Source organism: Pongo pygmaeus, chromosome Y (assembly GCF_028885625.2).
Source record: "Pongo pygmaeus isolate AG05252 chromosome Y, NHGRI_mPonPyg2-v2.0_pri, whole genome shotgun sequence".
NCBI lineage: Eukaryota > Metazoa > Chordata > Mammalia > Primates > Hominidae > Pongo > Pongo pygmaeus.
The window spans coordinates 9,628,019-9,700,107 of NC_072397.2; the positions used below are offsets into that span (position 1 = coordinate 9,628,019).

At 37.7% G+C, this 72,089-nt stretch overlaps 1 pseudogene; it reads left to right on the plus strand.

The window, feature by feature from the left end:
* Positions 1 to 3,117: 3,117 nt before the first annotated feature.
* LOC129025878 (gamma-taxilin-like) lies at positions 3,118 to 48,680 on the plus strand (annotated as a pseudogene).
* Positions 48,681 to 72,089: the final 23,409 nt, after the last annotated feature.

The following is a 72,089-nucleotide window of genomic DNA, read 5'->3' on the forward strand; positions in this document are numbered from 1 at the left end:
AGAAAGTATTTGCAAACCATATCTACCAAGGGATTTATATCAGAATCCTACTGCTACACGGTGAGGCAGAAGGATTGGTTGAGCCTCAGAAACAGAGGTGGCAATGAGCCAAGATTGTATGTCACACTCAGGATAGGTGACAGGGTCAGACTCTGTCCTTCCCATCCCCTGACAAAAAAGTGTAGTATTTGCACATAACCTATGCACCTCCTCCTGTATATTTTAAATCATTTATATATTACTTATAATATCTAATACAAAGTAACTACTATGTAAATAGTTGCTATATTGCTTAGGGAATAAGGACAAGAAAAAAGTCTGTACGTGTTTGGCGCAGATGCAATCATTCATTTATTTTTCCTGAATATTTTTGATGTGTGGTTAGTTGAATCTACAGATGTCTAGGGATTCAGAATCCACTAGTACAAAGGGCTAACTATACTGATATTATACTAAGACCTTGGAAGCAAAACCGTTACTATAAGCAAAAGAAGCTAGACGCAGAGGCCACTTACTTTTCAGGATTACGTACATATATACGCATACACACACACACATATATACACACATACAAATATGAACACACATATGTACACATATACACACGTATATACACATATATACACACATATATATACATATATATGAAAAATTAGTAAATTGTACATTTAAAGACAAGGCAACGCATGGTGTATGAATTATCCTGATCTCCCAAGTTTTGATGACTGGAACCGTAATTGCATCTAAAAGAAATAGGTGATGTTTTTCAGGGAATTCCCCTCGGCCTCCACTGCCAACCGTTCATATCAAGGAAAATAAATGGATTAACAAACGTATAAATGTAAGTAAGAAACGGATAGCGGAGAAAGTGGAGTCCATTTAACCTGTACTAGGTGCAAAACAGCTGCGGATAGTTGTTTCAAGCCCGCGTGGGTCAGCGGGGAACAGGACGTGGACCCCATTGCACTGGACAGGCTGGAGTCTGGGTCGGTGTCAGAGCTTAAAAACTGATATTCTGAAAGCCAATGTACCTACCCTTTAAAGTCATGTACTTTTTATCCCTACATCATTAACGGCTAGGAAGAGCAGGTGACATCCTCATAAGATTAAGCAATAAGAAAACAGACTTTATGTGTACTCTCACTTGTCCTTAATTTCGTACATTCTCTAACAAAAGAATATAGTTGGAATAAAAATCTAAACCTTCCCAGAACGGTAATAAGTACCTTACCATACGGGAACACCGGCCTGGGAACTACAAATCCCAGTTGGCCACACACACAAGAAATACTCTCTTTCCTAGAACGCTGCATTACACTCCAATCCCGGGCAGGTCCAGAGAGCCGTAGCCGCTCAGCCTGCTGGTACTTGTAGTTCTTTTTTAACGGGCATAGGTTCTCGGGGTCACTTTCGGCTCTTTCGGCCTGAAGCCGAGCCCAGGATTTAATGTTCCCCACCCTCCGGCACTCCCCAAGATAGGTTGGTAGTGTTAGGAAGAGTGGATGGCGGAGTCAACCTCCTCCGGTCACGTGGGGTACTTGGCATGCAGCGACTGGTCGCCAGAGTTATAGGGTCAGGCGTTAAGCCCACGAGCTTCCGTGATGCTACTCTGCCGGTTTTGCTGCTGAAGTCACCTCGTGGCGAAGCAGGGGAGACGTAACACCGAGAAGAGGCAGCGGTGGTGGCGCCAAGACGATTGGTGCCAAACAGGGCAGAAAGCAACTCAGCTCTGGGGTGGGTTCCTGTCCAGAGGGGTGGAGAAGAATGGCTGAGGGCGCGCCCTGGTCTCAGCGGGAAGGGTGCGACCCCGAGGGCGCGCTAGGTATGAAAGCCACGTGTGGCTGGCACCGCGGGGACCCACGCACCAGGTGTTCCCTTTCCAGTCCCTGCCGTCACTGTACTCCCGGTACTGGTCACCACCGTAGGGGTTACTTGGGACACAGGCTAGTTCTCTCCTGAAGCTCTTGAGCAGAATGTGTTGAGGTGCGCTAGGCCAGTTGAGGTGAAGCTGTTACACAGCATGAAAGCCGGGCTTTGTAGCTGGAGCTGCGCTTTGCACCCCTAGCTACGCGGTCTCCTTTCCCTCTCAGTCACAGAACCGGATGGCAAGTGGTCGCAGCCAGTCGGTGAGACCGACTGAGCTCTGGGGCTTCAGTTCTTGGCGCTACCTGCACGGCTACATCTCCAGCCAAGGATGAGAGGTGACGCCAAGAGGACCTCGATCTAAATCGGGCACCACTATCGTATGACAACTTCTCTTGCAAAACATCTTCTCTCTTTTCTCTTCTCTCCTCTCTCTCTCTCTCTCCGTTTCTCCCTTCTTTCTTTCGTTGCTCTTTCCTGTGCACGCCAAAGCAGAAGCTTAAGTGCGGCGTCTTTGATCTCAATCCTGGAGACACAGGAACATTTTCCTTACTTTACTCAACTCGTTTCCTTTGAATACCGCAAAATTAAGACGGCATTTAAAACAATTGAAATCCCTTTTCTTCTGGGGGTTGGTGCCTAAAGATTAGGAAACTTTGCACAAGGAATGCGCTGCAGCATATACAACTTTCAGGACCCTGAAATACAGAACTGCAAAGAAACGGCCTAAGATGGTTGAATCCCCTTTATTTTTCTTTAATTTTGGACATGTTCGAACGTTCAACGTCCTACCATACTTACTTATGTAAGTAAGGTAGCGCTTACTTCATTATGCATTTCAATACTCAAAAAAAATTCCTTTGTGAAATGTTGAAATATTTTTCTAATCTGTTTCACGAGCTTCCAAAAGAAGGAAAAAAGATTCAGTTTACATTTCAGCAAAATGTCTCTTTTTAAGCAGATTTATGTTTACTTAACATTTACAGTACATTTACGTTTGAGCAAAGTTAGGTTTTGGAGATTTGCTTAGGGTCAGATTTTTTTTTTTTTTTTTTTTTTTTTTTGGTCTGTGCATGAAGATGTTACTGCTCAGTTATCTCTCTCTTTCTGTCTCTCCCTCCCTCTCTCCTTGTATTCTAACAGAAAGGTTCAGAACTTGCATAATTGGGAAAGAAGCTGTTGCCTGAACTTACTGGAGGATTCAACATTGTCACTTTGGACCTGTCACTTATCCTCAGTATTTGCTTCCCCCAGGAGAGAACTGTAACAAAAAAGCATTGCAATTTAATACATAAGCTCAGTAAGTTCCTGTTTATGCTCCTTGGGATGAAACAAAAAGTCCTTCAATTAGAAACAAAGGTTTAATCAAGTAGCATTTTTAATGACCATGTTAAAACTAAAGTTAAGTTAATGACCGTTTGAAGAGCAGAGCTCTAGTTAATAGCTAGTTGTGAATAATCAGAATTTACTTCTGTTTCTGTCTTACTTTTCTATACTTACCTCATATTCCTTTCTTCTTTGCTCATGTTTCTGGCCATCTTTTTACTTTGGGTTTCTTTCTTTCCTTATTCAAGTAACTGAGATGGGATTGAAATACATAGCTAAATATTTTTAAAATTTTTGTTTTTAAAAATTGCTGAATATTTTGTATTCCAAATTCACTTTTAGGTTACTTCCTTATCTCCTTTATTTTTTTATTTCCTGTATGTCACTGACTGGGAAATAAAAATTACTTAATTTTAACTGAACCTCTGCCCCTCTTTTCCAGGATGCAGAAATAATATTTGTGTTGTTTTAAAAATCTTAGATGAATTAAAAAGAAAAATGACTCTGTCATTCTTTGGTAAGTTACAATACTTAAGTCAGAAGCTACAGAAGATGAGCTTTTTTAGGTTTTCTTATTCTCGTGCTGCTTTTCTGTCCCTTCAGTTTTGTCTGTTTTTGCTTAATATATTTTGGGCTTCAGTGCATATAAATTAATATTTGTTAAATCTACTTGGTGGATTACCCTTTTATTAATGGATAGCATCCTTTGTCTCTTTAAAATATTATGTCTTAAAGTTTATTTTGTGTAATATTAGCATAATTGTCTTAGTTTTCTTTTGCTTATTATTTTGATGGAATATCTTTTTCTGTTCTTAACACTTACAATCAAGTGTATAATAAAGTAGTTTGAATTGGTTTATTGTTTATGATAAGCTAGTTTGAATCTTAGATTCAGTAGTGTACAGAAACTTTGCTCCTTTATAGTTTTGCACTCTGCCTTCTGATTGTCACGTTACATCTTTATACAGTGTGTGTCAATATCATATTGTTTTATAAATTTATTTTATAAAATTAGTTTTATAAATTTTTCTTTTAAATCATATAGGAGAAAAACTTAGAATCCCCGAGTTTAATAATGCTGGCTTTTATATTTACCTACATAGTTATCTCTGCCGTTGTTCTTTATTTCTCTATGTAGGTTTGAATTATTGTCTGGTGGCTTTTTATTTCTGACTACAGGGCCCTCTTTTGCATTGTTTTTGTAGGGCAGATTTATTGGTAGTATATTCTTTCAGCTTTTGTGTAGCTGGGAATATTTCAGTTTCTCCTTTATTTTGAAGGATAGTCTGAGTTTTTCCTGCTTAACAGATCCTGGAGCTTCTTGGATGTGTAAATTAATGATTTTCATCAAATGTGAAGTTGTTTTTGGCTATTGTGCAGATATCCTTTACCACCCCTTTGCCTCCTCTTACTATGGTGGGTAGTAGGCATGTCTGTGTATGTTGGAGAGAATCAAAGATCTTTTAAGCTCTGTTGATTTTTATTTATCTTTTGTTTTCTGTTCCTCAGACTCTATAGTTTCAGTTGATTTAGCTTCCAGTTTGTTGATTCTTCTGCCTGCTCAAATCTGCTGTTGAGCCTGTCTAGTAAAATGTTCATTTTCTTGTACTTTTCAGCTTCAGAATTTCATTTGATTGGTTATGTTATTATTTTGTTCACTTACTGTTTTCCTAATTTTCTTTAGCTCTTTGTTTGTGGTTTCCCACTTAGCTCTCTGAGTATGTTTATGACAGTTGATTTATAAAACCATTAGTAAGTCTAAAACCTGGGCTTCCTCCAGAATGTTTTCTTTTAATTTTTTTTAATTTCTGTTAATTGCCCATACTTTCCTGTTTTTTTTTCCTTTTTTTTTTTTTGCATGACTTATAATTTCTTTTTGAAACAGAAGGCTTTGAATATTGCCATATGATAACTCTCACATACATTCAGATTTAGACATTAAAGAGATTATTCTAGTAGAGATAACACTGATTTCAGGAAGCTTAAGCACCTTAACATCAAACAAATATTTTTCTTTCATAGTGCAGGATAAGCAGGATTAGTAGAAACTTAAGGACAAATTGAACAAGCAAATGGGGAGAACAGAGAGCAGGAAATGTATCTCATATGGTAAACCAGTTCTTCAGATGAGCTATTAAAGCGAGTCTGTGCTCTTATTTTAGTGCATGACCAGTGGTAAGACAAAATTTGCTTTCTGTAGATGAAAGAAAAGCCTGACTAATCTTAGGTCCAAAGAAGGCATAGATACCCTTTGGCCTTGTCTTGAAGTGGCATTGGGGAATAGTTGGTCATAACACTGGAAATCAGATTCTGTCTGCTCACCAGAGTTTGTGGTTGCTGGTTGTTACAGGTTTTTTTTAAGTGAATTTTGGGGTTTGTTTAGTGAGCAAACTATTTTTGTGAAGACTGTTTGTTGTGTGTGGGTTTCAGAAGTCTCTACATTAGTTTGTGGTCAGCTAGTGAGTTAAATTTTATGAAAAGCTGGGAGAAACAAGAATAGCAGTAAAAACTTCCAGTCTTTGTAGATTGGCTGTCTCAGTGCTTAGCTGGGCAATTTAAAACTTACCTTAAGTAGTACAGTTGGCCCTTTGTGTCCGTGAGTTTCACATTTGTAGGTTCAACCAACTGTGGATTGAAAATATTTGAAAAATTAAATATAGATGGTTGCATTTGCACTGAACATGTAGACTTTTTTCTTGTAATTTCTCTTAAACCATACAGCATAACAACACTTTATATAGCATGTACATTGTATTAGGTATTCTGAGTACTCTAAAGTATATGGGAGGATGTGTGTTAGGTTATGTGCAAGTACTGTAACATTTTATGTAAGGGACTTGAGGATTCTTGGATTTTGGTATTTGCAGGTGGTGTGGGATGGCGGTCTGCCTGGAACCAAGGAATGCCACAAAAGAGGATGGTGCCTTGTTGTGTGCATCCTGACGGTCAGCCAGAGGAGAAAACCTAGGGTTTTCTACGTGTGCATCCTGCTTTGGACATGCATGTAGCCTTGTAGGTCCCACAGTATTTGTCAATCCTTCATAAAACCTTAACTTTTTTGTGTATCTCTTTCCCAGCCTCTTATTTCCCCTTAAGGCTTTTTAGCCTACATACTACATTTTTTCTCTGTTTACTCCTTACTTCTAGTGGCTGGGGCTTCAACAAGTATCAGCAGCAGGCCACAACAGCCCTGAGAAGGTTCTGTGGCCTTCCCCTGGGGAAACACTAGACAAGTCAACCCCACCACCATAGCTCTTTAAGAGCAAGGTTTATATTCCCCACTCTGGCACCAGCTGTTCACACCAGGAATACTAGCTGCTTTCCTAATGGTTACCCTCAAGGTACAGATTAGGGATGGTAGGCAGGTAAATTAAAATGCCACAGGTCTCTTTCTGAAATGTAGTATCTTCTTTTTTTTAATCAAGTACAACCCTGGTTATTGTAAGTTCTGATTAGATTTCACAGTTTCAAAGTACTTTATTTGGACAATTTTTGCTTATATAAAGTAAGTTTTAACCTAATGTCCAAATTAAATCCCTTTGTCTCTTTTCTCTGTCTCTTCCCAGTTCTTTTTTCCTTGATCTTAATGTGCCGTACAAAGTAACTTTTAGATACTATAGTATCAGTGATGGCATTTAGACATATAAAGTATTATATAAATTTAATATGTTGTTCAAAGCAGTGCACGTGAACTATGTTAAAATTTTACCAGGTAGTATAATCAGAAGAAAAAAAGATGTTGACCTTAATATCCAGTCAGACCCTGAGATTATGTTTTTATGATTCAGCCCATTTTCTAGTTGAATTTATGTTGGTACTTAAAACTGTGAGTTTTATGAGTTAATGATTAGTTGATGGGACAGACTTATAAAATATCCAGTGTTATCTCTCTGTGCCACCAAGATAATTTTATTAATCTTCATTTTCTTGGATTTTTGTTTCAATGTAACAATTCCAAAGTGTCCTTCAGTGATCCTCACTCTGGTACACTTCTCCCCCTTTAATATGTCATGACAGTATTTGCTTGCTAAGATGATACATTTTGTGTTCTCACACAAGGCAGTATTATTTGGTGGAGAGCTGATTCTAGAAGTTGTGCTGTTAGTTTTGAAGAGAGTTTCTCTTTTAAGAATTGAAGTGTGAACCACATTAAAGGCAATAATGTATATGTGGTAGGTAGAATAATATGCCTTAACTCGTCAAATGATATTTATGTCCTAATCTCCGATACCTGTGAATATGTTGTCCAGCTTGGCAATACTTGATTTGCAGATATCATAAAGTAGGATTTCAAGATAGGAAGATTATCTTGGATTATGTAGTGGACGAGTGTAATCAATCACAGGAGTTTGTTTACTAGGAGGGCAGCAAGATCAGTCAGAAAAAGAGATATCCTAGGAATATATAAGTTTTATTTGTTTTTAAAATATTTTGAAATAAAAATAAGATTAAAAGGAAAATTTATAGCCCCCACTTCCCCCGCCAAAAAAAGTAAGGAGATGTTAGAGAGAGACAGAGGAAAAGAGAGAAAAGAGAAACAGTGAGAGAGAGGTCTGAAGATGTTTTGCTGTTGATCTTAAAGATGGAGGCAGGAAAATAAACCAAATAATGGAGGCAACCTCTGTAAACTGAAAAAGACAAAACAGATTCTCCTCTGTGAAATAGTAAATATATTTGGTCTTTGCCCCGTTTTCCTAACATACAGCTCCCAAAACCCTTGTTGATGGGATGCTAGGAGAATTTTTTTTCCAATATTTAGTCTTTGACCTCCAGTTCCTGACATAGAGCTCCCAAGACCTTTGTAATTTCCAGAGTAATAGGAGCATTTGACAAACAACTCCTAAATCCCTTGGAATTTCCTGGTGATAGGACAATCCTTTTCGAATGAGGTGACTATTGGTGTGTTCTTAGCCCCAGAATGGGAGCTGATTGCCAGAGAAACCAACCTTCTGATTAGAAGATTGGGACTTTCAGTCTTATCCCAAGCTTTCCAGGGAGGGCACCAGGGGCTGAAGGTTTAGTTGATCACCAGCCACCAGTAATGTAGTGAGTTATGCCTATGCAGTGAAGCCTTATAAAAACCTAGTGAATGAGGTTTAAGTAACTTCCAGATAGCTTGAAGTGTGAAGGGCCCAAGAGGTTCCTGGAACAGGGAAGCCTCATGCTCCTTCCCACATACCTCACCATTTGCATCTCCTGGCTATCTCTTCATTTGTATCCATTGTAATATTCAGTATAATAAACCTGTAAGTGTAAGTGTTTCTCTAACTTCTGTGAGCCACTCTAGTAAATTAATTGAACCAAAGGAGGAGGTTAAGGGCAGCATAGTTTACAAAATGTGCCCTGTTTCTGACATCTGAAGTGGGGGTAGTCTAGTGGGACTGACCTCTTAACTTGTAGAAACTTTCATTCTTTCTAGGTGACTAGTGACTAGAATTAAATTGAATCCTAGGCTACCCATTTATTGTCTTCTGCAGAATTGATGAGAATGGAGAGAAATCCTCACATATTGGTGACCAGAGATAAAATATTCTGAATTGAGAGTTTAAAAGAGCACACTTAGAAGAGATTTAGTTTAGTTTTTCCTATCAGTCTTGCAATAGTGTCAACATATGTTAAAATGATCTGGGTAAAAATACAAGGCTGGATGTTTCTTAGCTAATTATGATCAGTTTAATTGGAGCTGGGGAAGTATAACTTCATAAAATTGTGACCAAGTAGTTCCATTTAGGTAATCCATAAAAGTGGAGAACCACTGGACATCTAGAAATGTATGACTTGATGATACTAATTGAGTGACCCAGTTGTTGGCCTTTTCCAAAACAAGTAAGGCAAAAGCATATTTCAGTGTCTTTGGGCATTACAATCTTATTTTGGATTTCCTGATGCTTTTGCTGCCAAGGTTGGCGTTTAGATTCATAGAGATATCTCCATTTGTGAATAATCACTGTATTAGAGTTTTAGGACTAGTTGTAACCCCTTTCAGTTTTATAAATAAAATAGTCATAGGTATTAAATGTAAATACAGTGCAGTTGTGCATGCTTTAAATGGCAAACAATATATGTGATCTAAGATAGAGTATTACCTTATGAGAACCTGCTAATAGTGTAGAAATTATGATGCTAAACATGACTAAACATGCTAAACATGCTAAACATGCTAAACATGATGCTAAACATGACTGTAATGATTTACCCTTACTGAAACTCTTTTACTAACTCTAGGCTTCTTTTGGTTTCCTCATCTCTGAATTTAGCAATGACTATTTCTCTTTTAATTTACCTGTGAGTAGCTCTGAGTAGCTACTCACAGCAATCACTGCAGGTACTTTTGCTGTTACAGGTAGTACTTATACTAACTCCTAGGATGTTATTTTGCTGCAGTTTTATATTCTGCATCAGAACTCCACATTTACTCTGCTCTTGAAAGACCATACTCTTTGGAATGTTGTAGTTATTGATGATCATTTATTCTCATGTTTCCATGTCTTTGATTCATATCCCTGGACAAACTGTAATTGGCTCATCACTGAGATTGTCTGTTTATCATACCTGCCTATAAGCTATTTCTCTAGATTAAATGAAAAAGTAGATTAAATGCTGTTGCAACTGACTTCATGACAGTGAGCCAAACAATGAAGGCCAAGGGAAAATGCTCTATATGAATTCTCTGTCACTACTGATTTGCATTAATTGATACACCAACCGCTTAACAATTTGAGACCTATATTTTGGGTATAGTTCGCTAAGAAGAAAGTGAAACTTTTCACATTTCCCTAGATTTGCTTGACAATAGGTGCCAACATTGGGACTTTCCTAGATGATGTCTTTCCTTTGATTCTTCATATATCCCTGCTGTACTTAGGCAGTACTTCTCAAACTTTTTGGCTTAGGATACTTTTAGTTAAAAATTATTGGCCGGATGCGGTGGCTCACGCTTCTAATCCAGCACTTTGGGAGGCCAAGGCCGGCAGATCACCATCCTGGCTAACATGATGAAACCCCATCTCTACTAAAAAATAGAAAAAATTAGCCAGGCGTGGTGGTGGGCACCTGTAGTCCCAGCTACTCGGGAGGCTGAGGCAGGAGAATGGCGTGAACCTGGGAGGCAGAGCTTGCAGTGAGCCAAGATCACCCCACTGCACTCCAGCCTGGGCAACAGAGTAAGACTCCATCTCAGAGAAAAAAAAAAAAAAAAATTTATTGAAGACCTTAATGTGGAATCAGTGAACTCTTTTCTGTGTTATATTAAACTTCAGTCACCTTTTTTTATGTTTTAAGTGAATTTTATGCCTTTCAGTAATTTTGTAACACTTGTCATTTGGAAATATTGGTTCACTGAGTTGTATAGATATTTCAGATGGTTTACAATATTAGAAAATGAGATTTGTTAATATTAGTTACTACCCTTATCAGAAAGTCTTTAAAGAGTGGGAAGCTGAAGGGAGGAGCCAAGATGGCTGAATAGGAACAGCTCCCGTCTACAGCTCCCAGCGCAAGCGACGCAGAAGACGGGTGATTTCTGCATTTCCATCTGAGGTACTGTGTTCATCTCACTAGGGAGTGCCAGACAGTGGGCTCAGGTCAGTGGGTGAGTGCACCGTGCGCCAGCCGAAGCAGGGGCGAGGCATTGCCTCACTTGGGAAGTGCAAGGGGTCAGGGAGTTCCGTTTCCAGGGGTGACAGACAGCACCTGGAAAATCGGGCCACTCCCACCTGAATACTGTGCTTTTCCGACTGGCTTAGGAAACGGTGCCCCAGGAGAGTATGGCCCGCACCTGGCTCAGAGGGTCCTACGCCCACGGAGTCTCCCTGATTGCTAGCACAGCAGTCTGAGATCAAACAGCGAGTCGGCAGCGAGGCTGGGGGAGGGGCGCCCACCATTGCCCAGGCTCCTTAGGTAAACAAAGCAGCTGGGAAGCTTCAACTGGGTGGAGCCCGCCACAGCTCAAGGAGGCCTGCCTGCCTCTGTAGGCTCCACCTCTGGGGGCAGGGTACAGACAAAAAAAAGCAGTAACCTCTGCAGACTTAAATGTCCCTGTCTGACAGCTTTGAGGAGAGCAGTGGTTCTCCCAGCACGCAACTGGAGATTTGAGAACGGGCTGATTGCCTCCTCAAATGGGTTCCTGACCCCTGACCCCCAAGCAGCCTAACTCGGAGGCACCCCCCTGCAGGGGCAGACTGACACCTCACAAGGCCAGCCAGGTACTCCAACAGACCTGCAGCTCAGGGTCCTGTCTGTTAGAAGGAAAACTAACAGAAAGGACATCCACACCAAAAACCCATCTGTACATCACCATCATCAAAGACCAAAAGTAGATAAAACCACAAAGATGGGGAAAAAACAGAGCAGAAAAACTGGAAACTCTAAAAAGCAGAGTACCTCTCCTCCTCCAAAGGAACGCAGTTCCTCACCAGCAATGGAACAAAGCTGGACGGAGAATGACTTTGACAAGCTGAGAGAAGAAGGCTTCAGACGATCAAATTACTCCGAGCTACAGGAGGACATTCAAACCAAAGGCAAAGAAGTTGAAAACTTTGAAAAAAATTTAGAAGACTGTATAACTAGAATAACCAATACAGAGAAATGCTTAAAGGAGCTGATGGAGCTGAAAACCAAGGCTCGAGAACTACGTGAAGAATGCAGAAGCCTCAGGAGCTGATGCGATCAAATGGAAGAAAGGGTATCAACCCTGGAAGATGAAATGAATGAAATGAAGCGAGAAGGGAAGTTTAGAGAAAAAAGAATAAAAAGAAACGAGCAAAGCCTCCAAGAAATGTAGGACTAGGTGAAAAGACCAAATCTACATCTGATTGGTGTACCTGAAAGTGACAGGGAGAATGGAAACAAGTTGGAAAACACTCTGCAGGATATTATCCAGGAGAACTTCCCCAATCTAGCAAGGCAGGCCAACATTCAGATTCAGGAAATACAGAGAACGCCACAAAGATACTCCTCGAGAAGAGCAACTCCAAGACACATAATTGTCAGATTCACCAAAGTTGAAGGAAAAAATGTTAAGGGCAGCCAGAGAGAAAGGTCGGGTTGCCATCAAAGGGAAGCCCATCAGACTAACAGCGGATCTTTCGGCAGAAACCCTACAAGCCAGAAGAGAGTGGGGGCCAATATTCAACATTCTTAAAGAAAAGAATTTTCAACCAGAATTTCATATCCTGCCAAACTAAGCTTCATAAGTGAAGGAGAAATAAAATACTTTACAGACAAGCAAATGCTGAGAGATTTTGTCACCACCAGGCCTGCCCTAAAAGAGCTCCTGAAGGAAGTGCTAAACATGGAAAGGCACAACCGGTACCAGCCACTGCAAAATCATACCGAAATGTAAAGACCAACAAGAATAGGAAGAGACTGCATCAACTAACAAGCAAAATAACCAGCTAACATCATAATGACAGGATCAGATTCACACATAACAATATTAACTTTAAATGTAAATGGACTAAATGCTCCAATTAAAAGACACAGTCTGGCAAATTGGATAAAGACTCAAGACCCATCAGTGTGCTGTATTCAGGAAACCCATCTCACGTGCAGAGAAACACATAGGCTCAAAATAAAAGGATGGAGGAAGATCTACCAAGCAAATGGAAAACAAAAAAAGGCAGGGGTTGCAATCCCAGTCTCTGATAAAACAGACTTTAAACCAACAAAGATCAAAAGAGACAAAGAAGGCCATTAAATAATGGTAAAGGGATTAATTCAACAAGAAGAGCTAACTATCCTAAATATATATGCACCCAATACAGGAGCACTCAGATTCATAAAGCAAGTCCTGAGTGACCTACAAAGAGACTTAGACTCCCACACATTAATAATGGGAGACTTTAACACCCCACTGTCAACATTAGACAGATCAACGAAACAGAAAATCAACAAAGATACCCAGGAATTGAACTCAGCTCTGCACCAAGCAGACCTAATAGACATCTACAGAACTCTCCACCCCAAATCAACAGAATATACATTTTTTTCAGCACCACACCACACCTATTCCAAAATTGACCATATACTTGGAAGTAAAGCTCTCCTCAATAAATGTAAAAGCACAGAAATTATAACAAACTATCTCTCAGATCACAGTGCAATCAAGCTAGAACTCAGGATGAAGAATCTCACTCAAAACCGCTCAACTACGTGGAAACTGAACAACCTGCTCCTGAATGACTACTGGGTACATAACGAAATGAAGGCAGAAATAAAGATGTTCTTTGAAACCAACGAGAACCAAGACACAACATACCAGAATCTCTGGGATGCATTCAAAGCAGTGTGTAGAGGGAAATTTATAGCACTAAATGCCCACAAGAGAAAGCAGGAAAGATCCAAAATTGACAACTTAACATCACAATTAAAAGAACTAGAAAAGCAAGAGCAAACACATTCAAAAGCTAGCAGAAGGCAAGAAATAACTAAAATCAGAGCAGAAATGTAGGAAATAGAGACACAAAAAACTCTTCAAAAAATTAATGAATCCAGGAGCTGGTTTTTTGAAAGGATCAACAAAATTGATAGACCACTAGCAAGATTAATAAAGAAAAAGAGAAGAATCAAATAGATGCAATAAAAAATGATAAAGGGGATATCACCACCGATCCCACAGAAGTACAAACTACCATCAGAGAATATTACAAACACCTCTACACAAATAAACTAGAAAATCTAGAAGAAATTGATAAATTCCTCAACACGTACACCCTCCCAAGACTAAACCAGGAAGAAGTTGAATCTCTGAATAGACCAATAACAGGAGCTGAAATTGTGGCAATAATCAATAGCTTACCAACCAAAAAAAGTCCAGGACCAGATGGGTTCACAGCCGAATTCTACCAGAGGTACAAGGAGGAGCTGGTACCATTCCTTCTGAAACTATTCCAATCAAGAGAAAAAGAGGGAATCCTCCCTAACTCATTTTATGAGGCCAGCATCATCCTGATACCAAAGCCTGGCAGAGACACAACAAAACAAGAGAATTTTAGACCAATATCCTTGATGAGCATCGATGCAAAAATCCTCAATAAAATACTGGCAAACAGAATCCAGCAGCATATCAAAAAGCTTATCCACCATGATCAAGTGGGCTTCATCCCTGGGATGCAAGGCTGGTTCAATATACGCAAATCAATAAATGTAATCCAGCATATAAACAGAACCAAAGTCAAAAACCACATGATTATCTCAATAGATGCAGAAAAGGCCTTTGACAAAATTCAACAACCCTTCATGCTAAAAACTCTCAATAAATTAGGAATTGATGGGTCATATCTGAAAATAATAAGAGCTATTTATGATAAACCCACAGCCAATATCATACTGAATGGGCAGAAACCGAAAGCATTCCCTTTGAAAACTGGCACAAGACAGGGATGCCCTCTCTCACCACTTCTATTCAACATAGTGTTGGAAGTTCTGGCCAGGGCAATTAGGCAAGAGAAGGAAATCAAGGGTATTCAATTAGGAAAAGAGGAAGTCAAATTGTCCCTGTTTGCAGATGACATGACAGTATATCTAGAAAACCCCATTGTCTCAGCCCAAAATCTCCTTAAGCTGATAAGCAACTTCAGCAAAGTCTCAGGATACAAAATCAATGTACAAAAATCACAAGCAGTCTTATACATCAATAACAGACAGAGAGCCAAATCATGAGTGAACTCCCATTCACAATTGCTTCAAAGAGAATAAAATACGTAGGAATCCAACTTACAAGGGATGTGAAGGACCTCTTCAAGGAGAACTACAAACCACTGCTCAAGGAAATAAAAGAGGATACAAACAAAAGGAAGAACATTCCATGCTCATGGGTAGGAAGAATCAATATCATGAAAATGGCCATCCTTCCCAAGGTAATTTACAGATTCAATGCCATCCCCATCAAGTTACCAATGACTTTCTTCACAGAATTGAAAAAAACTACTTTAAAGTTCATATGGAACCAAAAAAGAGCCCACATCGCCAAGTCAATCCTAAGCCAAAAGAACAAAGCTGGAGGCATCACACTACCTGACTTCAAACTATACTACAAGGCTACAGTAACCAAAACAGCATGGTACTGGTACCAAAACAGAGATATAGGTCAATGGAACAGAACAGAGCCGTCAGAAATAATGCCACATATCTACAACTATCTGATCTTTGACAAACCTGACAAAAACAAGAAATGGGGAACGGATTCCCTATTTAATAAATGGTGCTGGGAAAACTGGCTAGCCATATGTAGAAAGCTGAAACTTGATCCCTTCCTTACACCTTATACAAAAATGAATTCAAGATGGATTAAAGACTTAAATATTAGACCTAAAACCATAAAAACCCTAGAAGAAAACCTAGGCAATACCATTCAGGACATAGGCATGGGCAAGGACTTCATGTCTAAAACACCAAAAGCAATGGCAACAAAAGCCAAAATTGACAAATGGGATCTAATTAAACTAAAGAGCTTCTGCACAGCAAAGGAAACTACCATCAGAGTGAACAGGCAACCTACAAAATGGGAGAAAATTTTCGCAACCTACTCATCTGACAAAGGGCTAATATCCAGAATCTACAATGAACTCCAACAAATTTACAAGAAAAAAACAAACAACCCCATCAAAAAGTGGGTGAAGGACATGAGCAGACACTTCTCAAAAGAAGAGATTTATGCAGCCAAAAAACACATGAAAAATGCTCACCATCACTGGCCATCAAACAAATGCAAATCAAAACCACAATGAGATACCATCTCACACCAGTCAGAATGGCATTCATTAAAAAGTCAGGAAACAACAGGTGCTGGAGAGGATGTGGAGAAATAGGAACACTTTTACACAGTTGGTGGGACTGTAAACTAGTTCAACCCTTGTGGAAGTCAGTGTGGCAATTCCTCAGGGATCTATAAGTAGAAATTCCATTTGACCCAGCCATCCCACTACTGGGTATATACCCAAATGACTATAAATCATGCTGCTATAAAGACACATGCACACATATGTTTATTGCGGCATTATTCACAATAGCAAAGACTTGGAACCAACCCAAATGTCCAACAATGATAGACTGGATTAAGAAAATGTGGCACGTATACACCATGGAATACTATGCAGCCATAAAAAATGATGAGTTCATTTCCTTTGTAGGGACATGGATGAAATTGGAAATCATCATTCTCAGTAAACTATCATAAGAACAAAAAACCAAACACCGCATATTCTCACTCATAGGTGGGAATTGAACAATGAGAACACATGGTCACAGGAAAGGGAACATCACACTTCGGGGACTGTTGTGGGGTGGGGGGAGGGGGGAGGGATAGCATTGGGAGATACACCTAATGCTAGATGACGAGTTGGTGGGTGCAGCGCACCAGCATGGCACATGTATACATATGTAACTTACCTGCACATTGCGCACATGTACCATAGAGCCTAAAGTATAATAATAATAATAATAATAAGAAGAAGAAGAAGAAGAAGAAGAAGAAGAAGAAGAAGAAGAAGAAAAAAAAGAGTGGGAAGCTGACAGGCTAATGCAGATTGAAACTTTCTAAAATTCTAATTTTCACTAGAAAGCTTGATTTTTATCATTACAATGAATAACTGTATTATTTATCCTCCCATACTTACTTGGTTCATTTTCTGTAAAATGTCTGGCCCTAATCAAGATAACCATAGTAATAAGAACTACTATACTATCATATATTATATACTATTATTATTATAAAAACATGTATGTTTATTGAGACACTATTCACAATAGCAAAGACTTAGCACCAACCCAAATGATGATCAGTGACAGACTCGATAAAGAAAATGTGACACATAAGCACCATGGAATACTGTGCAGCCATAAAAAAGGATGAATTCATGTCTTTTGCAGGTACATGGATGAAGCTAGAAAGCTTCATTCTCAGCAAACTAATGCAAGAACAGAAAATCAAACACCACATGTTCTTACTCGTAGGTGAAAGTTGAAGAATGAGAACACATGGACACAAGTAGGGGAACATGACACACCAGGGCTTGTCAGGGGTGGGGGCTTAGAGAAGGGATAGTTTTAGGAGAAATACCTAATGTAGATGATGGGTTGATGGGTGCAGCAAACTACCATGGCGTGTGTATACCTATGTATACACATGTATAAACCTGCACATTCTGCACATGTACCCCAGAACTTAAACTATCATAATAAAAAAAGAACTATGAAGGATCAAAAACTGTATTTGCAAATTAATACGGTTGCCATAGTTTATGGATGTTGACAGAGTTATTGAAACAATAGTTTCTCTCTTTTTTTTTTTCTTGTCGCCGACAAATCCAGGTGCAGAATGGGGATGGGGGATCCAGCTACCTGGTTTCCCCTGTGACTTACCTAGTTCTAGATCACACGGATTCTGACCACAAAGTCTCCCTATGATGGCCCACACAAGCAAGAGAGGAGAACATAATCGAGCTCTGAAAGATTTACAGATACTCTCATTCCTTTACAGATACTCTCATTCATCGTTTGTCCACATTTCTGGACAAACGATGTCCTGGGAGTAGGGGATGACTGAATGGAAGTCAAAGTTAATAGTTACTGGAAATACACACTGTGGCAGTAGAAAACCCTAGGCACAAGGGAAGTAAAATATTAACCACTCCAGGCTGGAGGGCAGTGGTGCAATCTTGGCTCACAGCAAGCTCTGCCTCCTGGGTTCACACCATTCTCCTGCCTCAGGCTCCCGAGTAGCAGGGAGTAGAGACACCTGCCACCAGGCCTGGCTAATTTTTTTTTTTAATTTTTAGTAGAGACGGGGTTTTACTGTGTTAGCCAGGATGGTCTTGATCTCCTGACCTCGTGATCCACCCACCTGGGCCTCCTAAAGTGCAGGGATTACAGGAGTGAGCCACCACACCCAGCTGAAACAATAGTTTTTACAATGGCATCTACCACTTTGTGCACATTTGCACCTCTGTCCTGAACCTGATTCCTATAGGATGATGTGTTGAGAACCAGACAATACAAAATAGAAGAGAAATCATGAGCTTACAGAACCTGAAACTTCTTACACTGGGCAGTGTGGTAGACAGAACAGTGGCTGCCCAAAGATGAGCATGTTTTCAGTCCTGAAATCCGTGAATTATCATATTGGGAAAAGGTGCTATTGTAGATGTCGTTTAAAGTTAGGATTTTGAGAGAGGAAAATTATGTAGGGTTATCTGGCTGTGCCCAGTGAAATCACAAGAATCTTTATAAATGAAAAAAGAAAGCAGAAGAATCAGAACCAGAGACATGGCATTATGCATAGAACTGGACTTGTTATTACTAGTTTTAAAGATAGAGGAAGCAGAGATCTAAGAAATACAGGCAGCCTCTAACTAATGTTAACAAATCTCATTTTCCAATATTGTAAGCCTGTGGAAGTGGCTAGGGCACAGATGCTCCCATAGAGTCTCCAGAAGGAATGTAACGTAATGAGATAAGCCTCTAAACTTATTGTAATCTTACATAGGTAGTAAGCAAACCTGCTCTTTGCTTGTGGATGTAATAGTATTTTCATTTTTTTCTAAGGCTGATTTGTATATGGGTATCCTTGAAAAAATACGGTGGAACAAAGGTGTTCTGTATCTCTGCTCATAAGATAGCAGAAACAGCATACTGGCTTCTGTTCAATTTTCCTTTGATTATACAACTTCATTGGCTATGGTGTTTAATATGACCATCATAGGCTGAGACAAGATACGTTCAGTTTATCTCATAAGTTACTAGTTAAATCTCAGACATATACTTTTGTAACTGAGTGACTCCCATTGTAAGGATAACTACTTCAGTATGCGTATAAATGAGTCAGTTGTCCTTCTTGGGGCTTCAACAAATAAGCAAAGATAACCTCATTGTGGAGAGCACTTCACAGTTGTTTTTAGGGTTACATAATGTACTCTGTATCCTTAAACACCTGAAGATCTGTTATAACTACATCTGAGATAGTAGTCACAGTGTTTTCTCATGTTAACTTAATGCCTGGCTTCCACCCAGGAGGCACATGTGGTGTGTCTGCATATAAAGTGTTTATGATTATTGGGGTCCCCCAAGCTGGACCTGTATCCGTGTTCAAGTGACCACAGGGTTACTGTGCTTCAGCATGGCTCCTTGGCTGGCTGGTAAGTGAATAATTAAACTGAGTCTTTTTTGCAATAGCTAACTGAGACCAATCAGTCAATTTTCCCTTTCTGTGTGTAACACAAGCTGGATGTTCCTGGAATGACTAAATAGTGACTAGAAGAGTGGGGGAAGACATCCAGTGATAATTAATTGGGAAGGTTCAGGCGCCAGGACATCCATTGCTATTTCCGTGTGAATGGCAATCAAATCATCTGAGTTGACTAGCTAGGAAAGCAAATTTAACAGGCTTATCGTCTTTGGGAGAGACACACAAGGGTGTACGCATGTGTGCACGCGCATGTTAGTGTAAGTCTTCAGTAGCAGATTTAAAAGTACCAATAATGTCCTGTTCTTATACTTTAGAGTCTTAATATTTTACTTCCCTTGTGCCTAGGGTTTTCTACTGCCACTCTCTGTATTTCTAGTACCTATAACTTTGACTTCCGTTCAGTCATCCCCTACTCCCAGTACATAGTTTGTCCAGAAATGTGAGATGCTAAAGGGATAAGAGTATCTGTAAACCTTTCAGAGCTCCATTATGTTCTCCTCTCTTGCTTGTATGGGCCATCATAGGGAGACTTTGTGGTCAGTATCCTTGTGATCTAGAACTAGGTCAGTCACAGGGGAAACCAGGTGGCTGGATCCCCTATCCCCATTCTGTACCTGGATTTGTCTGGGAAGACAAGAAGCATTAAGCCTAAAGAGCAGTCAGAGCAGAAAGCTGAATTTTCAGAAGTTTTATATTAATATAACCATTCGTCTTTTTTGTCCTGATAGTTACTCAGGAGGAAACTGAGAGGGCATGGTCCCTTTCTATGTATAGCTATACTCAGTGTCCCAATTTTCCTTTGGGACACTGGGACACAAGCAGAGACTCCGAAAGTCTGCACGGATTAGTTGTTCATTCACCACAGCTCCTCAGTTTTCCAGGAGAGCTATATATGGCCTTTGGTTTCATTCAGGGACAGGGAAACTTGAACCCATGCCTAGTCATTCTTCTCATTAAAGTAGCGGAAGTCATGTTAGAGACAGTATTGCTGCATTCAGTACTCCTGCCTTTAATGCTTCCTGAAAGCAGCCCCAGCTCTCCATATGGCAAAACAAAGGCAAACTTATGCAAAGGCTTCTCAGGGAACCCTCAGAAAGGTTTAAACTTAGGTTCACAGTTTTTAGAGAATAAGGTCCTCATTGCTCCCTCTGGCACTAGCAGTTTGCACCAGGAGATCTGCTGGCTATTCTTACCCTAGGGTATAGGGATGGTATGTAGGCAATGAAAAATCTTACAGTACTTTTATGGAAAACCAACTTTTTTATTCAGTAAGCTTTCCCCTGTTTTGTAAAGTTTTTAAAAGATTGTAGAAATCTGAAAAAGTTTGTTATGACAGATTTGCCAGCTCCAGCTGTTTTGTGGAGAGTGAGCCTTCGATTTTCGTATGCCACAATTATATGGTGATACCTTGTAATGATTTAATTTTAGCATCTGCTTTTTTTTTTCTTTAAATTTTTTTTTGCCTTTTATGGGGTTTGTTTGCCAACCACCACTCTTTTTTTTTATTATTATAGTTTAAGTTCTAGGGTACATGTGCACAACGTGCAGGTTTGTTACATATGTAGAAATGTCCCCTGTTGGTATGCTTCACCTGTTAACTCATCATTTGCATTAGGTATATCTCCTAATGCTATCCCTCCCCCCTCTCCCCACCCTACAACAGGCCCTGGTGTGTGATGTTCCCCACCCTGTGTCCAAGTTTTCTCATTGTTCAATTCCCACCTATGAATGAGAGCATGCGATATTTGAATTTCTGTCCTTGTGATAGTTTGCTCAGAATGATGGTTTCTTTTTTTTTAATCATTATTATTATTATTATTATTATTATTATTATTATTATACTTTAGGCTCTATGGTACATGTGCGCAACGTGCAGGTAAGTTACATATGTATACATGTGCCATACTGGTGCGCTGCACCCACCAACTCGTCATCTAGCATTAGGTATATCTCCCAATGCTATCCCTCCCTCCTCCCCCCACCCCACAACAGTCCCCGAAGCGTGATGTTCCCCTTCCTGTGTCCATGTGTTCTCATTGTTCAATTCTCACCTATGAGTGAGAATATGCGGTGTTTGGTTTTTCGTTCTTGCGATAGTTTACTGAGAATGATGATTTCCAATTTCATCCATGTCCCTACAAAGGACGTGAACTCATCATTTTTTATGGCTGCATAGTATTCCATGGTGTATATGTGCCACATTTTCTTAATCCAGTCTATCATTGTTGGACATTTGGGTTGGTTCCAAGTCTTTGCTATTGTGAATAATGCTGCAATAAACATATGTGTGCATGTGTCTTTATAGCAGCATGATTTATAGTCATTTGGGTATATACCCAGTAATGGGATGGCTGGGTCAAATGGAAGTTCTAGTTCTAGATCCCTGAGGAATCGCCACACTGACTTCCACAAGGGTTGAACTAGTTTACACTCCCACCAACAGTGTAAAAGTGTTCCTATTTCTCCACATCCTCTCCAGCACCTGTTGTTTCCTGACTTTTTAATGGTTGCCATTCTAACTGGTGTGAGATGGTATCTCATTGTGGTTTTGATTTGCATTTCTCTGATGGCCAGTGATGGTGAGCATTTTTTCATGTGTTTTTTGGCTGCATAAATGTCTTCTTTTGAGAAGTGTCTGTTCATGTCCTTTGCCCACTTTTTGATGGGGTTGTTTGTTTTTTTCTTGTAAATTTGTTGGAGTTCATTGTAGATTCTGGATATTAACCCTTTGTCAGATGAGTAGGTTGCGAAAATTTTCTCCCATTTTGTAGGTTGCCTGTTCACTCTGATGGTAGTTTCCTTTGCTGTGCAGAAGCTCTTTAGTTTAATTAGATCCCATTTGTCAATTTTGTCTTTTGTTGCCATTGCTTTTGGTGTTTTAGACATGAAGTCCTTGCCCATGCCTATGTCCTGAATGGTATTGCCTAGGTTTTCTTCTAGGGTTTTTATGGTTTTAAGTATAACATTTAAGTCTTTAATTCATCTTGAATTCATTTTTGTATAAGTTGTCAGGAAGGGATCCAGTTTCAGCTTTCTACATATGGCTAGCCAGTTTTCCCAGCACCATTTATTAAATAGGGAATCCTTTCCCCATTGCTTGTTTTTCTCAGGTTTGTCAAAGATCAGATAGTTGTAGATATGTGGCATTATTTCTGACGGCTCTGTTCTGTTCCATTGATCTATATCTCTGTTTTGGTACCAGTACCATGCTGTTTTGGTTACTGTAGCCTTGTAGTATAGTTTGAAGTCAGGTAGCGTGATGCCTCCAGCTTTGTTCTTTTGGCTTAGGATTGACTTGGCGATGTGGGCTCTTTTTTGGTTCCATATGAACTTTAAAGTAGCTTTTTCCAATTCTGTGAAGAAAGTCATTGGTAACTTGATGGGGATGGCATTGAATCTGTAAATTACCTTGGGAAGGATGGCCATTTTCATGATATTGATTCTTCCTACCCATGAGCATGGAATGTTCTTCCTTTTGTTTGTATCCTCTTTTATTTCCTTGAGCAGTGGTTTGTAGTTCTCCTTGAAGAGGTCCTTCACATCCCTTGTAAGTTGGATTCCTACGTATTTTATTCTCTTTGAAGCAATTGTGAATGGGAGTTCACTCATGATTTGGCTCTCTGTTTGTCTGTTATTGATGTATAAGAATGCTTGTGATTTTTGTACATTGATTTTGTATCCTGAGACTTTGCTGAAGTTGCTTATCAGCTTAAGGAGATTTTGGGCTGAGACAATGGGGTTTTCTAGATATACTATCATGTCATCTGCAAACAAGGACAATTTGACTTCCTCATTTCCTAATTGAATACCCTTGATTTCCTTCTCCTGCCTAATTGCCCTGGCCAGAACTTCCAACACTATGTTGAATAGAAGTGGTGAGAGAGGGCATCCCTGTCTTGTGCCAGTTTTCAAAGGGAATGCTTCCAGTTTTTGCCCATTCAGTATGATATTGGCTGTGGGTTTGTCATAAATAGCTCTTATTATTTTGAGATACGACCCATCAATTCCTAATTTATTGAGAGTTTTTAGCATGAAGGGTTATTGAATTTTGTCAAAGGCCTTTTCTACATCTATTGAGATAATCATGTGGTTTTTGACTTTGGTTCTGTTTATATGCTGGATTACATTTATTGATTTGCGTATGTTGAACCAGCCTTGCATCCCAGGGATGAAGCCCACTTGATCATGGTGGATAAGCTTTTTGATATGCTGCTGGATTCTGTTTGCCAGTATTTTATTGAGGATTTTTGCATCAATGTTCATCAAGGATATTGGTCTAAAATTCTCTTTTTTGGTTGTGTCTCTGCCAGGCTTTGGTATCAGGATGATGCTGGCCTCATAAAATGAGTTAGGGAGGATTCCCTCTTTTTCTCTTGATTGGAATAGTTTCAGAAGGAATGGTACCAGCTCCTCCTTGTACCGCTGGTAGAATTCGGCTGTGAACCCATCTGGTCCTGGACTTTTTTTGGTTGGTAAGCTATTGATTATTGCCACAATTTCAGCTCCTGTTATTGGTCTATTCAGAGATTCAACTTCTTCCTGGTTTAGTCTTGGGAGGGTGTATGTGTTGAGGAATTTATCCATTTCTTCTAGATTTTCTAGTTTATTTGCATAGAGGTGTTTGTAATATTCTCTGATGGTAGTTTGTATTTCTGTGGGATCGGTGGTGATATCCCCTTTATCATTTTTTATTGCATCTATTTGATTCTTCTCTCTTTTTTTCTTTATTAATCTTGCTAGTGGTCTATCAATTTTGTTGATCCTTTCAAAAAACCAGCTCCTGGATTCATTTATTTTTTGAAGGGTTTTTTGTGTCTCTATTTCCTTCAGTTCTGCTCTGATTTTAGTTATTTCTTGCCTTCTGCTAGCTTTTGAATGTGTTTGCTCTTGCTTTTCTAGTTCTTTTAATTGTGATGTTAAGGTGTCAGTTTTGGATCTTTCCTGCTTTCTCTTGTGGGCATTTAGTGCTATAAATTTCCCTCTACACACTGCTTTGAATGCATCCCAGAGATTCTGGTATGTTGTGTCTTGGTTCTCGTTGGTTTCAAAGAACATCTTTATTTCTGCCTTCATTTCGTTGTGTACCCAGTAGTCATTCAGGAGCAGGTTGTTCAGTTTCCACGTAGTTGAGCGGTTTTGAGTGAGATTCTTCATGCTGAGTTCTAGCTTGATTGCACTGTTATCTGAGAGATAGTTTGTTATAATTTCTGTGCTTTTACATTTATTGAGGAGAGCTTTACTTCCAAGTATATGGTCAATTTTGGAATAGGTGTGGTGTGGTGCTGAAAAAAATGTGTATTCTGTTGATTTAGGGTGGAGAGTTCTGTAGATATCTATTAGGTCTGCTTGGTGCAGAGCTGAGTTCAATTCCTGGGTATCCTTGTTGATTTTCTGTTTCGTTGATCTGTCTAATGTTGACAGTGGGGTGTTAAAGTCTCCCATTATTAATGTGTGGGAGTCTAAGTCTCTTTGTAGGTCACTCAGGACTTGCTTTATGAATCTGGGTGCTCCTGTATTGGGTGCATATATATTTAGGATAGTTAGCTCTTCTTGTTGAATTAATCCCTTTACCATTATGTAATGGCCTTCTTTGTCTCTTTTGATCTTTGTTGGTTTAAAGTCTGTTTTATCAGAGACTGGGATTGCAACCCCTGCCTTTTTTTGTTTTCCATTTGCTTGGTAGATCTTCCTCCATCCTTTTATTTTGAGCCTATGTGTGTCTCTGCACGTGAGATGGGTTTTCTGAATACAGCACACTGATGGGTCTTGAGTCTTTATCCAATTTGCCAGACTGTGTCTTTTAATTGGAGCATTTAGTCCATTTACATTTAAAGTTAATATTGTTATGTGTGAATCTGATCCTGTCATTATGATGTTAGCTGGTTATTTTGCTCATTAGTTGATGCAGTCTCTTCCTAGTCTCGATGGTCTTTACATTTCCGTATGATTTTGCAGTGGCTGGTACCTGTTGTGCCTTTCCATGTTTAGCGCTTCCTTCAGGAGCTCTTTTAGGGCAGGCCTGGTGGTGACAAAATCTGTCAGCATTTGTTTGTCTGTAAAGTATTTTATTTCTCCTTCACTTATGAAGCTTAGTTTGGCAGGATATGAAATTCTGGGTTGAAAATTCTTTTCTTTAAGAATGTTGAATATTGGCCCCCACTCTCTTCTGGCTTGTAGGGTTTCTGCTGAAAGATCCGCTGTTAGTCTGATGGGCTTCCCTTTGATGGTAACCCGACCTTTCTCTTTGGCTGCCCTTAACATTTTTTCCTTCATTTCAACTTTGGTGAATCTGACAATTATGTGTCTTGGAGTTGCTCTTCTCGAGGAGTATCTTTGTGGTGTTCTCTGTATTTCCCAAATCTGAATGTTGGCCTGCCTTGCTAGGTTGGGGAAGTTCTCCTGGATAATATCCTGCAGAGTGTTTTACAACTTGTTTCCATTCTCCCCGTCACTTTCAGGTACACCAATCAGACGTAGATTTGGTCTTTTCACATAGTCCCATATTTCTTGGAGGCTTTGCTCATTTCTTTTTATTCTTTTTTCTTTAAACTTCCCTTCTCACTTCATTTCATTCATTTCATCTTCCAGCGTTGATACCCTTTCTTCCATTTGATCGCATCGGCTCCTGAGGCTTCTGCATTCTTCACGTAGTTCTCGAGCCTTGGTTTTCAGCTCCATCAGCTCCTTTAAGCACTTCTCTGTATTGGTTATTCTAGTTATACATTCTTCTAAATTTTTTTCAAAGTTTTCAACTTCTTTGCCTTTGGTTTGAATATCCTCCCGTAGCTCGGAGTAATTTGATCTTCTGAAGCCTTCTTCTCTCAGCTCATCAAAGTCATTCTCCATCCAGCTTTATTCCGTTTCTGGTGAGGAACTGTGTTCCTTTGGAGGAGGAGAGGTACTCTGCATTTTAGAGTTTCCAGTTTTTCTGCTCTGTTTTTTCCCCATCTTTGTGGTTTTATCTACTTTTGGTCTTTGATGATGGTGATGTACAGATGGGTTTTTGGTGTGGATGTCCTTTCTGTTAGTTTTCCTTCTAACAGACAGAACCCTGAGCTGCAGGTCTGTTGGCGTACCTGGCCAGCCGTGTGAGGTGTCAGTCTGCCCCTGCTGGGTGGTGCCTCCCAGTTAGGCTGCTCGGGGGTCAGGGGTCAGGGACCCACTTGAGGAGGCAATCAGCCCGTTCTCAGATCTCCAGTTGCGTGCTGGGAGAACCACTGCTCTCCTCAAAGCTGTCAGCCAGGGACATTTTCCAGAATGATGGTTTCTAGCTTCATCCATGTCCCTACAAATGGCATGAACTCATCCTTTTTAATGGCTTCATAGTATTTCATGGTATATATGAGCCACATTTTCTTAATCCAGTCTATCATTGATGGGCATTTGGGTTGGTTCCAAGTCTTTGCTATTGTGAATAGTGCCGCAATCAACATACTTGTGCATGTGTCTTTATAGCATCATGAATTATAATCCTCTGGGTATATGCCCAGTAATGGGATGGCTGGATCAAATGGTATTTCTAGTTCTAGATCCTTGAAGAATCACCACACTGTCTTCCACAATGCTTGAGCTAGTTTACAGTCCCACCAACAGTGTAAAAACATTCCTATTTCTCCACAACCTCTCCAGCACCTGTAGTTTCCTGAAGTTTTAATGATCGCCATTCTAACTGGCATGAGATAGTATCTCATCGTGGTTTTGATTTGCATTTCTCTGACGCCCAGTGATGATGAGCATTTTTTCATGTGTCTGTTGGCTGCATAAATATCTTCTTTTGAGAAATGTCTTTTCATATCATTTGCCCACTTTTTGATGGGGTTGTTTGATTTTTTTCTTGTAAATTTGTTTAAGTTCTTTGTAGATTCTGGATATTAGCCTTTGTTAGATGGGTAGATTGTGAAAATTTTCTCCCATTCTGTAGGTTGCCTGTTCCCTCTCATGGTAGTTTCTCTTGCTGTGCAGGAGCTCTTTAGTTTAATTAGATCCCATTTGTCAATTTTGGCTTTTGTTGCCATTGCTTTTGGTGTTTTAATCAGGAAGTCTTTGCCCATGTGTATGTCCTGAATGGTATTGTCTAGGTTTTCTTCTAGGGTTTTTATGGTTTTCAGTCTAACATTTAAGTCTTCAATCAATCTTGAATTCATTTCTGTATAAGGTGTAAGAAAAGGATCCAGTTTCCACTTTCTACAACATATGGCTAGCCAGTTTTCCCAACATCATTTATTAAATAGGGAATCCTTTCCCCATTGCTTGTTTTTGTCAGGTTTGTCAAAGATCAGATGGTTGTAGATGTGTGGTATTATTTCCAAGGGCTTTATTCTCTTCATTAGTCTATATCTCTGTTTTGGTACTAGTACCATGCTATTTTGGTTACTGTGGCCTTGTAGTATAGTTTGAAGTCAGGTAGCATGATGCCTCCTGCTTTGTTCTTTTGGCTTAGGATTGTCTTGGCAATGCAGGCTCTTTTTTGGTTTCATATGAACTTTAAAGTAGTTTTCTTCCAATTCTGTGAAGAAAGTCATTGTTAGCTTGATGGCGATGGCATTGAATCTATAAATTATCTTGGACAGTATGGCCATTTTCATGATTTTGATTCTTCCTATCCATGAGCATGGAATGTTTTTCCATTTGTTTGTGTCCTCTTTTATTTCATTGAGCAGTGGTTTGTAGTTCTCCTTGAAGAGGTCCTTCACATCCCTTGTAAGTTGGATTCCTAGGTATTTTATTCTCTTTGAAGCAATTGTGAATGGGATTTCACTCATGATTTGGCTGTCTGTTTTTCTGTTATTGGTGTATAGGAAAGAACATCTTTATTTCTGCCTTCATTTCGTTATGTACCCAGTAGTCATTCAGGAGCAGGTTGTTCAGTTTCCATGTAGTTGATCAGTTTTGAGTGAGTTTCTTAATCCTGAGTTCTAGTTTGATTGCACTGTGGTCTGATAGATAGTTTGTTATGATTTCTGTTCTTTTACATTTGCTGAGGAGTGCATTACTTCCAACTATGTGGTCAGTTTTGGAATAAGTGTGATGTGGTGCTGAGAAGAATGTATATTCTGTTGATTTGGGGTGGACAGTTCTGTAGTTGTCTACAGACAGTTCTGTAGTTGTCTGTCTTGGTGCAGAGCTGAGTTCAATTCCTGGGTATCCTTGTTAACTTTCTGTCTCGTTGATCTGTCTAATGTTGTCAGTGAGATGTTAAAATGTCCCATTATTATTGTGTGGGAGTCTTAAGTCTCTTTGTAGGTCTCTAAGGACTTGCTTTATGAATCTGGGTGCTCGTGTATTGGGTGCTTATATATTTAGGATAGTTAGCTCTTCTTGTTGAATATCCCTTTACCATTATGTATTGGCCTTCTTTGTCTCTTTTGATCTTGTTGGTTTAAAGTCTGTTTTATTAGAGACTAGGTTTGCAACCCCTGTTTTTTTTGTTTTCCATTTGCTTGGTAGATCTTCCTCCATCCCTTTATTTTGAACCTATGTGTATCTCTGCACATGAGATGGGTCTCCTGAATACAGCACACTGGCGGATATTGACTCTTTATCCAATTTGCCAGACTGTTTTTTAATTGGAGCGTTTAGTCCATTTACCTTTAAGGTTAATATTGCTATATGTGAATTTGATTCTCTTATTATGATGTTAGCTGGTTATTTTGCTCGTTAGTTGATACAGTTTCTTCCTAACATTGATGGTCTTTACAACTTGGCATGTTTTTACAGTGGCTGGTACTGGTTGTTCCTTTCCATGTTTAGTGCTTCTTTCAGGAGCTCTTGTAAGGCAGTCCTGGTGGTGACAAAATCCCTCAGCATTTGTTTGTCTGTAAAGGATTTTATTTCTCCTTCACTTACAAAGCCTGGTTTGGCTGGATATGAAATTCTGGATTGAAAATTCTTTTCTTTAAGAATGTTGAATATTGGCCCCCATTCTCTTCTGGATTGTAGGATTTCTGCCGAGAGATCCGCTGTTAATCTGATGGGCTTCCCTTTGTGGGTAACCTGACCTTTCTCTCTGGCTGCCCTTAACATTTTTTCCTTCATTTCAACTTTGGTGAATCTGACAATTATGTGTTTTGGAGTTGCTCTTCTCGAGGAGTATCTCTGTGGTATTATCTGTGTTTCCTGAATTTGAATGTTGGCCTGCCTCACTAGGTTGGGGAAGTTCTCCTCGATAATATCCTGAAGAGTGTTTTCCAGCTTGGTTCCATTCTCCCCGTCACTTTCAGGTACACCAATCAGATGTAGATTTGATCTTTTCACATAGTCCCATATTTCTTGGAGGCTTCGTTCATTTCTTTTTACTCTTTTTTCTCTGAACTTCTCTATTCCCTTCATTTCATTCATTTGATCTTCAATCACTGATATACCCTGTCTTCTACGTGATCAAGTCAGATACTGTGGCTTGTGCATGCATCACGTAGTTCTTGTGGCATAGTTTTTAGCCCCATCAGGTCATTTAAGGACTTCTCTATGCTGTTTATTCTAGTTAGCCATTCGTCTAATCTTTTTTCAAGATTTTTACCTTCTTTGTGATGGGTTCGAACATCCTCCTTTAGCTCGGAGAAGTTTGTTATTACCCATCGTCTGAAGCTTTCTTCTCTCAACTTGTCAAAGTCATTCTCCATCCAGCGTTGTTCCATTGCTGGCAAGGAGCTGTGTTCCTTCGGAGGAGAAGAGGCGCTCTGATTTTTAGAATTTTCAGATTTTCTGCTCTGGTTACTCGCCATCTTTTTGGTTTTACCTACTTTTGGTCTTTGATGACGGTGACGTACAGATGGAGTTTTGGTGTGGATGTCTTTTGTTTTTGTTAGTTTTCCTTCTAACAATCAGGACCCTCAGCTGCAGTCTGTGGAGTTTGCTGGAGGTCCACTCCAGACCTTGTTTGCCTGGGTATCACCAGCGGAGGCTGCAGAACAGCAAATATTGCAGAACAGCAGATGTTGCTGCCTGATCCTTCCTCCAGAAGCTTTGTCTCTGAGGGGCACCTGGCTTTTTGAGGTTGTCAGTCGGCCCCTATTGGGACGTGCCTCCCAGTTAGGCTACTCAGGGGTCAGGGACCCACTTGAGGAGGCAGTCTCTTTGTTCTCAGATCTTAAACTCTGTGCTGGGAGAAGCACTACTCTCTTCAAAGCTGTCTGACACAGACATTGAAATCTGCAGAAGTTTCTGCTGCCTTTTGTTCAGCTATGCCCTGCCCCCAGAGGTGGAGTCTATAGAGGCAGGCAGGCCTCCTTGAGCTGTCCTGAGCTCCATCCAATTTGAGCTTCCTGGCCTTTTTAGCTACTCAAGCCTCAGCAATTGCGGACACCCCTTCCCTAGCCTCGCTGCTGCCTTGCAGTTCGATCTCAGACTGCTGTGCTAGAAGTGAGCCAGGCTCCGTGGGCGTGGGACCCTCCAAACCAGGCATGAGATATCATCTCCTGGTGTGCCCTTTGCTAAGGCCATTGGAAAATCACAGTATTAGTGTGGGAGTGACCGGAATTTCCAGGTACCTTCTGTCACAGCTTCCCTTTGCTAGGAAAGGGAATTCCCCAACCCCTTGTGCTTCCCGGATGAGGTGATGCCCCATCCTGCTCCGTGAGCTGCACTCACTGTCTGACAAGCCCCAGTGAGATGAACCTGGTACCTCAGTTGGAAATACAGAAATCACCAGTCTTTTATGTTGCTCATGTTGGAAATGCAGAAATCACCAGTCTTTTGCATCACTCATGCTGGGAGCTTTGGACTGGAGCTGTTCCTATTCAGCAATCCTGGAACCTCCTAATTTTAATATCTTTATACTTTGCAATTAGGTTACCTCTTTGTGAAATTAAAAATTACCACGTTTACTTTAGATTGTTAAGAAGTAGTGTTACTTGGCTGGGCGCGGTGGCTCATGCCTGTAATCCCAGCACTTCGGGAGGCCAAGGGAGGCAGATCACAAGGTCAGTATATGGAGATGATCCTGGCTAACACGGTGAAACCCCATCTCTACTAAAAATACAAAAAATTAGCCAGATATGGTGGCAGGCACCTGTAGTCCCAACTACTCGAGAAGCTGAGGCAAGACAATGGCATGAACCTGGGAGGTGGAGCTTGCAGTGAGCCAAGATCGCCCCACTGCACTCCAGCCTGGTTGACAGAGCGAGACTCCGTCTCAAAAAAAAAAAAAGAAAAATAGTATTACTTTGCAAACCACTATGAAAAGCAAAATAAGCTGTTAAGCCTTATCACCTGCTTGTTTATTGTCAGATATACAAAATGTACAAAAGCACAGGGGGATGGAAAATTGTACTTTTAGCACTGCTTAGTTTTCTTTGCTTTATAACATTTGATTTAACTCTCTCTTCAACCTTTTTGCTTACTCTCCTTCCCTCTAGTTTGTGAATAGCATAATGGAAGAAGCTGGACTTTGTGGGCTAAGAGAGAAAGCAGATATGTTCTGTAACTCTGAATCAAATGATATTCTTCAACATCAAGACTCAAATTGTGGTGCCACAAGTAATAAGCATTTATTGGAAGATGAAGAAGGCAGTAACTTTATAACAAAGAACAGGAGTTGGATGAGCCCAGTGCACTACATACGAGAGTCAAGAAAGGAGCTTCCTGAGCAAGAGGTAGCCCCTCCCTCTGGTCAGCAAGCTTTACAGTGCAACAGGAACAAATAAAAAGTCTTAGTTAATGATCTCTGGTCTGTGGTTGGATGTTGTCACGTACTGGTCTTTTTGTTTTACATTTTCTGCAGCATGAGTGATTATGAACTTGGCCTGTTTGAAGGTAAATGTTGCCTAGCAAACTTGTTTCTTCACTTGGTTTAGTCCACCTATCATTCTCCAGTTATGTGTAGGGAACAAAAATAGCAAAATACGAAGCCCAGTTATAAGAAACTTAATGATTTCTCTGTGTAACAAGATGCTTTAAGAAACTTTGAGGCCAATATGATGTAATTAGTATTTGATTTACCTTGCTTTTTGTATCTTTGAAAATAACTTAATAATTAGTATGAAGACAATATGTATGCTAATTTTGCTTAAAAGATTATACACTGAAATTTAGAGAGTATATAATGTTATCTGTAGTGTAGAAAGAGTTAAATAAGACTGATTTTTAGAATTTGTTTTATCCCTTCCACTCTGTTAGCTTGAAAATTAGGATTAAGAATATGATATGTCAAATTTCGTGACTGAAAACTGAAATGCATTAATAGTTGCCCTCAGTGTTTCATCCTTATTATACTAACATTTACATTGATATATATGACTTATATATGAGACTGAAACTTGGCATTTTTATTCATAATCCATTTTCTGCTACCCTGGAAGACAAAAAAAATATGGTAGTATATAAAGTAATTGTAATTCATTGGAAATAAGACAGGTATCTTCAAAATTGATAGCCCCAATTATATGTGTAAAATGTAGCTTGAGGTTAAAATTATTTAAAAAGTTTTAAATGAAAATCTTTATGAAAATGTCAGTTATATTACAGTTGTTTCTTACACATACACATTCAATAACAATATTTATTTATTCTTTTTTCTAGAGAGACAAGGTCTTTTGCTGTCACCCAGGCTGGAGTGCAGTGGTACAATCATGGGTCATGGCAGGCTTAAACTCCTGAGCTCGTGATCCTGTCACTTCAGACTCTAGAGTAGCTGGGGCTACAGGCGTACACCACCACACATGGCTAATTTTTTATTTTTCTTTTGTTGTAGAGATGGGCTGTCATTCTATTGCCCAGGCTGGTCTTGGTATTCTGTCTTGTAGCAGTATATGTTGGCTACCTGTACTGGCCTTGGCTTTTCCAAGTGTCAAGATTACAGATGTGAGCTAGTATACCCTGCCCAGTGTTTCTTTCTTATTTGGCTTTGGTGTGAATGAGAAAAGAATTTAGTACTAAAATTTTATGTGCATACAGAAGTATTACGTGAAGTTAGCCTGTTTTCCCTCAACCTATAGTACTCTGTAAAGTATACCAAAAGTCAAGGTTTTAAAGAACTGTGTTACATATTAGAGAGAACAAATCAAAAGTTACTTATCTCCATCTTTACCAGTAGAACATTATTATGTATTTTGAAGCACCATTTGACTCTTTCTATTTCAGCTACTTGCTTGTCCCTTCCAAAGTTATTATAGTACTCTTTTAAAACTTTTCTTCAAGGGAAGAGCTATTTTGACTTCCTTTTCTTTGATCTAAACCTAACACCCAAAATATGCTTAGTAGATCATCCGAAAAAAATCATAACTTGTTTAAATTATTCATAGCAAAAGTTACATATTATAAGGGTTATGAGCATCTTAGGCAGTGAATAGTAACTGAATATCCTTTTATAGCTGTCCTTCACTAGCAGGAAGCCTTATTTCCTGCCCTTTTGCATATCTTAACTTAGAATGTTACTGTCTAAATAGTGGTTAGGCAAGAGTAGTTCTTAAACTTGCAGTAATTATCTTGCACTACATTTAAGGGCTAAATAGCTAGTAGTCGTGCTTGATAATTGAAGAAATTTGTACAGCTAGAGGAAGTACCTACTAAATTTTCAAAAGTTTCCTGAATTTAATAGGTAAATCTGTTTTTAATTAGAGCTGTATCATTTTACTCTGAATGTCTTAACATAGAAGTTTACATAAAATTTACAGATTGGATTGATTTCAGCCTCCTTCTGGTACTTTTTTAAATCTTATTAATCATCAGGAAAAGAAGTTTTGTTATTGATGCAAGCCCTAAACACTCTTTCGACTCCAGAGGAGAAGCTAGCAGCTCTCTGTAAGAAATATGCTGATCTTGTGAGTATTTATTTAATGGAGCAAGGACCACAGAAAATAAAATATATGTGTGCTTGATAAGATTTTTAAATATTATTTTGATGTAACTTTAAATTTAAAATGATATTTTATCCCAAAATTGAAAACAATCTCCTTTCTTTAGTACTTATGATTGGTGTATGTGACTTCATCTTATGAAATGATGTATAGAACATTATAATACTTTTTTAAATGTGAAATAAATTTCCTAAAACTTAGTATTCTACATGAGCAGTTTTTGGTTTTTTTTTTTTTGTATGCTGAAGATGCCTGACAATTGGGAGGAAGTGGTTTCTGTATTTAAAATTTCCCAAAGGAATTCTGCAGATTCAAGCTCTAACCATTCTTGATTAAAATTGTGAGTTAGATAAAATTGTTTAGTAAAATTGTACTATGGCTCAGGAAATATTTATTTAATATCTACTATATGCCAAGCATTGTTCCTTTTTCCATCTTCCAGGGAAATTCACCTCTTCTATAGAAGAGCTTGTTTTGAACTATATGATTTGAAACAAAATTCTTTTTTTGGAGACTATGGAAACATTCTCAACAGGGAAACCCTACTAGACTTTGTAAAGCAAATAATGAAAAAGATACAGAACTTTCTGAAGAATCATGGGAAATTTTTATAATTAATGTAAATGCTAAAATTCTGTTTCGTGAAACATTTATGGGAATTATCACTGACTTTTTTTTTGTACATTTTCAAATAATGTTAAAGCAGCAACTCCATATTGTAAATGCACAAAACAAATATTTAGTTAATAATCAACTCCAAGAATAAAGCTGTAACAATAATAGTTACTATTCTCTCATGTGGTCCATAGTTACACGTAGCGGGCATCTTCAGGTGCCACGTACTTAGCAGCAGCCTGGCACCTTCTGATATTTTGAGAAGCAGGAATCCCTGAGCATAAATGCAAATAGCTTAGAACTGTCCAAAAGCAAAGACAGCAGAAAATAAAATTGTCGCTTGCTATGTTCAGGAAAGGAATGCTTCCATTGGATATGGAAGCCATTCTCAAATGTTACATTAGCCTGAGGAAAATCATGTGAGAAATGCCAGAAAAAGAAGACAGCGACAAAGAAGATAAAAGAAAGATTGACAAAAGAATTGAATTTCTGGTAGAAAAAGCAGTGTACTAGAAGGTTAGGAGATTTATTTCCTAGCTGTCAGTCATGAAAGGGTTAGGGAAGAAAGAGCAAATTGATTGCATACTGTAGCATGGTCATCTAGGGTGGTCCTCAAACACATAGAAATCACACAAAGATTGTCAAATTGAAGATTCGGATTTGGTAGATCTGAAAACGCACTTTGTAAAATTGGCCATGGTAGGGGTGGAAGTGACTGAAATACTGCATTATTTATTTATTTATTTCATTTATTTTAGTCAGAGTCTTGCACTGTCACTCAGGCTGGTATGCCATGGTTCAGTCACAGTTCACTACAGTCTTGAACTCCTAGCCTCAAACAATTCTCCTGTATCAGCCTCCTGAGTACCTGGCACTACAGGCCTGCACAAGTATGCATGGCTAATTAAAAAAAATTTTTTGTAGAAATGGAGTTTTGGTATTTTGCCCAGGCTAGTCGTGAACTCCAGGGCTCAAGTAATCCTCCCACCTCAACTTCCCAGAGTGTTAAGTGAGATTACAGTTATGAGCCACCATCCCTTGCCAATAAAGGTGTTTTTAATAGCTATAAGAATATTGCCTGCAAGGATGTTTGATAGGTTTTTTGATATTTCATTCTGTCTTGAAATGTTTGCCTTGTCAATGTTTTATTTTTCATAAAAGCTTTACTCAAGAATCAGGATGACCACTATGTTATCTAGTAGTATAATTTGGAGTCATTTATTATAAATCTGAAACTGACTTGACTGATGAATCTTGAGCACTGCTTATTGTGTTCTAATTTTGGTAGCTGTTTCAATAAAGTAGCTCTTGTAGAATAGGAAAACTATCATTTTATTCTGAAATGAGATTTTAATTAAAAGGTTAGTTTTTCCTATTAATAAAAAATGGAAATTAAGATTGCTTTTCTTGCTGCACAAAATTATTTACATACTTTCCTCTCACTAGGAAAGAGGGGAACATAAAATGTTCCACGGCTGTAATTGCAGTTCTTAGAGCTGTAACTCAGATTACTATACTTCCTAAATGTAAAGTGGTTATTAATTTTAGCTGGAGGAAAGCAGAAATGTTCAGAGGCAAATGAAGATTCTGCAGAATAAGCAAGCTCAGATTGTGAAAGAGAAAGTTCACTTGCAGAGTGAACACAGCAAGACCATCTTGGCAAGAAGCAAGCTAGAGTCTCTTTGTAGGGAACTTCAGTGTCAAAATAAGACATTAAAGGTTAGTTGGTTTATTTTACTGTATTTCAGGAACTACTTAGGCTGCTTTTATAATCGCCTTGTATCTACTTGAAATACATTCTTGCTCTATGTCTTTTAATGGGAATTAGTTGCTATAATGGCTGCTGGTTAACTGGCTCAGTTACACTTGTGCTGGTAGATCAGATTCCTAAGCAGAGGACTTTGTAGACATCTTAACACAGAAACCTTGGTTTTTGTTTTGCTTGAGCTGATGCTGCCTGTTAGGTAACTCTAAATTTAAGACTCGCTCTATGTAAATTTTGGTTTCAGATTCAAGGATAAGCTCTACCTTAGTCTACTGTATACTTGATCACAGGGAATCTAGATGAGATTGGTTTTTATGTTCACAGCTCTCCTGCTTAAAAAGCTCAAAGTTGCCAGATATTTTTGTTGGCCTTTGGTGTAGTTGGTTACCATGTCCTTTTTTGGTAATGAGTGAAAATCTTAGCTGAAATGAAGAAACCGGTAGCCATAGTTAGTGTGAGTTTGAGAAAGAAAAACACATTGTAGAGCTCTACTATAAAAGTTAATAGGATAGATTGCTAAATTACATTCTGGCATCGTTGGCTATTTGGTTGCTAAATACTTTAGAATATTACTTACAGCTAGGCTGATTATAAGAGAAGAGGGATTAAGTATGACAGCTTGTCTCAATAATGGAAGTAAAAAGCAGAGATCCTGGAAAAAATGTGCAATCCATCAGAGGAACTTGTCTGACTTTGTGGTATTGCTAGGGGGGTGTATGGTTGGAGTATTATTTTGATGGTGCTGGATCACTCTCATCACAGTAAACTCTCAAGAACATAGGACAGCTTGTGAAATAGTTTCTTACTTGTAAGGTTTGTATTTATTTTTCTTGCTTTTGAAATCTTGGATTTAAATATAATAAAATTAGATAGCACTGTCAATATTTAGACTGTACTGATAACTGTTTAGGTAGAGGTCTTTTGACACTTGTATCCTAGTAAGACTTTGAAAGTAAACTTTGTAAGATAATGATTTAGTTTGTCCCTTCCTTCTTATAAAATTGAAAGTGTAACTCAGAAAGTAGGCTGTAAGATCTTCAAGCTGATGTAGGATGGTATACTGCCTAACCAGTGAGGATGACTTTTGGGAAAATAATGTGGAAGAAACTAACTGTGTGGAGCAGCACCTTACTTATATTTAATTATAGTACAGTGAATATCTGGATCAGCAGATAATACTTATTTTATAATAGGGCATTTGCTTTTCTCTAATTATCTACTTAGAAAAAGCTGCTTGCTTGTAAATGAGAGATTTCTGGTCATAAATAACGGGGAGGAATTATAGTTTAAAAGCAACACCTCATGGGAGCAATAAATGAACTCAAATTGCAGTAGCTTCTTTTTTGAGAGCTTTATCTGTAGGTCTATACTTTTAACATACATTATTTTGGATAATAAGGAAGAACATATGCAGCAGAAAAAAGAGGAGGAAGAAGGTCTTAAATAAGTAACTGCACATTTCCAAATTACTTTAACTGAAATTCAAGCCCAGCTGGAACAGCATGAAATACACAATGCCAAACTGCAGCAGGAGAACGTGGAAATGGGAGAAAAGCTAAAGAAGCTCACTGACCAATATGCACTGAGGGAAGAGGTAAATGGCATTTGGTTTGTTTATTGAGAGCTGGTCACCAGTAGCAAAAGCTACACCCTACTGTAAAGTAAAAACTCTTTCACAGGACAGTATTTTAGAACTTCTGTGTATGCACAGTGGAAATTACATGTTTATTAGGAAAAGAGTAGAAACCTGTAAACAGAATGACTAAATTGGAGCATCACTTGGCCCAAGTGTCAGTGGAGTAAGATAAGTAAAGGGATTTCTAGGAGATGTGTACCACTTGTCTCCCATATGATGCTACAAGATTGTCATTATAGCATACAGATATTTTTCTCTTATGCAGCCTAGTAATACAGATTTGGTCCCTAAATAGTCTGTATCTCAGATTTCTGTGACAATCTGAACAATAGAAACAGGAGAATTGTGTTATTTGTGAGAATAAGGAACCTACTAATTACCCATCACCAAGTCATATTGTTTGTGTAATCATTGAAGTAAAAAGTTTGTGGAGGACTCATAGTTGTTGAACCTGGTCATTGGAGTTATTTTATAAATTGATGTGGAAGTTGTATGATGTCTACACAAAAAACAAATAGGTGATAACCTGCTTATTTGTTTTTATTTTTTCTTTACATTTAGAGGTCAAATACATAGGGTAAGATTTCAATTTTCAAAGGATGCATCCCCTTCCTTTATTATGCTTTAATCTAGTAAAATATATATTGAAATCCTTAGTTAGTAGATTAAAATTGGAAATAGAAAGTGACAATTTCAAATTAATGAAACAGTAAATATTATTTTGTGCATATCAAAATGTTATTTTAATTTACACCTTTTCATGCTACTTTTGAAAACATTTTTCTTAAGATTTTGAGTATCTTTTAAACCATTTTCCTCTATGTTTCAAGAACATTTCAAACTTATTATGGAAGTTGCAAACTTATAGTAGAATATATCACTTGGCTTTAGCAATTATTTACTTTTGTTTCTAGCAACTCTTGTTTCCGTCTATTTTTAAGCAAATCCAAGATATCATTTTATTTATTACTATTCGAACGTACATCATGAAATAAGATTCTTTTTAAGCCATAATCACTGTACTATTTTTACACCAAAAGGTTAAACAATTACTATGTAATCACATACCTTGTCACGGTTCAGATTGTTTACATCAAGATCAAAATAAGGTTTATACATTTTATTGTTTTAATATGTCTCAAGTCTTTTTAGTATATAAGCTTCCCCCCCTTTTTTTTCCTTGGAATGTATTTATTAAAGAAAGTTTTTAGGCCTATGTAGTGAACTTGTAAAAATTAAATTTGTTTTATGTTATAAAGTGTGTTATGAATATCATCAGTTTTTTTTTAAAAGAACCCTTTAAATTCCATTATTTTAAATAATGGTATTAAAAATAATTAATTTTATTTTTTTATTATTTTACTATTTAGGATTTATATTTTTTAACTGTATTAAACTCTCCAAATTTGCTGTAGAAGTAGCAGATTGGGAGAGTACATGTGTTCAAGTTGTGCTACTTGTAAGTCTTGTTTAGATACTACAATCTTTTTCTTTTATCAGAAAATAATGGAATAATGATAAAATCAGTTGCAGATTAAGACAGATTATCTGTTGCAGTCTTCTCAAAACTTAATTTAAGTACATTATTTTCACCTAGCATTTCTTCCTTCACATAGAACCTCCATGTGTGAAGGGATTTCCTAATGAGTCTATTGTATGTACGATAGCACTTAATGATACAGCTTTTAAATAATAACAGAATTTTACCAAATGTTTAATATGTGCCAGGCATCAAGCACCTTACACAGTTTAATTATTGAATAGATTTGGACAGCAACTCTGCAAGTTAGGTATGGTCATGAACCTTTGCAGTTAAGGAAACTGTGTTTCACAAGGAGAAGAAATTGTCCTGGATCATACAATAAGCTAGGATTTGCTCCAGACCATTTTTTTCATTTTATCAGGCTACCTACAATTAAGGAATTTCAGAAGATTTTGTGAACAAAAAATGTCCAGGAATTATATTATATTCAATATTATATAATATAATTATAATTATATTATATTGAATGTAATATATTACATTCAATAAATGAATTTGATATTTTGATCTCCTTATCCATCTTTTTCTTGATAAAATATCAGCTTTTTTTTTCCAGTGTAGGGCAGAAGCAAGAAGTATTGTGATGGGGACAGCCCACGTCTGATAGGGTGGGGCATGGGGCAGCAGTTAGAGGGTTATGCTCTTTCCAGTGTGGGATAGTTTGCAAGATGATATGTTGTAGACAATTCTGCAGTGACAGAGACAGAAGGAGTCAGTGTTCTTAACTACAGTGGTAGCAGCAGAAAAGAAGGGTAAGCAGGATTCTAGAAATTTGTGTTATATTTTCTCCCCACTGTATTTATTTCTTTGGTTAGTGATGGAAGAAATTCTGTTTTCCTGTAGCAAATTAATAAAGCATTCAAACATAAGGAATTACAAGAACAGTTTGTAGATGCCAGACTTCAACAAACAGCACAGCTGATAAAAGAAGCTGATGAAGGACATCAGAGAGAGAGAGTTTGTAAGTTCTACTTCTTGAAAAAAAAAAAAAGATTGCCAAAATTGTAACCAAAGCCATTTAAAACAAACTCCTCACTTAACATAGTGCCAGGGCACGCAATTTTGTTTCTTACTTTCTGGATTTGGGATATGCGAGTATGTATGTGTGTGTGTGTGTGTGTGTGTGTGTGTGTGTGTGTGTGTGTATTAAGCTTTCTGTTTCCGATGAAATTTTTGTATGAAATTTACTGGAGATAAGATTAAATTAGTGGAAAAACAAGATAATTTTGCTTTCTATATAGTGGTCACCAAGTTAAAGAATGTGCCAGTCATTAGGCAAGATAGGCCTTGAGATTTAGGGACAGTTAAATTTTACACCAACTTACTGAACATGAGACTTCTACCTAGTGTTACGTTTCATTTTTAAATAAGCAATTTAAAAATTGGTAAATGATTTGTTTACTTTGATTATATTCTGGTATAATTTTCTGACAAAATTATCTGTGTTTTAGCATTGTTGCTAGAATATATATTCAGATTTTGTCTGTCCATAATTGAGAACACAGAAAAAATCCCATTTGAGTATATGCATTTACCCCCACAGAAATGAAACTATATTCTATGAATGAAAAATGATTTTAGTAATGTGGTGTATTACATTTTCTTCATTCAAGTAATGTAGGCCCTGAGTAGAGCATGTTATGAATATTTAGTTCCTTAGTGTTTTTTTCATTCAAGCCTCTCATATTGAATGAGTCTAGGATTTGGAGAGATATTTCACACAGCATGTCTCTTCATTGCAAGCTGACAGATACCAGTACACAATTAAAGAAACTTAATTGCACCTTTCAACTTGGAGTATAAATTTTGTATGTATCTATGTATATCTATATGTGTATTTTGTGGCTTAAGGCTTATTTACATAATTTGTGACATTTTACCTTAGAAATTCAGTGACTGAATTTCACAGCTGCTTCCTATGCATCTTTATTATCTATGTTTCTGAAAAACTCCAATATTAACTAATCTCTTTTCTTCCCTTAGCTGTTCCTTGCCTGTGGTTTTAAAAAAGTGACCAGAAACTAGGTCTCTATTTTCATTGCTTTGCTGCATATTCTTTTAACCTGCTCCGGTCCTTTACAGAGTTCAGGGGCTTTCTAAATAACCTAGACAATGTAAAGATTCTCAGCTGCGTTTTCTGTCTGTAACTGTAGATGTCTAGTTATTCCTCATGTAAAACACAACATTTCAACCCTGAGTATTATAAACTTTATTATGTTTCTAGGTTACTTTTTCTCTTTAAGCAATTATTCCTACATTCCTAAGTGTTCACCAGTGGAGCAGATGAGAGATACAAGTAGTTAGAAATTGAGATAATTGGGTTGACCTATCATTGTTGCTAGGATAATTACTGGAAGGTTAAGCCTATCTGTTAGACATTTTGACCATGTTTATAATTGTTGTTAGTATTCTGTCAGAATGTTTCTGTTTTCTAGTTGTTAAAAGAAGCAACAGAATCGAGACACAAATATGAAGAAATGTAACAAGAAGAAGCACAACTGAAAGAGCAGGTAATTTAACAGCAGAGAATAGCAGAATTTGTGTCTCCTTGTTCCCAGCCACAGACCAGAACAGAGGATTTGATTCTTGTCCTCTTGGAAACTTTCTCTTCTTTTAGGGTGACCAATTCATTCTGATTTGCCTTGATTTTTTTTTGGCACCATAAATGATTTTTATTCATTTTGGTACCCCTAGTTCCAGGTTGATTGTGATGGCTGGTTGTGATGGCTATTTTGAATGTTGGCTTTCCTCTGTCCCAGATATTTTCTCTAAAACCTTTAGAATTTTGTCTTATGGGTAGCTACATGGAATTTTAAAATATTACAAATGACCAGATAGTCCTATTTCCCCATAAAATTTTGTGTGTGTGTGTGTATGCTTTCTAAAAAAATATTGGGGCTCTTTCCATTTTACATTCTGGACCCCCATAGTGTCCCATTCTAGTCTTTGTGTGCTTTTATTGTTTGAGATAAAGGAAACAGATGCTGTATGTTCACTTTCTAAGGAAAGATATCAGAAATGTTGTTCAGAAAAAGCATAGATATGTGTGATTTTCCAGAAAATCACAATGGAACATCTGCACTTTGTGTACTTGATGTGAAAGCTCCTGATTTAGGATACTGCAATAGTAAGACTAGCTATTGCTTTAAAGGAGTATGTAGAGATAGGGATAGACAGTGTGCACAGTTATTTGGAAAATTTTCTAAGTCTGCTAATCTTCTGTGTACAGAATTTTCTAAATGCCAAATTTGGAAAATGTGTTTCCTGTTGTCATTTTTATGATATCATTTGTGGAAAGATTGTCTGTCACTGGACACATTCAGAACCAGTATCAATGACAGACTTTGATATACAATATACTTACTTTGGAGGTCATATATGTTTGTCGGCACATGCAAGAAATGGTTCAAAACATGGGGGACCTATACAGAACCTGAAACTGCTTGTGGTCAGCACAAGGTATGTAGATTCCAAGGATGCAGATATCTTAGTGTAATAAATATAACAAGATTTAACAAATTGCAGAGAGATTGGGGTTTGCAATGAACATTTCCATTGTCAGTGTGATCCTGGTTATGAAAAAAGGTAACTAAATGTAATGTTCTGCATGGCTTGCTGCTGTTATTCTCCCACCTAAAATAAAAAGTCTATGTGATGGCGTTAATAGAAAATTGCTTTTTCGACCTCTTTTAGGTTATCTTTTTCTTATTTGTACTCCCACTAATTTTCTCCCCCATCAAACTATTCAGCTTCTGGCTTATTTTTCTGCATACATAAAGGAAAGAGTTAGCCTTAATATTAAACTAAGAACTAGATACCCTCAACTAAGCTAAATACTCTAAAGGGATGCTCTTTTTACAAGAAAAGCTTTTCAAATGTAAGAAGACTTGGTAATACCCTAAGTATTATAGTTATATGAAATTCACAGCTATACCACTGTACTTCAGTTTTTATTACAACTGATGGAGTAGAGCTAATAAGTAATTTTACTTTTTGTTTGTTTATTTTGTTTTGTTTTTTGAGACAGTGTCTCACTGTGTCTCCCAGGCTGGAGTGCAGTGATGCAATCTCAGCTCTCTGCAACCTCCGCCTTCTGGGTTTAGGCAATTCCCCTGCCTTAGTCTCCCAAATAACTGGGACACAGGCAATTGCCACCGTGCCCAGCTTATTTTTGTGTTTTTAGTAGAGATGTGGTTTCACCATATTGGCAAGGCTGGTCTCCAACTCCTGACCTCATGATCCACCCGACTTGGCCTCCTGAAGTGTTGGGATTACAGGCGTAAGCCTCCATGCCCAGCCTTACATTTTAACATTTACAGTTAAAGATGATGAAGACAGTGAAGTTTCAGTGCATTTCAGTGGGTTATAAAAATTTCAGGCATATATTCTGCAGTCCAGGGATTGCATATGTGTTTCTGTTGTTTTTCAGTAATTTATCAAACCTAATGTTTAATTATATTAAGTTTTTTGAAAGTTACTATGTTATTTTAAAATCTTTTGGGGTTTTAAATTGCATTTCTGAAACTCTGAATATTTGATCAGTTTTTTCTATAGCTTTTCCTTTATATGGATAAGTTTGAAGAATTCCAGGCTACTATGGCAAAAACCAATGAACTTTTTACGGCCTTCAAGCAGGAAACGGCAAAGGTATTTACATATTTTTAATAGAATATTGTGTAAGAAGTAATTGATGTAAGAGGTTATTTTAAGCATAACTGTGGCCAGGCGTGGTGGCTCACACCTGTAATTCCAGCATTTTGGGAGGCCAAGATAGGAAGATTGCTTGACAAGAGGAGTTCAAGACCAGCCTGGGTACCATATCGCTACAAAACTGGGGAAAAAAAAAAGTGGCCATACGTGGTGGTGTGCAGTTGTAGTCCCAGCTACTTGGGAGGCCAAGGTAGAAGGATTGTTTAAGGCCAGGAGGTCGAGGCTACAGTGATCCATGATCATGTCACTGTACTGCAGCCAAGGTGACAAAGGGAGACCTTGTCTCTGAAAGAAAAACCAAAAAAAAAATTGCTACTTATATGAGTTTATATTAATCTGATAGTATCCTTTTGTTTTTCTTTCACCAGCTTATTCAGGCATTTTTCCCTAAAATTGCCCCAGAATACTAATTATCATGATATTCTGAGACTTTTACTATAATTAAAGAGAATTCTTCCATTAAGGACAGTTTATTTGTAGATGATTTTTGTTTAGTCACCTCTCTTAATTACTCAGTTCTTTCACATAGCCTTATGTAAACTAAAAATTTTATATAAAATTATTTTAAAAATCCAAGCCAAGGAAACTAATAATATGTCTTGGTAGGAATAGCTTTATTTCTGAGGACCTAGCTAAACCTGAAATATATTTACTCTTTGAAATTTAAACTATATATATATATATATATAGTTTATATATATATATTCACACAATATACAAGATGTATTCTTAATACAAAATTTAATTATCTATATAAACTATATATATTATATATAAACTATATATATGTATTCACACAGTATACAAGATGTATTCTTAATTAATACAAAATTTAAACTGGTTTTTAAAATTAGATGTAGAAAAATGTTCTGGGTTATTCCAATTCAGAATACAGGCTAAAATAGCAATTTTAAAGAGTAGAATTATCTGTCTCCCCAAATAAACAGATAGCACTGCGGTTTGGAGCATGAACTCTGAAACTGAGATCTCTAGCTTGCACTTTGTGACTTCCTTAGGGTGAGTCATTTACCTTGGCATTTCCCTATTTAAATTGAGATTTCTTTAAAATGTGCTGATTGGAAATAGTACAGTAGTTGGGTCTGGGAAATTCATAAGCATTCAATATATGTTAGTCTTGATTATTATTAGATCTTTTTGTGCTATAGATGACCATAGAACAAGTTATTTAACTTTTCCGTGTCTTTCTTTTCTCATGGTTAAAAATAAAAAGAGCAAAAACATCTAATATACTTCAGTCAATGTTTTGTTGTGTTAAATTCTCAAATTACTACCTTCATTACTTTTTAGACTTAGTAATTTGGAGAATTCATTGAGTAACAAATTAGTTATTCCTGCCTATCCTTTCAGCTATGACTCCACTGGAAGCGGAACTGTTAGGCACAGTGAAAGTGTTAGATGGACTGTAGCGTATGCTACATAGTGGGTTTAAAGGTGACTGTAGTTCAGCACCTAACAGATCTTCCAGAGCTCTTCTCATAGGTTTTGTACGAGTTTGACTTGTGATACAGTTTTGTTTGTTAACCAAAGCACAGGATATTTGCTCTATCTTACCTTTATTTTCCTTAACATTGCCTGGCTCATTACCTGTATTTGGAACAAAGCCGATTGAAGGATATACCTAAAGTTTATCCTGAGTTTCCAGGAATTCAGTTCTTGTAGTATAGGTTCTTCCTCCCCTTATTTTTGGACCATTTTGGTCTTTATCAAAATGTGAAATAAAGCAATCTTGTGAATTGAAAGGATAAGTTAAACTAAGGATTCAGAAATGCTAATATCTGTTTCCTGATTACTTACCTAAATTATGCTACCTCTAGTTCTTACACTGATTTGCTTTCAGATTATTGAGCTACTTTGGGGCTGAGAGTACATAAAATAATCTGATGGATTAGTTTAATTTATCATTTCTCCAGAAAACTCTTGGACATTTTTTCATATACTTCAGGAGCAGGAGATCTCAGCTCTACTGTCCACAGCTGAGCTGAGCTACACACCAGTCTTAATTGAGAGAATTCAGCTACCATGTGCTGATTCCCATGAAATTAAGGGCAACAAATTTGTTTTCTTTTAATGTGAAACTTATGCTTTGGTTACTGGTGCTTTTACCATAGGAGATTCTGAGATAAGCTTTACTGACAAAAGACAGATACCGCTTACTCTTATAAAGACAATACAGGTGTCAGCTGGTTGAGAAGAGTGAAGTGATGGAGGAAGGGACGAACATTGTAAAGTGATTTCTGTGGTGGATCAGGGTATGAAACTTAGAATTTAAATTTCTGATTATGTTGCTTCACAGCTGACAAAGAAAATTTAAAAACTGGAAAAAGAAATGGTAATATTGTGTACCAAATGGGAAAATAATAATAAAACACTTCTGCAAATGGCTGAAGAGGTAAGAAGGTTTTACATGACTAAATAATGGGTACTTACTTATTTCAGTACAAAGACTAAGTCATTATTTAGCCTTAATTAAATAACCTCTGGAAGTGTGTCTTTACCTTCAGAATGTGTGCCTAATAACTACAAGTTCTATTTATACACTTTGCTGCAGCGAGTTAGATTTTCTTGCATATGATAAACTTCTTTCCCTCAACATAGTTATTATCTCAGAGTTTCGTTGAAGAAAACTTTATCATATCGAGATTTTGCTTTCCTGTATAGCAAAGTTGAAGTTGCACAAAGTCAGTATTATTAAACTGACTTCCCTGTTCCCCCATAGTTTTTTGCTTTGTTAAATTCTGGCGTTGCCCAGGAATTTGCATTTCTAGGTATTCAAGCAAGGCTGATATTGCTAGTTCAGATACTGTGACTTTGAGAGTCATTTGCTCTATGTTAGAAAAGATAGCTTTACTCAGATTTTCCCCTAAGAGCATGAATTAGTATCTCCATTGCTTTTCTACCTTGATTTATTCATTTCCAAAAGGGAACTAAGTACATTTTACCAAGTTTGCTGTAAATACAGCTGAGATGCATACCATTTGCAGTTACTGAAGTTTTTATTTTGTAAACTTGATTGGACTAATTATAACATTTCATGAGAAAATGTTGGAACATTCTCTTCTCAAAAATGATAGAAAGGAAGAAAAACCCATGTAAAAATAACTTTAATGAACTCTTACTGCTGGCATTTTTTAAACATTTTCTCAAGTTATTTTTATTATACCAATGATAATATTTATAGCAATAATTATCATTTAATGGTAGATATTATAATGTATAATGAATTGATTGTTAGATTTTACAATGAGCATTCTACTCAGTCATCCTATGAGACTTCAGTAATGATATAATATGGCTAAAACAAATTATTTATATTTGGGTAGAAAAACTGCAAGTAGATGAAAATAGCATCTTCCCTTAATAGTTAGATATGATTTTATCTTCTTTATATGTATTTTTAGCTCTTCACTACAGAGCTTATTAGATGATAGAAAAAGCATAATATGGCTTATTTTAATTAAGATAATTAAAATTGACAGTTATCAGTTTGAAATTATTTTTTCAGAAAACATGTGCATTCCCTTGGTGAGTTATTTTATACAAAATAAATTAACAATTATAACATTATCTTTGCTTCTATAGGAAAAGTTTTGCTGGTATTTTTGATTAATAGCCTTGATTTTCTTCACACTTCATAGGTCATACTTAAAGTCAAAAGGTCCATTTTGGTTACTTTAAGGAAAATGACAGATAATTTTTATTGCATTGCGTAACAATAATTTTAAATATTTAACATAGCACCATACAGTGAGGTTTAAGACATGAAAACAAAGCAACTTTTTTTATTATGGCTCAATTTACTCAATTTTGGATATAGTAACCTAATGATATTTAATAAGGTTACATAAATCTTATCTTTTTTTCTTACAGAAAACTATTCGTGATGAAAACTATAAGGTCTTTCAAATAAAATTGGAGTGGTTAGAGAAGCTGTACAAGGCTCTTCAAATAGAAAGGAATGAGCTCAGTGAGAAAGTGGGGGTTCTGAAAGGGCTGGTCTCTGTGAAAGTAGCAGATGTAGATTTAGCAGTGCCTGTGATGCATTCTTGTGCTGACCTGGATTCTTCCAATATGCTGTACACTTCCTGTAAAAGAGCCCCAGGATTCCATCTGGAGGCTGACCCCAAAGGAATGAATGAAGCAAAATGCTATCAAAAGGCCCTCTCCACAGGACCTCCTCTAGGCATTGATTAAGATGAAGTGTTATCATTGTACTGATGGATACATTTTGTGTACATGTTTCTCTTTTAGTTGTAACTATTGATTTTGTAATGAAAATTTCCTCTACTTTTTCTACCATATCTCTATTTTTTGAGAACTACTGGACTGTGTAGTACAGAAAGCTTCTTACTAATTTCCCCAACTATGTTGCACATCAGCTTCATTTTCCCCCTTTATTGGAATGCATGTTTTCATTGCCTTGTCCTTCAAAGTGTACGTTTATGTGTTCATTACCTTAAATTATCTTAATTTGAGACTTTTTTATAATGGTTTCCTAATGTGAAATCAAATACTAATTTAAACTCTGGAGCACATAATATATACATAAAAGAAAATATAAACTGCTTAATATTGTCAAGTCATTTAAATGATAAGTAAAACTCCAATGGATTAAGAAACAAGCATGGCATATTTGATTCAGATCAGTTTTTTGACAATATTTGTATGACTTTCCAAATTGATGTGACTGTAAACCTTGAATTGCTCAAAATTAGCAGAATATATATACATATATATATACATACACACACACATATATATACACACACACACATATGTATATATACACACATATATGTATATATACACACATATATGTACATATACACACACACATATGTACATATACACACACATGTATATATACATATATACACACACATATACACACACACACATATACACACACACACACAGATCATTTAAATGTAAATGATGTTAAGAAAAACCAAAACAGTAGCATATGCAGGCAAGTCATTGGACCAATAGGCTTAATATTTATGAAACTGAAAATTGTTCTGCTTTAGTTTCAGGTTACAATTATGTTTAAAGAAAAAAAAAATCAGTATCTAGATCTCTGCACTTGGCGTGGAAAATTTTGAACTATTTATTCCTTAATTTTTCTTTTATTTCAGTTTCTCATAGAGCTAAATGGTTTTACATAAATTCTCTTGTCAGATAATTTATATAAATATATGTAAATGGTTTTACATATATTCTCTTGTCAGATTTGTGGTCTAATAGAGGTAGAAAATGGAAATTTTCCCAGTACTTAGAAATACGGTACTTAAGAAGAAGTCTAGGATGTGAATTACATACACACTTCCCCTAGTGACTATGATAATCAAGGGGGCAGATAGCAGAGGAAAATAAGTTAACATGAAATTTGACAAATTTTATTACTTTGCCAAAATTAGCAAAACAAAAATACTCACCTTCCCCTGCTCATCCCCCAACTTTTTATAAATATTCAATTCAGCTACAAAACAAAATACTAAACCCACTTCTTTCAGAGGACATGAAGATACCTTATATACCCTAAAGTTAATACCAGCAGTCATATTTTATCAGATCTAAAGCTGGATGTAAGCTCTTAATGTTATACTAAGGCAATTTCTTAGGCTGTGACACTTCTTTATGGTACTTGTTTTTAGTGAAAGGTAAATTTTGGGGAGAAAGCAATGTGAAAAACAGAACTTGGTCTGTTGTTTTTGGCATACTGTTTATGTTAGATACCCTGTGTTACAACACAATATTAAGAAGATTTGCATTGTATTTTGGAATTTGGTTTCCTTTCAGAATTATTCCTCTGGCTAGCAGTGGAAACAACAACAACAAAACCCAAAGGAACCCTTTGCAGAAGATTCCTCTGTAAATGGCCCTGTGGCATGCCCAGTATCTGCAATGTTCTAGAATAGGAGTTGGCAAACCTCTCTGTTTGCTAAGACTGCAGAGTTGAACATGTCCATAAATGTATAGACTCTGACCCTGTTTTTTGGCCCTGTTTCTGGACACTGTAGCTGACCAAGAAAATGTTTAGATGTTGAGATCAATTAAATTGTTTTGTTGTATCATTCTGGAGTTGTAATATGTGTAGTGGCAGGGGATTCCAAGCTGTAGAAAAAACATGAGTCTAGAATGACAGAGTGTGTCATCTTCAAATGTGTATTAGTACATTTCTTGATGATGAGACCAATATTTCTAAGTTAATGGAACTATTTTATTAGACCTGAAAATCACAGTTCAATTCTTGTCTGTTGCAGAATTATCTACCTGTTTCAAACTGTAAATCAAAATAACTGTGAAAAAAGGATTCAGTACTGATAAACACACTGCTTTGTTTTTATTTCACCTCTTTTTTAAGGATATGATTTTATAAGAGGCAGTTCTCTTTTGCTTTACAAGACTTCTGTAGAGTTTGTGGTTTTGTTCTGTTTTGTTTGGTTTTGTTTTTTTACCTAATATTAATCTTATTTTATCTACTCAACTTCGTTCAGGTTAACTAAAGATATAATGGTTAATATAGTAGCCTCTGTGTATTCTTTATAATCAATATCACCTTAACTGTGTAACAGTGAAGTTCAAAAATAACTGTTGGAAAAAAGTTGCTATTTCTGTTGCTATTTCTAAGGTCTTAAAAAACATAGTTAATTGCCCAATTTAAAGATGCATTACCATCTGGTTAGTTGGCAAAAATAACTTCATTCAGTCAGATCTCTGTTAGCATGGCCACTCCGAAACCCCCATTTAAAGTAGGTGATCTACCCCCTTTAAAGTAGGCGACTTTAAGATTTCTGTAGTTTAACTTCTGGCAAGGCTTTTAAGAATCACAGTATCCAAGAATTTTTCTACTATCAGTTAACCTTAGCCTATCCAAATTTACTGGGCACTGAATAGATATAAATAGGAGGTGATACTTGTATAAAGAATTTCAGTGTCTTATTATTTAGTCATGGGTGAGCAAAAGTTAATATAACATTATGTAAACAATTAGATAGCTTTTACTTTCTAGACCAGGGGTTCCCAACCTCGAACTGGTAGTGATCATGGCCTGTTAGGAACCAGGATGCACAGCAGGAGGTGAGCAGCAAGTGGGCAAGTCAAGCTTCATCTTTATTACAGCCATTCACCGTTGCTGGCATTACTGCCTGAACTCCACCTCCTGTGAGATCAACAGCAACGTTAGATTCTCATTGGAGCACTAACCCTATTGTGCCCTATGCATGCAAGCGATCTATCTTGCGTGCTCCTTGTAAGAATCTAATGCCTGATAATCTGTCCCCCCAGATGGGACTGTCTAGTTGCAGGAAAACAAGCTCACAGCACCCACTGATTCTATATTAGGGTGAGTTGTATAATTGTTTTATTATGTATTGCAATGTAGTAATAATAGAAATAAGGTGCCAAATAAATATTATGCATTGAACCATGCCCAAACCATCCTCCTCCCTCCAGCCCCTCAACTGCCCTGTCTGTGGAAAAAATGTCTTCTATGAAACATGTCCCTGGTGCCAGAAAAGTTGGGGACTGCTGTTCTAGACAACCCTGAAGGAAAGCAAGTTGAGGCACTTTTAAAAGAGATCAAGAAGTAATGTAATGGAAAATAGAAATAGAGAGAGCCAAGAATCAGCTTCTATTGAAACAGCCATTAAACAGGCAAAAACATCAACTCTTTTGGAACTCTGGAATCTAATATAAACAGACCGCAGGGTACTACTTAGTTTAGAATGAAGAGACTGCTAAAGTTCTCTAAGGATTGTGGCATTTGACTATCTGCCTATTATCCCATATTGTCTACCTTGGCAATAGTTGTGGAGACAGCAGCCCCCCATTACTGGCTTTAACAATATGAATGAAATAAGCTTACTGGCTTTAACAATGTGAATGAAATAAGAACAAAACTTGAAGTTAATTTTTAAAAAAATAACAAAATTTGTGGGTGTAGTAAAAGGAAACTCAGAGCAATGAATATTTGTAAATACATTATAAGATAAGAAAGATCTTCAATTAATAACATGTTCATACCTTAAGGAAAAAGCAAACTACTAGCTACTAGAGGAAGGAAATCAATATTAGGGTATAGATACGTGAAGCAGATGATGTAAAAATAATAGAATCTGTGAAACCTATGGTTCCTCCTTGGAGAAAGATCAAAGTTGTCAAACCTTTAACTGGACTTCCCGAAAATGAAAGAAGGTGTAAATAAGTAAAATTAGAAATGAAAGCGGGGACATTACTACTCCACAGTAAAAATGGCTGTAAGAAAATACTATGGAGCCAGGTGTGGTGACTCACACCAGTAATCCTAGCACTTTGGTATGCTGAGGCAAGTGGATCACTTGAGTTCAGGAGTTCCAGACCAGCCTGGGTAACATGGCAAATGCCTATCTCTATAAAAAAATACAAAATTAGCCAGTGGTGGTGGATGCCTGTAGTCCCAGCTACCTGGGTGGCTGAGGCAGAAGGATCCCATGAGCCCAGGAGTTGGAGGCTACAGTGAGTCATGATCCTGATGGTGCACTCCAGCCTGGGCAACAGAGGGAGACACTGTCTCAAAACAGAAAATACTGTGAACAATTGTATGCCAACAAATTAGATAATTTAGATGAAATGTATACATTCTTTTTTTATATACTGTAAGTTCTAGGGTACTTGTGCAGAATGTGCAGGTTTGTAACATAGGTATACACATGGCTTGGTGATTTGCTGCACCCATCAACCTATCATCAACATTAGGTATTTCTCCTAATGCTATCCTTCCCCTAGTCCCCCACCCCGCAACAAGCCCTGCTGTGTGATGTTCCCCTCCCTGTGTCCATGTGTTCTCATTGTTCAACTCCCACTTATGAGTGAGAACCCCTTCCCCTTCCCCTTCCCATTCCTTTCCTTCCCTTTTTATCCAAGGTGGAGTCTCACTGTGTCACCAAGCATACAGTGGCATGATCTCAGCTCACTGCAACCTCCACTTGAGTTCAAGCAATTCCTCTGTCTCAGCCTCCCAAGTGGCTGGGACTATAGGCCTGCATCACCATGCCCAGCTAATTTCTGTATTTTTAGTAGAGATAGGGTTTCACCATGTTGGTCAGGATGGTCTCGGTCTCTTGACCACAGATGGTCCACTTGCCTCGGCCTCCCCAATTGCTGGAATTACAGGCATGAGCCACCGTGCCTGGTCTTGGTTTTCTGTTGTCATGTTAGTTTGCTGAGAATGATGATTTCCAGCTTCATCCATGTCCTTACAAAGGACATGAACTCATTCTTTTTCATGGCTGCATAGTATTCCATGGTATATATGTACCACATTTTCTTTATCCAGTCTATCACTGATGGGCATTTGGGTTGGTTCCAAGCATTTGCTATTGTAAATAGGGCTACAATAAACATAAGTGTGCATGTGTCTTTATAGCAGAATGATTTACGATCCTTTGGAAATATATCCAGTAATGGGATTGTTGGGTCAAATGGTATTTCTGCATCTAGATCCTTGAGAAATTGCCAAACTGTCTTCCACAATGGTTGAACTAATTTACACTCCCACCAATGACGTAAAAGCATTTCTATTTTTCTGTGGCCTCGCTGGCATCTGTTGTTTCCTGACTTTTTAATAGTTGCCATTCTAACTGGTGTGAGATGGTATCTCATTGCGTTTTTGATTTGCATTTCTCTAATAGCCAGTGATGATGAGCTTTTTTTCATGTTTTTTGGCTGCATAAATGTCTTCTTTTGAGAAATGTCTGTTCATGTCGTTTGCCCACTTTTTGATGGGGTTGTTTGTTTTTTTTTTTAACTGTAAATTTGTTTAAGTTTCTTGTAGATTCTAGATATTAGACTTTTGTCAGATGGGTAGCTTACAAAAGTTTTCTCCCATTCTGTAAATTGCCTGTTCACTCTTATGATAGTTTCTTTCACTGTGCCAAATATCTGTAATTCAGTTAGATTCCATTTGACAATTTTGGCTTTTGTCACCATTGCTTTTGGTGTTACAGACATGCCCGTGCCTATGTCCTGAATGGTATGTGCCAAATTTTCTTTATCCAGTCTATCACTGATGGGCCCTTGGGTTGGTTCCAAGTATTTGCTATTGTAAACAGTGCCGCAATAAACATACATGTGCATGTGTCTTTATAGTAGCATAATTTATAATCCTTTGGTTATATACCCAGTAATGGGATTGCTGTGTCCAATAGTATTTCTAGTTCTAGATCCTTGAGGAATCACCACACGATCTAGCACAGAAAATTTGGAACAGAGCTGTAAGAAACAGACTGAATCAGTAATCAAAACAGTCACACTTCTGGGCCCTAGGGCTGATGTTTTTAATCTCAGCCTTTTCGGAGGCTGAGGCGGGTAGATCTCTTTATTGTGGGAGGATGAGGCAGCAGTGAGCTGAGATGACAGCACTGCACTCCAGCCTGGATAACAGAGTGAGACCCTTTCTCACAAAAACACACAAAAAAACAAAAAATACTCCTTACACAAACTAATAGCTTTAATAGACCTGATAGCTTCAATGTCCAAAAAATGGAAAAAGAGTGAACACTTCCAACCTCATTCTATAAAACATTACTCTGATAAAAGCAAATAAACTTCATGATCATATAGACTGATACAGAAAAGTCATTTTAAAGTACCATCCTTCCATGACTAAAAACACTCAAAAACTAGAAGTAAGGGAAACATAGGAATTTTCTTAACATGATAAAGGACTTCCTCAAACAAGCCACACTGCAGCCTTGACCTCCTGGGCTCAAAAAATCCTCCTGCCTCAGCCTCTCAGGTAACTGGGACTACATGCATGCACCACAATGACTGGCTCTCATTTTGTTGCCCAGGCTTATCTCAAACTCCTGTAATCAAATGACACTCCTACCTCAGCCTCCCCAAATCCTGGGATTGTAGACATGAGCCACCATGCTTGGCTAAGAGCATTTAGAAAACATAGTTAACATTTAAGTTATTACTAACTGTAGGCATCCTGTGAATTACATGCCTATATCAAAACATCTCATGTACCCCATAAATATATACACCTACCACGTAGTAACAAAAAAAATGTAAAAACCACAAAGTACTTCAACAACAGTCTTCCCCTGAGGTTAAGAACAAGAAAAGTCTCTCTCTTTTTTTTTTAGTATTTTACTGATTTTCAAGTTTTTAAAAATTACACAAACACTACATGCTTTTTATAAGAATTACCATTACTGAAATAAGTGAAAAATGTTACTAACAAAATTGATATCATTCTCCTGTCCTCACCCTCTCAGTCCCCAGAGGAGCCTCATGTAAAGGATACACATTTTTACTTTTTACGAGACATACAAGTATTTTATGAGTATTTTATGAGGCTTATAAGCCATAAGAGTTAGGCCAGAAAAAGACATGACATTACCATATAACACGTATTTGTGTTTTATATACCAGCAATGAAATTTTTCAAAATTGAAAATTTAGAAAATAATTTTAATTACAACGTTTTGAGAGTAACATATACTCAAATTTATTCAAAGAGGTAAATTACTTGGACACAGAAAACTACAAAATAGTGCTGAAAAAAATTAAGTCCTTAAGTAAATAGAAAGATATGCGACACTCATAAAATATGTTATTAAAAGTCTAAAGGCTTTTAATGCAAAAATGGAAAAGCCCATCCTCAGAATTATGTAGAATTGCCCTCAGTAAACGTAAAAGAACAGAAATTATAACAAACTGTCTCTCAGATCACAGTACAATCAAGCTAGAACTCAGGATTAAGAATCTCACTCAAAACCACTCAACTACATGGGAACTGAACAACCTGCTCCTGAATGACTACTGGGTACATAACGAAATGAAGGCAGAAATAAAGATGTTCTTTGAAACCAACGAGAACCAAGACACAACATACCAGAATCTCTGGGATGCATTCAAAGCAGTGTGTAGAGGGAAATTTATAGCACTAAATGCCCACAAGAGAAAGCAGGAAAGATCCAAACTTGACACCCTAACATCACAATTAAAAGAACTAGAAAAGCAAGAGCAAACACATTCAAAAGCTAGCAGAAGGCAAGAAATAACTAAAATCAGAGCAGAACTGAAGGAAATAGAGACACAGAAAACCCTTCAAAAAATTAATGAATCCAGGAGCTGGTTTTTTGAAAGGATCAACAAAATTGATAGACCACTAGCAAGATTAATAAAGAAGAAAAGAGAGAAGAATCAAATAGATGCAATAAAAAATGATAAAGGGAATATCACCACTGATCCCACAGAAATACAAACTACCATCAAAGAATACTACAAACACCTCTACACAAATAAACTAGAAAATCTAGAAGAAATGGATAAATTTCTCGACACATACACTCTGCCAAGACTAAACCAGGAAGAAGTTGAATCTCTGAATAGACCAATAACAGGAGCTGAAATTATGGCAATAATCAATAGCTTGCCAACCAAAAAAAGTGCAGGACCAGATGGATTCACAGCCGAATTCTACCAGAGGTACAAGGAGGAACTGGTACCATTCCTTCTGAAACTATTCCAATCAATAGAAAAAGAGGGAATCCTCCCTAACTCATTTTATGAGGCCAGCATCATCCTAGTACCAAAGCCAGGCAGAGACACAACCAAAAAAGAGAATTTTAGAACAGTATCTGTGATGAACACTGATGCAAAAATCCTCAATAAAATACTGGCAAACCGAATCCAGCAGCACATCAAAAAGCTTATCCACCATGATCAAGTGGGCTTCATCCCTGGGATGCAAGGCTAGTTCAATATATGCAAATCACTAAATGTAATCTAGCATATAAACAGAACCAAAGACAAAAACCACATGATTATCTCAATAGATGCAGGAAAGGCCTCTGACAAAATTCGACAACACTTCATGCTAAAAACTCTCAATAAATTAGGTATTGATGGGACGTATCTCAAAATAGTAAGAGCTATCTATGACAAACCCACAGCCAATATCATACTGAATGGGCAAAAACTGGAAGCATTCCCTTTGAAAACTGGCACAAGACAGGGATGCCCTCTCTCACCACTCCTATTCAACGTAGTGTTGGAAGTTCTGGTCAGGGCAATTAGGCAGGAGAAGGAAATCAAGGGTATTCAATTAGGAAAAGAGGAAGTCAAATTGTCCCTGTTTGCAGATGACATGATTGTATATCTAGAAAACCCCACTGTCTCAGCCCAAAATCTCCTTAAGCTGATAAGCAACTTCAGCAAAGTCTCAGGATACAAAATCAATGTACAAAAATCACAAGCATTCTTATACAGCAAAAACAGACAAACAGAGAGGCAAATCATGAGTGAACTCCCATTCACAATTGCCTCAAAGAGAATAAAATACCTAGGAATCCAACTTACAAGGGATGTGAAGGACCTCTTCAAGGAGAACTACAAACCACTGCTCAAGGAAATAAAAGAAGATACAAACAAATGGAAGAACATTCCATGCTCATGGGTAGGAAGAATCAATATAGTGAAAATGGCCATACTGCCCAAGGTAATTTACAGATTCAATGCTATCCCCATCAAGCTACCAATGACTTTCTTCACAGAATTGGAAAAAACTAATTCAAAGTTCATATGGAACCAAAAAAGAGCCCGCATCGCCAAGTCAATCCTAAGCCAAAAGAACAAAGCTGGAGGCATCACACTACCTGACTTCAAACTATACTACAAGGCTACAGTAACCAAAACAGCATGGTACTGGTACCAAAACAGAGATATAGATCAATGCAACAGAACAGAGCCCTCAGAAATAACGCTGCATATCTACAACTATCTGATCTTTGACAAACCTGAGAAAAACAAGCAATGGGGAAAGGATTCCCTATTTAATAAATGGTGCTGGGAAAACTGGCTAGCCATGTGTAGAAAGCTGAAACTGGATCCCTTCCTTACACCTTATACAAAAGTCAATTCAAGATGGATTAAAGACTTAAACATTAAACCTAAAACCATAAAAACCCTAGAAGAAAACCTAGGCATTACCATTCAGGACATAGGCATGGGCAAGGAATTCAAGTCTAAAACACCAAAAGCAATGGCAACAAAAGCCAAAATTGACAAATGGGATCTAATTAAACTAAAGAGCTTCTGCACAGCAAAGGAAACTACCATCAGAGTGAACAGGCAACCGACACAATGGGAGAAAATTTTCACAACCTACTCATCTGACAAAGGGCTAATATCCAGAATCTACAATGAACTCCAACAAATTTACAAGAAAAAAACAAACAACCCCATCAAAAAGTGGGCAAAGGACATGAACAGACACTTCTCAAAAGAAGACATTTATGCAGCCAAAAAACACATGAAAAAATGCTCACCATCACTGGCCATCAGAGAAATGCACATCAAAACCACAACGAGATACCATCTCACACCAGTTAGAATGGCGATCATTTAAAAAGTCAGGAAACAACAGGTGCTGGAGAGAATGTGGAGAAATAGGAACACTTTTACACTGTTGATGGGACTGTAAACTAGTTCAACCCTTGTGGAAGTCAGTGTGGCGATTCCTCAGGGATCTTGAACTAGAAATTCCATTTGACCCAGCCATCCCATTACTGGGTATATACCCAACGGACTATAAATCATGCTGCTATAAAGACACATGCACACATATGTTTATTGTGGCACTATTCACAATAGCAAGGACTTGGAACCAACCCAAATGTCCAACAATGATAGACTGGATTAAGAAAATATGGCACATATACACCATGGAATACTATGCAGCCATAAAAAATGATGAATTCATGTCCTTTGTAGGGACATGGATGAAATTGGAAATCATCATTCTCAGTAAACTATCGCAAGAACAAAAAACCAAACACCGCATATTTTCACTCATAGGTGGGAATTGAACAATGAGAACACATGGACACAGGAAAGGGGATCATCACACTCTGGGGACTGTTGTGGGGTGGGGGCAGTGGGGAGTGATGGCATTGGGAGATATACCTAATGCTAGATGAAGAGTTAGTAGGTGCAGTGCACTTGCATGGCACATGTATACATATGTAACTAACCTACACATTGTGCACATGTACCCTAAAACCTAAAGTATAATAATAATAAATTTAAAAAAAAAGAATTGCGAGGAATCCCAAATAATCAAGTTGAAAGACACACTGCTTGATTTCAACACCTACCACAAGCCAGTAATTGAAACAGTGCAATAGAATAAAAATGGTCATATAAATCAATTTAATAGAATTGATAATGCAGGACAACTTGTCCGTCTATGGTTAACTGATTTTCAACAAAGATGCCTAAGATAATTTGATTGGGCATTGGCACTTCTAGAAATGGTGCTGGAAGGAAAGAAGATCTATATGTAAAAGAACGACATCATACTTGTTTCTTATATAATTAAGGTGGCTCAGAAACCTAGATGCAACAACTAAAACTATACAATTTAGAATTAAACAAAGGAAACTACTTGAAGAATAAAATCTTTATGTCCTTGAGTTTGGCATTAAATTTTTAGTTATGACACCAAAAGCATGAGCAAATAATAATACTAATAAAATTGGACCTCAAAATTAAAAACTTAACTGCATCAAAAAATTAGAATGTAAGTAGATATATATTTATAAATATTTTGTCTCATTTTATAGATTTGTCTCATAAAATATTTATGTCTCCTCTATAAAATGAGACAAAATATTTCCATGTTATATATCTAATAAGAATATGGTATACATATAAAAAAATAAACAAATTGGAAAAAAACTTGAAAGATTTCTGCATGAAATCTGCATGAAAAGATGTTCAATGTTAGTAATCATTAGGAAAATGCAAATGAAAATAATACTTTAATTAATATTTTATTCCTTGCAAAGACAATCAACAACTGCTCAAGAGAACAAACATAAAAGTTATTCTTGAATATTTACAAACAAGAATTTTAAGAAAATAAGGACCTTAATGGTTAACTTATTGGGGAATTGCCTGCTACTTGCATTTTTAAGATAGAGTTATTTCTTAAGCAACAATTTGTTCCTTAATAGCTAAAATATTAAACAAGAAAGTAGCTCATTTGAAAGTGCTGGAATTAGGGTTTAATAAATGATGTGCCTTATTTCTCACTTGCATTTTGCACTTGAAAAATCAAGCTTTCATGTAGAATTACATTCAATGGAGGATATGTTAAAAGTAGTCCCCAACTATGCCATAATATTTTCAAGGAAGTCAAGTCATTCCAAACACTGAGAAATAATTCCTTGTACTTTAGGTTTAAGATATTTGATATCCTGGTTCCAATCCTCTGATGTCTGGCTCTTCATCTTTGTAAATATTTTCAGCCTAGAGATAATAAAGTTAATTCAAGAGTAATACTTGTGGTTTGAGTGTTTGTCCAGATGAAATACAGCATATAACAATTGTGTATAATCATATTTTTGATTAGTTGTTCCAAAATTATTTGATATTATTCACTAAAATTGATTCAAAAATGATGCTAGCATTGGAAATTTGATTTGGACTTGTGGACTTGTTTGGAGGACTGTTTTTCTCCCAGCACTTAAATAACTTAATGAGAAAAAGGCAAGGCAGGTATCTTCAAAAGTTATTTGCAAGTGTATACTAACATATATATCAGCAACCCATGCACTACTTTCATTTGTTATTCATACAACCTTTTGAAAAAGCATTTTCAAGCATCATTGAGAAGAAGGTATAGCTCTGATATAAATGAAAGTGTAGGTTATCAACTAAACCTCTTAGAATGTAAAATATTTAGTGCTTATTATTACAGATGCAGCATCATTGAAAGTCTTGATATATTCCTCTTCTGTTCATCTTGCCTGTGGCACAGCACAGATACTGGACAACTGCAGCCATGCCAAGACATCAGTTGAAAAATACTGTCACAATATTAAAAAATGGAGCAGAAACTACATATTTATCTGTGTCTTTATATAGATGAGTGTAGAGATTTCTCACAATCTTATATGTGATAAAAATAATAAATACAATTCTAGTATTGAAGTAAGAATTGTCTTAGAAGTGGAAAATTTCTTTCAAACTGTTTTCTTTCTGTAAATATTGTCATCTAAATATTTGAAATATTTCCATTCCTACTACCATCAAAGCTTTTCTTTCTAAGACAGTCATTCAGAAAACACTCAAATACACACACACACACACATTTTTTAAAAGCTCACCATATGCCATATATACATGAAGTTATCCTCAGTCACTTAGCAAATAACTCAAGATACATTATGTCTCCAACTAAAAACTATTATCTTGCCATTAAACTTTCCAGGAATAGACTGTTAATGAAAATGACCAAAAAAAGATCAGATTCATACTCTGTCATATGAACGTTGACATGTATGTATTCAAAATATTAAAAATTAGTTTCTGAGCATTAGTCTTTTATTTATGGAATGTTGTTCTGCAGTTTGAAGAGAGGAAAGTACAGGCTCATTTATTTGTCAAACACCATGAAAACTTAAACTTCATTATAGGTGATAGACAAGTACAATGAATGAACACTTCTACACTCTTCATTTATATTCCCTAAATGTTAATATTTTCCTACTTTTTTTCTTATTTCTGTATCTATAGTCACACAATCACACAAACACACATGTGAGGCTGGGGGCTGTGGCTCACACCTATAATATCAGCACTTTGGGAGGCTGAGGTGGGTGGATTACCTGAGATCAGGAGTTAAAGACCACCCTGGCCAACATGGAGAAACCCTCTCTCTACTGAAAACACAAAAATTAGCCTGGCATGGTGGCAGGCACCTGTAATCCCACTGGGAGGCTGAGGCAGGAAAATCACTTGAACCTGGGAGGCAGAGGTTGCAGAGAGCTGAGATCACACCATTGCATTCCAGCCTATGTGACAGAGCGAGACTCCATCACAAAAAATAACAACAACAACAACAACACACACACACATGTAAACCATTGGAAAGTTGGCTATTGATACTTCAATCTTTAGTACTTCAGCCTGCATTCCCTAAGAGAAAGGGGGATATTTTTCTACACAACTTCAATGTCATTTATATAATAAATAAAATTTTCATTAATTCAGTACTGCTATATAATATACAGTAATTCTGCTTTCTATTTGCACAGTTGGTGAGGAGACACACTCTGCATTATATATTCACTGAACACAGGACACACAACACTTGACAGATGAGATTGACAGAAGTTTATTTGTCACATACAGTCATAGCCATGGGAGGAGGGCATCACTTGTGTGCAGGATCACATGGAGTGGCATGTAGAAGCAGAATGAACCAGCAAGGGCTTCGAAGGCAAGCTGTGTTGTAACAAGTGGGTGCAGCCACCTGAATAGTAAGGTGAAACCTATAAGGTTGAGCAACTGTTGAGATGCAGCTGGTCTAGCTGATAAGGAAGCTATCAAGTGAGGGGCCTTTCATGTTGATTAGCAGTTGCTGACAAAAACAGAGGAGCTCATGGTAAGCTTTGGATCCCTATGAGGTGAAAGATGTTGAAGCAGCACTTAGAATTTAAGTTCTTAAAATACAAATATTATGTGGAAATATTTAATATAATAAGTTTTAATTATAATATATTATACACACCTTCCTAGAATTTGCCTATTTCAGAAGTCTCTTAGTTCCTTTATAAACCTGTTACAAGTTCTTCTTTTCCTTCTTTCCTAAAAGAAAAGCACATATTTTATGATCTGAGAGATCAAACTAGATTCTCTTTATAACTCAGAGATCAGACTAGATACCCTAACTCAGGCTCTGATGAAATAGGAAGTGAGACTTGACTCTGGAGGCAAGGCTCAGAAACTGGACCAAATTGAGCACTAGCTGAAACAGGAGTGGAGTGAATACAGCTTTTCATAAAGATATGCCCAGCAATGTGCCATGCCAGTTTACCATTGCCATGGGAACACCTAGGGGTCACTCTTCCTTTCCATGGCAATTACCTGATGACCCAAAATTTACTACACTTTTCCTAGAAATTTCTGCATAAACCACTCCTTAATCTGCATGTAATTAAAAGCAGATATAAATATGACTGCAGAATTGCTTCTGGGCTGCTACTCTCAGCACAGTGTGTGTGGGGTAACCGTGCTCTTTGGGAGAAATCATATGCTGTAACACTGCCTGAGCTGTAACACTGCTGCTTCAATAAAGCTGTTTTTCCCTACCATTGGCTCATTCTTGAATTCTTTTCTGGGCAAAGCAAAGAACACTCCCAGACTAAGCCCCAGTTTGGGGCTCACCTGCCTTGTATCAGTTTGGTGTCCAACATGGGACAAAAAAGAGAAGATGACAGTATGAAAGTTGGTGACAAAAGTGGCAATTGGCGGTCAGTGAGGTGATGGCAAGAGAAAGCAAATTTGTGAGACTAAGGCAATCAGTAAGACTATGAGAAGAAAAACAGTGAGATGTGGTGAAGCAGTTGGTGATGGAGTCTCCAAAAGCTCTCTGTTAACACTTAAAACCTGTAACAGAAACCAAAGTCTCTTTTTAAAACAATCATTTTTCCTGGCAGGCAGCAGAGCCAAGTGAACAGGCATAGTGCTGCTGCCTCTGCTGAGACAGGAACAATGCTGCTACCTCATGTGGGACCCACTGCTCTAACTGGCAGGCTGCTGGGTTACCAGTCCTCAGACTGTCCCCTCCCTCAGTGGCACCTGTTCTCACTCAGTTTTTTATTTAGAAAATTCCCAAACTTCATTATTGGTGTCCTATAATGAAGCTGAGAGATCCTGGAGACACCTTAACCCAGGTTCCACATAGATTAGTCAGCACCATCTTGGCTTCTGTGGATGGGTAAGTGTCCTTTCTGCATGCCACCCCCTCTATAGTATTGAAATAAATACAGAATAAAAGCCTTTGGTTAAGTGGTCAGTTAGAAGTTCCTCATCATCAGAGTGCCCCAGAGTATACCCTTGTCACCTCTTTCCCATGATCCTTTCTTCTCTGACTCCATTTTATTGTTTCCTTAGACATTTTATTTTCAGTTCTAAAATGGATATTTTCTTTGCAATGTTATATTTGCTTTTGACATTCTGTTAACTGTTTGTGCAAGTGTCCAAAGCAAGACACTTGGTTGTATGAGGTCCCCTATTGTTTTGACTCTGGGATGCCAGAGTCATGTTGTTCAGTGACCCCAACTTGGTCTTGGGTTCACTGTTTGCTGCCCCACTGTTGTCCCAGAGTTCTTGGCATTTGGGGACCCTCCTTTGGCAGAAATTCAGGCTCTGTGTTTTCAGTTTTGATATTGGTTGCCCTCTCAGATGCCCTGGGGTTTTCAGCATTGACATTCTATGTAGGATTGTGAGTTATGTAGACATCGTTTGCGGGAATATTGATCTCACCTTTTTCTTTCTGAAGTTAGAGGTTACTTTTATAAAAGCCAGTTGCAGGCCCCTTTTTGTTTGCTAACTTACTGCTGTCTTTCTCAAACCCCTCTTGGTCAATGGCATTAGGAGTTTCCAGTTCCCTTGCCTGATGTATGGTTACCTACAGTGGTATACAAGTGGCCATCTGAATATTTTTATGGTATCTCTGCTATGGGATAGATTCACTGGCAAGTATGTTGATTCACTGGCAAGTACGGGCCTTTGAGGTCTTCCCTTGGGCAACAATATTTACTCTTGTCTTCCTCCCTTTTTCAGTCACATTTGTTTAGCCATGCTCTCTGCCCAACGCTTGCTCTCTGTGGAATTTAGGTTCAACATCCAATTGCCCATTAGTAGCTCATAGTCCACTTTCATGATGCCTTGCTGTGTATATTTTGTCAAAAGTGAGAATTTAAAAGGAAAAAGTAATGAATTAAAAAGGAAAAGTAACTAAACCCCCTGTAGATCTTTACAGGTGATCTGTAAGAGATTCTTACTAGAGGTAGGAATGACAGCAACCATCCTGAAGAACTTAGCACTACAGTGTCTTTTAGACAAATGGAGTAAATGCAAATTATTAGATAAGTTGAAAAAGAAAAATCCCATTTACTATTTCAATAATATTTGGGTTCAATACAAAATTGCAATCCAACAGATTTGGCTAGGCATGGTTCTTTATATTATAATGATATTGTACAATCAGATTTGCTTTGTAGAAAGGAGGTAAGAAGGGAAGAACTTTATTATGTGTAGGCTTTTTGCCCTCTATCGGGATCTTAACCTAAGCACTAGCTGTAGAATGTGTCTGGCTTGTGATACTTGCAGACATCCAGAAGCTGCATTAGGTATGCTACAGGACCTCCTACTAGCTGCTCCCCTGGTATGTGTGGGATCTTCCCTTCAGAGTCTCCTCAGTGTCCTAGTTCTGAAGGAACACACTAGTTATTAAGTGCAGGATTTCACCACAAGGTCATAAGTCACCCCTTCACCTTATCCAGCAAGCCCTGGCCTATATCCTCCACTGTCTAACGAAGTAAGCCCAATCACTACTGCCAGGATTGAGGTCTGATGTTAGTCCCCAAAATCAAACTTGTGTCTATTGTGGGAAGTAGCTGATGGAGACAGAGGAACAATAGAAGTATATGTGCTTTTTTTCATGTCTGATCTGGCTGTATGCAAGGAATAAACTGCTTAGTTTTCAGAGGATTCAGGGAAGTTTGTAGAGGAGTTTGTGAAGTTGACAATATCCTTTTATTTAACTTGGCTTGACATGCAAATATTATCCACTTGTACTGTAGACGAATAATAAAGAATTCCAGGTACTACTTATAAACATACATACAGAATGGCTGTGTGTAACCCAGGCCATGCCATTTATTATGTGGGAGGAGAGGCAGTTCCAGATCTAGACCTAAGTGGGATTACCAGAAAAGGTCTCAAGATCTCAAATGCAGAAATCACATACTAACTTGTTTAGTCGTAAGAGAATGTATGTGATTAAGCCAGTTAATTATGACAAAGTAAGAAAAATAACTCAGGAAAAAGAGGAAAATCCCACTCTAATTCAGGGCTTTTTGGTTGAGGCAGTCAGGAAATATACTAATAGAGACCCTGACTCCCTGGAAGTGGGAGCTCTTCTGGGGGTGCATTTTATTACTTAGTCTGCCCCCTGACATTTGGATAAAGCAAGAAGTAGCAATTTGACCCTAACACCCCTGAGACACTCTTAGGTATTGCCTTTGGGGTTTACAATAATAGGGACAGGGCAGAGGAAGAGGCAAAAATCAAAAGAACTGTCTAGAAAGTACCATTGTTAGTGGCAACTTTAGGCCCACTCCTGCCTCAGAGTTACCCTCCTCAAGGAAATGTGTGACATTGGCATCTAGGGTGCTCAGATGAGAATCCCTCACTTACCAGCCACTAGGTCAAAAATAGCACTTGTCTTCTGTATGCAAGAAGGCCACTGGAAGGATTGCATCAGGATAAAAAGGGAGTTTGAGACATTCAGACTCCTAGTGGCCAAAAAAGTAGAGAACAGATAAGGCCTAACATTCTCTCTATCTCCCACTGGACACCTTGCCATCTCCACAGGAGAGCCTCAAGTAACCCTTGATACAGCAGACAAAAATATTGAGTTCTTATTTGACACAGGAGATGCCTACTCAGTTTTAATCCATTTCCCAGGGCTACTGTTTTCCCACTCTTGTACAGTAACAGGAATTGATGACTAGCCAAGAATGAGGAGATTTACCCACCCACTTTGTTGCTTTGTAAAGGACCATATATTTTGTCAGAGGTTTTTAATGTTATACCTGAGTGTTTTATCCTATTACGAGAGACCTGTTTTCCAAATTACACATCACAGCTCACTTTAAAGTGCTCTATGAGAGGGAAACAGGCCAGAAGGAACAGTTCTCCTAGCTTCAAATACTTGCCTTTACACAGATATGGAGAAGAACTGCCTTCCATGACATATTGCTTCTCTAGTAGACTCCTCTGTTTGAGACAGGGAAGTTTCTAGTACAACTGTTAATGTACCCCCAGTCCAGACTGTTCTAAAACCCAGTGTTAATTACCTGTGGAAAAACAAAACAAAACAGTATCTTTTGAATCCTGAGTCTCAGGGGGACATCCAGCCCTCAATAATGATAGCCTAAAGGTATGAATATAACAGCCCTGTAAGTCTCCATGTAACACCCCATTCCACCTGTAAGGAAATCAACTGAGGAATATAAATTTATTTTGACTCTAGGGGAATTAAATGGGAAAGTAGTCCCAGTTCACCCATTAGTTCCTAATGCTTGTACAATACTGACTGAAGTCCCTGAAGATGCTCATTGATTCACATGGTTAGATTTGAAGGATGCTTTCTTTTGTTTTTCTTTATACCCACACTCCCAGTATATTTTTGCTTTTGAATGGACTGATCCAGACACTCATGCTGCATCTCAACTTACCTGAACAGTTCTTCTCCAGAGTTTTAGATACATTCCCCATCTCTTTGGCAATGCATCGGCCAAGGAGTTAAGGAAACTGCAGTTAACTAAAGGATCTCTCTTGCAATATGTAGATAACTTATGAATATCTAGATCTACCAGAAAATACTCTGCCATGACCACCATTCATCTCCTTAATTTTCTGGAAAAGCAAGAATAGCATGTATCCCCCCACAAGGCCCAGATCTCTGTGAAAAGATTAAATATTTGGGATGTGTATTCACTCTTGGGACAAGTACTTTGACCCCAAAGTGAAAACATCTTGGGTCAAAGTGACCCAAGTGAGACAATCTTGGTCCTCTGACCCCCTCTGACTAAGAAACAGTTACGAACCCTTTTGGGAATGGCAAGATTCTGTGAGATCTGGATTCGCTGGCTTGGTCTTAGAGCAAAGCCACTCCATGAAGCTCTAAAAGGGAGTGATCATGATCCTTTGAATTGGGATGGAAACTGCCAACAGGCATTCTTGACCCTAAAAGAAAATCTAAAACATCTCCTGATTTTGGACTCTGTAACTTCAAAATCCTTTACCCTCTGTGTGCCCAAAAAACAAAGAATGGTTTGAGTGTCCTATCTCAAAGGCCCAGGAATAGCCCTAGACCAGTGGCTTACCTTTCTAAACAGCAAAACCAGATGGCAGCTGGGAGGCCTGGATCCTTGTGTTCTGTGGAAGCCACTGCTCTATTAGTAGAAGAATCCAGTAAGTTTACCTTGGGGTAATAATTAGATGTCATAACCCCCACCAAGTACAGGGGGTTTTAGAAGCAAAAGGATATCAATGGCTAACAAGAGGTCACTTATTTAATAAGAGGTTTTTCTCCTTGACACCCCAGATGTAATCCTTATAATATGTTGAATTTTAAACTCTGATATCCTGTTGCTACACTTCACATCCTGTGTGAAGTGACCCCCAACTCACTTCTCTCCTGTGTGGAAATTATAGCAGGTCTGACCTGAAAGATTAGCCTCTGTCTATTCCTGATGAGTGGTTTACAGATAAGAGTAGCTTTATACATGAGAGAATAAGAAAGGCAGGTTTTGCGTTATTTAGCCAACAAGAGGTCACTGAGGCAAAAACTTTACTTCCCCAGGTTTCTGCTGAAGAAACAGAATTACTTGTTCTAATCAGAGCTCTCCAATTAGGAAAGACTTTAGAGTCAATATATTTCCTGATTCTAAATATGGGTTTCTTATGCTCTATGCTCATGCTGTTATATGAAAAGAAAGCGGAGAACTAACAGCTAAAGGATACCCAGTACAACATCACTTAAATTTGATTATGTCCAGCTCCAAAAGGTGGTAGGTATTATTCATTGTAGAGGACATCAAAAGGGAAGTGCCTCTATTATTAAAGAAAATGCTCTGGCAGAAAGAGCAGCTAAGACTACAGCTAAAGAGACACCAGTGTAATAGGTCACTAACTAATGCCAGGTACTGAACCCATGTCAGGAACACCACACTATATACCCCTGAGGAATTTAAATGGGCAGAACAGAAAGGTTTATACAAGGATTCATCAGGATGGTTACTAAAATGCAACTAACTCTTGTACCCTGAGGCTGACCAGTGAAAAATAATTAAGCATTTTCATGACTCCTCACATTTGGAGTGGAGTCAATTGAATTTTCACTATTCAATTGAATTTTCCAAATCTTCTGTGGAAACAAACTAGTCTAGACTCTAAAGAGGGTCATCAGGGCCTGTGAACTTTGTTGCTGTCATGATCCAGGAAGCCACCCCATACATCCTCTTCTACTGAAAGTTTAAAAACATTGAGGGACATTCCATGGGACAACTGGCAAATAGGTTTTCTCAGATACTACCTTATAGGGGATGATAATATTTGCTAGTATTTATAGACAATTTCACCAAGCGGGTTGAGATTTACCCCACAAGGCATTAGAAGTGTCTAATTGTTACTTAAAGAGATCACTTCAAGGTTTGGATTATCTAAATGCCTGCAGAGTGATAATGGACCTTTCTTCACACCTAAAGTGACCCAGCAGCTTTTCTTCATCCTTAAGCATTACTTATCATTTTCACTCCTCCTGGAGTTCCCAATTCTCAGGTAAGGTAGAAAACCTAATCATGTTTTAAAATGACATTAGAAAAGCCATGTAAGGAGACCTCAGAGGCCTGCATTTCTCTCCTAGCCACAGCCCTTTTACACATAAGGATGGGCCCAAAAGGAAATTCGTTTGTTTATGTGATGAATTATATTTATTGATTTGTGTATGTGTAACTGGCCTTGCATCTTGGGGATGAAGCTGACTGATCATGGTTGTTAAGCTTTTAGATGTGCTGCTGAATTTGGTTCTCAGTGTTTTATATGAGAATTTCTGCATTGATGATCATCAGGTATATTGTCCTGAGGTTTTCTTTTTTGTTGTATCTCTGCCAGATTTTGGTATTATTGATGATACTTGACTCATAAAATGACTTAGGGTGAAGTTCCTCCTTTTTAATTGTTTGAAATAATTTCAGAGAAAATGGTTCCAGCTCTTCTTTATACCTCTGGTAGAATTCAGCTGTAAATCTTTCTTGTTCTGGGCTTTTTTAAGTTGGTAGGCTATTTATTAGTGCCTCAATTTCATAATTTTTTATTGGTCTGCTCAGAGATTCAACTTCTTTCTGGCACCCCTGATTATTATATGACTAACTTTCATGGTCATGATACTATGAAATGACTTAAGCTCTGGAATAAAATTAGCAAACATAACCCCAAATATTGCTGGCCATAATGGTGATCTTATGATATCACTAGATGAATTTGTCTGCATGCTCAAATAGAATGTAAGATGTTGAACCTTACAAATATAATGTCATTTTACAATTTGTACTTTGAGCTTTCTAAAAGAAACCAAGAATTTTTTATAGCTTCTCTGAAAGAGAATAAATAAAGAAGAGAAAATGGAACATACAAAAAATGTATGGAGTTGATTCTTCTTTCTTCTTTTGGACTACGTCTTCTACCTATTCTCTTTCTTACTCCTTCTTCCATCACAGCTCTTCTTTCTCCTACAATACTTCCATCCCCTCTCTCAACTTCCATATACTCAGATCTGTCTCAAATACTCCTTTCCCCACCTCTGACTCAGCAGTATGGGCCTCCTAGTTTCCTTTATGATTATAGGAGACAATGGTAATGCTGCCAGGTCAGTTTGTTCCCTAGGTAAAATTGGAGTTCTGGCTGTCAATAATACCTTTCCCAATTCCTTATTAAATTCTTTAGTACTTTGCCACTCGTCAATTCAATCTGTTAATTACCAGCTACCAGCCTGAATATTCAGATCTCTAGTCTCCAAAATTACATAGAGAGGGTGGAGAAAGATCATATTACAGAAGCCTATACCATTTGTCTCCCCCCAGAAAAACGAATTTTCACAAAAATCTGTACTGTCACAAGAACAGAGCACTTTCACAGGAATCAAAAAATTAGGCAAGCAACCACAGTACCTGGTTTTAACCTCATATTACTGAAAAAAGGAATTGAATAGGGTAAGAAAGACAGTCTTGTGTCATTGACACCAGTCCCCCCCATGACCCAGTAGCAGCACAGAAAGAGTCTGCACACTTGGGGAAAAATAAAGAACAGTGACTGGGGGACTTTATATTGAACTCAGTGCTACCTTGTCACAGTGGAGAGCAAAGCTATGCTGGGCTCAACCAGCACCTATAAAAGGAGAGAGGATTTGAACAGACAGACAGGTATTTTTCATTCTAGCAGTTAGAGTTTCAGTTTTTAGGAAAGGCTTGCCAGTGGGCAAAGGGTTCTGAGATCCTGGGTAAATTTGAAAGGCAGTCTAGGACATAATGACTGCCATTCCTGGGCAACACATAAAGCTCTGAGTTGAGCTTAGAGCTAGCAGACTAGCCACACAAGCTAGAGAGACACTAGTTGAGGCAACTAAGGAAGTTCTTATGCCACCCCTTCCCCAACCTCAGGTAGAGCAGCTTGCAGCAAGGAAAGGGACTTCTTTCTTCTGCCTAAGAAAAGGAGAACAAAGAGTAAAGAGGAGTTTGTCTTGCACCTGTATACCAGCTCAGCCACAGTAGGATAGTACATGAAGCAGAGTCATGAATCACCCATTGTAGGGGCAGGATTCATCACCTGCTTACTAAAGCAGTATTCATACCTGCTTATTATGCCCTGAATAACCAGCAGTGATACCAAAATAGTACACCATAAACCTTGGGCTCTGAAATGTACTGACTTCAGGTGTGACTCAGCACATTCCCAGCTCTAATGGCTATGGTGAAAGATTTCTTTATTTGAGAAAAGCAGAAAGA